This window comes from Lolium rigidum, chromosome 3 (assembly GCF_022539505.1).
Source record: "Lolium rigidum isolate FL_2022 chromosome 3, APGP_CSIRO_Lrig_0.1, whole genome shotgun sequence".
NCBI classification, from domain to species: Eukaryota; Viridiplantae; Streptophyta; class Magnoliopsida; order Poales; family Poaceae; genus Lolium; species Lolium rigidum.
The window spans coordinates 255861941-255933439 of NC_061510.1; the positions used below are offsets into that span (position 1 = coordinate 255861941).

The 71499-nt window shown below is 44.8% G+C and overlaps 4 protein-coding genes, 1 long non-coding RNA gene and 1 pseudogene across 5 annotated transcripts; 4 read left to right on the forward strand and 2 right to left on the reverse strand.

The window, feature by feature from the left end:
• Positions 1 to 15070: 15070 nt before the first annotated feature.
• On the forward strand, positions 15071 to 16860 carry LOC124696388 (F-box/FBD/LRR-repeat protein At5g22660-like). Its single transcript, XM_047229125.1, has 3 exons — positions 15071 to 16084; positions 16197 to 16340; positions 16453 to 16860. The coding sequence occupies exons 1-3, from the start codon at positions 15071 to 15073 to the stop codon at positions 16828 to 16830; spliced, it is 1536 nt and encodes a 511-aa protein (XP_047085081.1). The 3' UTR covers positions 16831 to 16860.
• A 4974-nt stretch (positions 16861 to 21834) lies between these two features.
• Positions 21835 to 23591, forward strand: LOC124696389 (annotated as a pseudogene).
• Positions 23592 to 25776: 2185 nt separating this feature from the next.
• On the forward strand, positions 25777 to 32092 carry LOC124703317 (F-box/FBD/LRR-repeat protein At5g22660-like). The gene is made up of 3 exons (XM_047235535.1): positions 25777 to 26816; positions 31206 to 31349; positions 31451 to 32092. Exons 1-3 carry the CDS (start codon positions 25824 to 25826, stop codon positions 31832 to 31834), a joined length of 1521 nt encoding a protein of 506 aa, XP_047091491.1. The 5' UTR covers positions 25777 to 25823; the 3' UTR covers positions 31835 to 32092.
• Positions 26919 to 29338, reverse strand: LOC124703318. The gene is made up of 2 exons (XR_007003050.1): positions 28993 to 29338; positions 26919 to 27182 (listed from the first exon to the last, which is right to left on the reverse strand). It is a non-coding gene; the product is annotated as an uncharacterized LOC124703318 (long non-coding RNA).
• A 15378-nt stretch (positions 32093 to 47470) lies between the features above and the next one.
• On the forward strand, positions 47471 to 49511 carry LOC124699357 (F-box/LRR-repeat protein 13-like). The gene is made up of 3 exons (XM_047231670.1): positions 47471 to 48478; positions 48592 to 48735; positions 48867 to 49511. Exons 1-3 carry the CDS (start codon positions 47471 to 47473, stop codon positions 49239 to 49241), a joined length of 1527 nt encoding a protein of 508 aa, XP_047087626.1. The 3' UTR covers positions 49242 to 49511.
• A 1982-nt stretch (positions 49512 to 51493) lies between these two features.
• LOC124699358 (peroxidase 4-like) lies at positions 51494 to 53290 on the reverse strand. The gene is made up of 3 exons (XM_047231671.1): positions 52886 to 53290; positions 52590 to 52755; positions 51494 to 52018 (listed from the first exon to the last, which is right to left on the reverse strand). The coding sequence occupies exons 1-3, from the start codon at positions 53288 to 53290 to the stop codon at positions 51627 to 51629; spliced, it is 963 nt and encodes a 320-aa protein (XP_047087627.1). The 3' UTR covers positions 51494 to 51626.
• Between the last annotated feature and the right edge of the window lie 18209 nt (positions 53291 to 71499).

Here is a 71499-nt window from a genome sequence, read left to right on the forward strand (position 1 = left end):
CCAGAATCCATTCATGGTTCTTGCTTGACGGAGGGTGTATCTTGCCGATCATATCCATGCCCCAACCTCGAAATGGCCAAGGCTTGATGATAGGGTTCATCACTGATGCGGGTACCATCTGGATCTTCCGGAACATCTGACACGCTTGGCACCCCTTGTAGTAGTTGAAGCAGTCTTCCAGCATGGTAGGCCAATAAAACCCTGATCGTCGGATTAACCACTTCATCTTCTGGGCCGATTGGTGAGTCCCACAGGTGCCTTCATGTACCTCATGTAAGAGTCGATTAGACTCCGTTGGTCCTAAGCATTTGAGTAGTAATCCTTCCAACGTCCTGTAGAACATGTCATCTCCTATGAGGACATATTTCATGGCCTTGTATCTTATCCTTTTGGGTGCCCCCCGAGCCGAATCCTTCAAATAATTGAAGATATTGGTTCTCCAGTCATCTGTTCCGGGAATTGTACACTGAACTTCGACCCGTCAAGTATGTCTATGTAGCTCGACGCCATCCGTGCGAGATTGTTGGCCTCGACGTTACGGGACCTTGGGACCCAATTAAAGTTGATGTACCGAAGCTGTGTCATCAACTCACGGCATTCCATCCGATACGGGAAAAGCGATTCACTCTCGCACTTATATTCGTCCGTGAGCTGGTTAATCACCAACTTGGAGTCTCCAAAAAGCTCTACTGCCTCTGCCCCGGCTTCCAATAGCAACTCCATCCCTTTGCGCACCCCTTCATATTCTGCTACGTTGTTGGTGCAAGGGGTAGATAGTCTGATGGAGAAGGAGTACTCTGCCCCCCGAGGCGACACGAGCAGAATGCCGATGCCACAACCATCGTCGCAAGCCGATCCGTCGAAGAACATAGCCCATGCACGTATAGATAGTGCCGCTATATTGGTACTGATTCGCTCAGCTATAAGATCGGCCAACGCTTGCCCTTTGACTGCTTTCGCAGGCTGATACCGGAGATCGAATTCTGACAACGCAAACATCCACTTACCCAGTCGGCCTTTCAACACAGGGGCCGACAGTATGTGCTTGACAACATCCGACTTGCATATGACGAAGATCTCTGCCGTCAAAAGGATGTGATGCAGCTTGGTGCAGGTAAAGAACAGGCAGAGGCACAGCTTCTCGACCTCAGGATACCTTGTTTCCGCGTCCAACATCCTTCTGCTGAGGTAGAAAACGACCCTTTCGACGCCTTCGTAGAGTTGCACCACCACCGAGGCGATGGACGTGTCAGCCACTGATAGGTAGATGTAGAACGGCTTGTCTTGCCGGGGCGGAACTAGCACAGGCGGTGGCGTCAGATACCTTTTAATTTCATCAAACGCCTGCTGATGTTCTGCCCCCCAGTGAAATTCGTCGTCAAACTTGGTCTTTACCAGTGCCATGAATGGCTCGATTCGTCCTGACAGATTGGAGATGAATCGTCGGACAAAATTGATCTTGCCGATGAGACGTTGGAGCTCCTTCTTCGTGGTGGGCGGCTACATGGTGCACACCGCCTCTTGACTTTTCAGGCCGATTTCAATTCCCCGTTCATGAACCAGGAAACCTAGGAACTGACCAGCCGTCACACCGAAGGCACACTTCTTCGGGTTCATTCTCAGTCCGAACTTCCGAGTTCGGTCTAGGACGCGCCGTAAATCATCCAAGTGTCCCTCCATGGAGATAGATTTGACTACGACGTCGTCGATATAGATTTCCACCAACTTACCGATCAAATCGTGAAATATATAATTCATGGCTCGTTGGTACGTTGCACCAGCATTCTTCAATCCAAAGGTCATTACTACATATTCAAACAAGCCTACCGCCCCTGGTACTCTGAATGCGGTCTTGTGTATATCTTCTGGAGCCATGAAGATTTGATTGTAGCCGGCGTTGCCATCCATGAAGCTCAACACCTTGTGGCCAGCAGCTGCATTGATCAGTGTCTCTGCCACATGCATCGGGTACTCGTCCTTGGGGGTGGCTCTGTTGAGATCTCTGAAATCGATGGCCACACGCCATCGGCCATCCTTCTTCTCTACAGGCACGATACTGGAGATCCACTCAGCATACCTGCATGGCCTGATGAACCCGGCGGCCAACATCTTCTCGATTTCTTTCTTGACCTCCTCCAGAATTTCGGCTCTCATCTGACGTGCTCGTTGCTGGAACGGCCGAAATCCTTTCTTAAGGGGGAGCCGATGTTCGATGATGCTCTTGTCTAACCCAGGCATCTCTGTATAGTCCCATGCGAAGCAATCTGGGTATTCTTTTAACAGAGCAATCATCTGATTCCTGAGCTGTGGATCCAACTTCTTGCTGATAAAAGTTGGTCGCGGCTTGTCCCCAGGGCCGATGTCGACTTCCTCCAGCTCATCAGCCGAGGTGAACCCGTACCCTAACTTTCCGTCACCTGTGAGGTCGACGCCAAATACTGGGAGAGCCGGTGGCGCGGATAACACGGTCCGATCGCTGGAATCGGCCTCCATCTTGATCATTACCAGGACCTCGTAGCAGTGTCGGGGCCAATCACGTGGGCCAGCCCCCCCTTTATCCTTGCTATGAGAGCAGCTGCCCTCATCACTACCCTTACCAGGGCGGTACCCAAGTTCTACCATATGGATGTTGAACAGGTGTCCTGGCTGTGGCCTCCCAGGGTACATATTCTCCATCATGCCGACGGTGCATGTCGGTGACCTCGGCACTTCCGATGCCGTCAATGAGCCTTGCATCGGTAGACGGGTCTTTTTAAAGGAGCCGATGAGTTCGGCCTTGAGGACTGTCTTGATCTCGTCATGCTTCTTCTTGAGCTCGTCAGTCAAGTCCTCATACTTGGCCAGAGTGCTCTCCGCCATCTCAGATGTAGATGGCGATGCGCTGGATGTCGAAGATCGTCCCACCGGGCGTGCCAGAATGTGTTGGCGTCAGAAACCCACCGTCGGGCAACGACTGGCAACACAGGAGAGCCGGGAACAACTAGGGCTGCGGCTGGCCCCAGTCCCTCTGAGCGACGGCCCGCAAAGCCTTCTGGTCACGCGCCCGATGATGTCGCAAGGGCGTGCCACCTGACCTATACCTGGTCAGGAAGGTGTGGATGATGCCTCGCTTAGTTTCCTGCAGGGCACACACGTAAACGTTAAATACGAGCCTCGATCGGCTCTCAGGTTATCCTGTGAATCGGCTCAAAGAGACGATCCACCCATGATTCGTACAAGGTGTCCGAATATATGGTGGTCCTGCTTGATCAAGATAAAGCTAATCTGATCTACGACGATTTAGGGTTTTCACCGCATAATCGGATCATCCTACTCACGATTGGGCCTCGCGCTCGCGTACGGTGATCGTAAGCCGATCCTAGACAGGGCCTAAAAACCAACACGAGGTTGATCCTCGAACGTCCTCGTCTAGGGCTAGCAAACTACACCCTACACGCCGTTGGATCCTCCAACCCTTTGTAAGGCCTAACTATTGCGGATATTAAACTAATCCTTGAAGAATCAAGGAGCAACCGTAACGGATCGAATCTACTAAATAATGATCAAGCGGGTGCCGCCCCTACACCTAGGATAGGTGTAAGGGCGGCTAGACATGCAAGGGTCGCACTACGATAGCATGTTATACGAAGAACAATGCTAACCCTAACATATCTAAGATAACTACGTTGCTCGCCATCAAAAAGGCTTCAGCACGAGCAACGCATGAACAACGGGGATAGGCATTACGTCGCCTAGATCGCAAGATGCGATCTAGGCAGCATGGTGCTTACCGGTAGAAACCCTCGAGACGAAGGAGTTGGCGATGCGCCGAGATTTGTTTGTGGTGAACGTTGGTTGTTGTTTATTCCATAAACCCTAGATACATATTTATAGTCCAGGGGACTTTCTAATGTGGGCGTGCACTAACCGTGCACGGGTAAAACTCTAACTTCTAATTTAAGATACGATCTAATATAATACAGATATACGGGAAATTTAGCCCAACTTGGTATAAAAGGCCGATTCACGTATTCCTTCTATGTATATTCTTCAAATCCATCTTGATCGCGGCCCACCTCTGACTGGTCAAATTCTGGTGATAACAGTACTCCCCTGGCATGGGGCCGGTTTTTTGCCCGGATTTTTCCCAGGGCCGGACTTTGGGGGGGGGAGGGGGATTATCCGGCCCTAACTTAGGCCGGATTATCCGAACCTCGAAAATTCCCAACGGATGGATTTAGAGAGGGGGTATTTATACCCCCTTCTTCTTCCTCCCAACTTGCTCAATCATTGCACAAAATTCTGCCAAGCCTCACCTCCATTAGAGCCACCTCAAGAACACAAGATTTGCAAGATCTCCTCCTCCAGCCAACCAAAGCTCTTGATCTTTGGAGATTCGAAGGAGAAGATTGATACGTCTCCGACGTATCGATAATTTCTTATGTTCTATGCCATATTATTGATGATACCTACATGTTTTATGCACACTTTATGTCATATTCGTGCATTTTCTGGAACTAACCTATTAACAAGATGCCGAAGTGCCAGTCTCGTTTTCTCGCTGTTTTTGGTTTCGAAATCCTAGTAATGAAATATTCTCGGAATTGGACGAAACAAAGACCCGGGGGCCTATTTTTCCACGGAGCTTCCGGAAGACCGGAGAACATTCGAAGTGGGGCCACGAGGTGGCGACACCACGTGGCGGCGCGGCCCGGGGGGGCCCGCGCCGCCCTATGGTGTGGCCCCCTCGTCCGGCCCCCGACTCGCCCTTCCGCCTACTTAAAGCCTCCGTCGCGAAACCCCCGATGCGAAAAACCACGATACGAGAAAACCTTACCGAGATGCCGCCGCCGCCGATCCCATCTCGGGGATCCTGGAGATCTCCTCCGGCACCCCTGCCGGAGAGGGGATTCATCTCCCGGAGGACTCTACACCGCCATGGTCGCCTCCGGAGTGATGAGTGAGTAGTTCACCCCTGGACTATGGGTCCATAACAGTAGCTAGATGGTTGTCTTCTCCTCATTGTGCTTCATTGTTGGATCTTGTGAGCTGCCTAACATGATCAAGATCATCTATCCGTAATTCTATATGTTGTGTTTGTCGGGATCCGATGGATAGAGAATACCATGTCATGTTAATTATCAAGTTATTACATATGTGTTGTTTATGATCTTGCATGCTCTCCGTTTCTAGTAGAGGCTCTGGCCAAGTTTTTACTTTTAGCTCCAAGAGGGAGTATTTATGCTCGATAGTGGGTTCATGCCTGCATTGACACCTGGGACAGGTGACGAGAAAGTTCTAAGGTTGTGTTGTGCTTGTTGCCACTAGGGATAAAACATTGGCGCTATGTCCGAGGATGTAGTTGTTGATTACATTACGCACCATACTTAATGCAATTGTCCGTTGCTTTGCAACTTAATACTCGGAGGGGTTCGGATGATAACTCTGAAGGTGGACTTTTTAGGCATAGATGCGGTTGGATGGCGGTCTATGTACTTTGTCGTAATGCCCAATTAAATCTCACTATACTTATCATGTCATGTATGTGCATTGTTATGCCCTCTCTATTTGTCAATTGCCCGACTGTAATTTGTTCACCCAACATGCTTTTATCTTATGGGAGAGACACCTCTAGTGAACTGTGGACCCCGGCCCATTCTTTAATACTCGAAATACAAATCTGCTGCAATACTTGTTTTTACTATTTTCTCTCGCAAACAATCATCTTCCACACAATACGGTTAATCCTTTGTTACGGCAAGCCGGTGAGATTGACAACCTCACTGTTTCGTTGGGGCAAAGTACTTTGGTTGTGTTGTGCAGGTTCCACGTTGGCGCCGGAATCTCCGGTGTTGCGCCGCACTACATCCCGCCGCCATCAACCTTCAACGTGCTTCTTGGCTCCTCCTCGGTTCGATAAACCTTGGTTTCTTTCCGAGGGAAAACTTGCTCGCTGTGCGCATCATACCTTCCTCTTGGGGTTGCCCAACGAACGTGTGAAATACACGCCATCAAGCTCTTTTTCTGGCGCCGTTGCCGGGGAGATCAAGACACGCTGCAAGGGGAGTCTCCACTTCCCAATCTCTTTACTTTGTTTTTGTCTTGCTTTATTTTATTTACTATTTTGTTTGCTGCATTATATCAAAACACAAAAAAATTAGTTGCTAGCTTTACTTTATTTATTGTCTTGTTTGCTATATCAAAAACACAAAAAAATTAGTTACTTGCATTTACTTTACTTATTTCATCATGTTTCCTTTTAATTTTACCACAAAGAACATACCGGTAGGACAAGGGTCTATAATTGGGAGGAACAATATAGAAGAATTTTTCACCCATGTTAGTACCGTTGAAGATTTTGAAGATAGACACTTGGTAGACCTTGCTCCCACTTATGAAATTGCTGCTGCTGCTTCAGTTCGCCTGTTGGAAACTAAATTTGTTAATCTAAATCCTATAATCCAACACATGTTTCTTACACTTGGTGATATGGAAGAAGGGGAAAAGAAAGATTTTGTTTTAGAAACCCTTCTTAGAGAATTTGGTGGTCTAGCAAGAGAAGCTAGAAAGGTCTTTGCTAAATTTAATATGCTTGGTTCTCATACTAATTTTGTTGGTCTCCTTGAAAAGATGGACATGGATAGAATAAGATACACTAATAATATTAATGATGGCGGGGAGATCAAAGCACCCATACCATGTAAATTCCTAGCTATGAATGATGCACTAGAACATAACTATGCTTGGCTTGTTCCTGAAAATTTGTTCGATGAGAGTAGCAAGCCCAAGACTAATGAAAAGGGAGACGCTGAAACTTATGTATCCAATATACTATGAATGGTTGAGAAAACTCCAAACCCCGCTGTAGGTGCACCACCCTTCGATGTTACTTGAGATACACTTTCCGCGCCTAGCTGAAAGGCGTTAAAGAAAAGCGCTTATGGGAGACAACCCATGTTTTTACTCCAGTATTTTTGTTTTATATTTGTGTCTTGGAAGTTGTTTACTACTGTAGCAACCTCTTCTTATCTTAGTTTTGAGTTTTGTTGTGCCAAGTAAAGTCTTTGATAGAAAAGTAAGTACTAGATTTGGATTACTCGCGCAGTTCCAGATTTCTTTGCTGTCACGAATCTGGGTCTATCTCCCTGTAGGTAGCTCAGAAAATTACGCCAATTTACGAGCATGATCCTCGGATATGTACGCAACTTTCATTCAATTTGAGCATTTTCGTTTGAGCAAGTCTGGTGGCCTAATAAAATCCATCTTTACGGACTGTTTTGTTTTGACAGATTCTGTCTTTTATTTCGCATTGCCTCTTTTGCTATGTTGGATGAATTTTTTTGATCCACTAATGTCCAGTAGCTTTATGCAATGTCCAGAAGTGTTAAGAATGATTGTGTCACCTCTGAACATGTGAATTTTTATTATGCACTAACCCTCTAATGAGTTGTTTCGAGTTTGGTGTGGAGGAAGTTTTCAAGGATCAAGAGAGGAGTATGATGCAATATGATCAAGGAGAGTGAAAGCTCTAAGCTTGGGGATGCCCCGGTGGTTCACCCCTGCATATTATAAGAAGACTCAAGCGTCTAAGCTTGGGGATGCCCAAGGCATCCCCTTCTTCATCGACAACATTATCGGGTTCCTCCCCGAAACTATATTTTTATTCCGTCACATCTTATGTGCTTTGCTTGGAGCGTCGGTTTGTTTTTGTTTTGTTTGAATAAAATGGATCCTAGCATTCACTTTATGGGAGAGAGACACGCTCCGCTGTAGCATATGGACAAATATGTCCTTAGGCTCTACTCATAGTATTCATGGCGAAGTTTCTTCTTCGTTAAATTGTTATATGGTTGGAATTGGAAAATGATACATGTAGTAAATTGCTATAATGTCTTGGATAATTGGATACTTGGCAATTGTTGTGCTCATGTTTAAGCTCTTGCATCATATACTTTGCACCCATTAATGAAGAAATACTTAGAGCTTGCTAATTTGGTTTGCATATTTGGTTTCTCTAGAGTCTAGATAACATCTAGTATTGAGTTTTGAACAACAAGGAAGACGGTATGGAGTCTTATAATGTTTACCATATGTCTTTTATGTGAGTTTTGCTGTACCGTTCATCCTTGTGTTTGTTTCAAATAACCTTGCTAGCCTAAACCTTGTATCGAGAGGGAATACTTCTCATGCATCCAAAATACTTGAGCCAACCACTATGCCATTCGTGTCCACCATACCTACCTACTACATGGTATTTATCCGCCATTCCAAAGTAAATTGCTTGAGTGCTACCTTTAAAATTCCATCATTCACCTTTGCAATATATAGCTCATGGGACAAATAGCTTAAAAACTATTGTGGTATTGAATATGTACTTATGCACTTTATCTCTTATTAAGTTGCTTGTTGAGCGATAACCATGTTTCTGGGGACGCTATCAACTAATCTTTGTTGGATATCATGTGAGTTGCTATGCATGTCCGTCTTGTCTGAAGCAAGAGAGATCTACCACCTTCATGGTTGGAGCATGCATATTGTTAGAGAAGAACTTTGGGCCGCTAACTAAAGCCATGATTCATGGTGGAAGTTTCAGTTTGGACATATATCCTCAATCTCGTAAGAGAATAATAATTGTTGCCACATGCTTATGCATTAAAGAGGAGTCCATTATCTGTTGTCCATGTTGTCCCGGTATGGATGTCTAAGTTGAGAATAATCAAAAGCGAGAAATCCAAAATGCGAGCTTTCTCCTTAGACCTTTGTACAGGCGACATGGAGGTACCCCATTGTGACACTTGGTCAAAACATATGCATTGCAAAGATCCGGTAGTCCAAGTTAATTAGGACAAGGTGCGGGCACTATTAGTATACTATGCATGAGACTTGCAACTTGTAAGATATAATTTACATAACTCATATGCTTTATTACTACCGTTGACAAAATTGTTTCATGTTTTCAAAATAAAAGCTCTAGCACAAATATAGCAATCGATGCTTTCCTCTTTGAAGGACCATTCTCTTTACTTTTATGTTGAGTCAGTTCACCTATTTCTCTCCACCTCAAGAAGCAAACACTTGTGTGAACTGTGCATTGATTCCTACATACTTGCATATTGTACTTGTTATATTACTCTATGTTGACAATTATCCATGAGATATACATGTTACAAGTTGAAAGCAACCGCTGAAACTTAATCTTCCTTTGTGTTGCTTCAATGCCTTTACTTTGATTTATTGCTTTATGAGTTAACTCTTATGCAAGACTTATTAATACTTGTCTTGAAGTACTATTCATGAAAAGTCTTTGCCTTATGATTCACTTGTTTACTCATGTCATTACCATTGTTTTGATCGCTGCATCCACTACATATGTTTACAAATAGTATGATCAAGGTTATGATGGCATATCACTTCAGAAATTATCTTTGTTATCGTTTTACCCGCTCGGGACGAGCGTAACTAAGCTTGGGGATGCTTGATACGTCTCCGACGTATCGATAATTTCTTATGTTCTATGCCATATTATTGATGATACCTACATGTTTTATGCACACTTTATGTCATATTCGTGCATTTTCCGGAACTAACCTATTAACAAGATGCCGAAGTGCCGGTTCTCGTTTTCGCTGTTTTTGGTTTCGGAAATCCTAGTAACGAAATATTCTCGGAATTGGACGAAACAAAGACCCAGGGGCCTATTTTTCCACGGAGCTTCCGGAAGACCGGAGAACATTCGAAGTGGGGCCACGAGGTGGCGACACCACGTGGCGGCGCGGCCCGGGGGGCCCGCGCCGCCCTATGGTGTGGCCCCCTCGTCCGGCCCCCGACTCGCCCTTCCGCCTACTTAAAGCCTCCGTCGCGAAACCCCCGATGCGAAAAACCACGATACGGAAAACCTTACCGAGACGCCGCCGCCGCCGATCCCATCTCGGGGATCCCGGAGATCTCCTCCGGCACCTGCCGGAGAGGGGATTCATCTCCTGGAGGACTCTACACCGCCATGGTCGCCTCCGGAGTGATGAGTGAGTAGTTCACCCCTGGACTATGGGTCCATAGCGTAGCTAGATGGTTGTCTTCTCCTCATTGTGCTTCATTGTTGGATCTTGTGAGCTGCCTAACATGATCAAGATCATCTATCCGTAATTCTATATGTTGTGTTTGTCGGGATCCGATGGATAGAGAATACCATGTCATGTTAATTATCAAGTTATTACATATGTGTTGTTTATGATCTTGCATGCTCTCCGTTTCTAGTAGAGGCTCGGCCAAGTTTTTACTTTTAACTCCAAGAGGGAGTATTTATGCTCGATAGTGGGTTCATGCCTGCATTGACACCGGGACGATGTGACGAAAGTTCTAAGGTTGTGTTGTGCTCGTTGCCACTAGGGATAAAACATTGGCGCTATGTCCGAGGATGTAGTTGTTGATTACATTACGCACCATACTTAATGCAATTGTCTCGTTGCTTTGCAACTTAATACTGGAGGGGTTCGGATGATAACCTGAAGGTGGACTTTTTAGGCATAGATGCGGTTGGATGGCGGTCTATGTACTTTGTCGTAATGCCCAATTAAATCTCACTATACTTATCATGTCATGTATGTGCATTGTTATGCCCTCTCTATTTGTCAATTGCCCGACTGTAATTTGTTCACCCAACATGCTTTTATCTTATGGGAGAGACACCTCTAGTGAACTGTGGACCCCGGCCCATTCTTTAATACTGAAATACAAATCTGCTGCAATACTTGTTTTTACTATTTTCTCTGCAAACAATCATCTTCCACACAATACGGTTAATCCTTTGTTACAGCAAGCCGGTGAGATTGACAACCTCACTGTTTCGTTGGGGCAAAGTACTTTGGTTGTGTTGTGCAGGTTCCACGTTGGCGCCGGAATCTCCGGTGTTGCGCCGCACTACATCCCGCCGCCATCAACCTTCAACGTGCTTCTTGGCTCCTCCTGGTTCGATAAACCTTGGTTTCTTTCTGAGGGAAAACTTGCTGCTGTGCGCATCATATCTTCCTCTTGGGGTTGCCCAACGAACGTGTGAAATACACGCCATCAAAGATCCATATCTACATCCTCACCGAAGCGATTCTCATTTCCCCTTCATATGCTTGAGGGCCCTTTTGCTAGTGTTCCTCTTTGGAATCTCTAGTTGATTGTTGTTGATGTATTGTTGTTGATTGTTGTGTTGTTACAGATTTGGGAGCCTCCAATTTGGTTGTGGATGTGTGCCCCAAGAACCTTGTAAAGGCCCGGTTTCCGCCTCGAGGAAATCCCTTAGTGGAAGTGGGCTAGGCCTTTGTGGCGTTGCTCACAGGAGATCTGAGTGAAGCCTTCGTGGCTGTTGGTTTGGCTTTCGTAGCAACCACACTCCTCCAAACATAGACGTACCTTCTTGCAAAGGAAGGGAACTACGGGAATCATCTCCGTGTCTCCGCGTGCTCCACTCTCGGTTACCTCTATCCTATTCTATCTCCTATATATTGCATAGCTATATCTTGCTTAGTTGTTAATCTTGTCATATAGGTAAATTCACTTAGTTGCATATCTAGAGAATTTACCTTTGTGTCAAGCCTAAATTGAAAAAGAACTAAAAATTGGTTAGCACCTATTCACCCCCCTCTAGGTGCGGCATACGATCATTTCAAGTACAAGGCGCGGCTTGTAGCTAAAGGCTACACACAGAGAGAAGGCGAAGATTACTTTGACACCTATTCAACTGTCGCTAGACTTACCACCATTCGAGTACTACTGTCCATGGCTGCCTCCTATGGTCTTATCGTTCATCAAATGGACGTAAAGACAACTTTTCTTAATGGAGAGTTGGAAGAGAAAATCTATATGGATCAACCTGATGGGTTTGTAGTAAAAGGTGAAGAAAGAAAGGTGTGCAAGTTGCTGAAATCTTTATATGGCCGAAAAAAGCACCTAAGCAATGGCATGAGAAGTTTGAAAGAACTCTAACTTCTGTAGGCTTTGTTGTCAATGAGGCTGACAAGTGCGTTTACTATCGCCATGGTGGGGGCGAAGGTGTTATACTGTGTTTGTATGTAGATGATATTATGATATTTGGTACAAACATGAAAGTAATACACGAGGTCAAGTCTTTCTTGTCAAAATGTTTTGATATGAAAGATCTGGGAGAAGCTGATGTGATTTTGAACATCAAGCTTATTAAGAACGAGAGTGGGATAACTCTAACGCAATACCATTATGTTGAGAAGATCTTGAGTCGGTTCGGCTATATTGATAGCAAGTCTTCTCCAACACCTTATGATCCCAGTGTGACATTACGCAAGAACCGGAGGATTGCCGTAGATCAATTGAGGTATTCTCAGATCGTTGGCTCACTCATGTACTTAGCGAGCGCGAATAGACCTGACATCTCTTTTACTGTTAGCAAGTTGAGTAGGTTCATGTCAAACCCGGGTACTGATCATTGGCATGCACTTGATAGGGTCATGCGCTACCTATGTGGTACAATGAGTTATGGGATTCACTATTCAGGGCACCCAGCTATGCTTGAAGGATATAGTGATTCAAATTGGATCTCTGATGTAGCTGATCTGTACGCCACTAGCGGGTATGTATTTACCTTTGGAGGTGGCGCAGTGTCATGTAGATCTTGCAAGCAAACCATATTGATGAGGTCAACTATGGAAGCAGAACTTACTGCTTTGAACACAACCACTGTTGAATCAGAATGGTTGCGTGAGCTCTTGATGGACTTGCCTGTGGTTGAAAAACCTGTACCGGCAATCCTTTTAAATTGTGACAGTCAAACTGTAATTGTCAAAGTGAACAATTCTAAGGATAACGTGAAGTCATCAAGACACGTCAAGACACGTTTGAAGTCTGTTAGGAAATTGCGAAACTCCGGAGTAATAACTGTTACATATATTCAAACAGATAAAAACCTGGCAGATCCCTTTACAAAGGGACTATCACGTAATGTGATAGAAAGTGCATCGAGGGAGATGGGTTTGAGACCCGTTGATGTTACACCATAGTGGTAACCCAACATTTGTGATCGGAAATCCCGTGAATTAGGACCTGGAAAGAACAAACTAGTGGTTTAATTGAGGAGAGTATTATATAACCCTCTGTATGTGAAGATGCACAACTCTCAATTGCTGTAAGGCAGGTTGGCAACAAGCCTTAATGTGTTTATGTTGGCTATTTTAGCAAAGATGCTGTCCTACAGAGCATTCTTGAAATAACACACCTATATGAGTTCGATTGTTAAACATCGCAATCTATGGGATTTGGGTGATCTCTAGTAAACTCATGAAGAGACCACGAAGTATGACGCATATGCTTCACCCGCGGGGTAGGCTACTGGCAGCCATGTACTGGTCATGACTTTGAGTGAAACCCTGTTCACGCAAAACTTGCAATCCATGGCTTAGTCCATTGTTCAAGTGTGAATGGATGTAGCTTAAGGTTCTAGGCGGAAGTTCAACTTAACAGTCTCCGCTGAAACACTGGTATATAAAAAAGCGGCGAGTATTGGTAAATCTCGAAATGGGGATTTGAGATCTGGTGGGGGATTGTTGAAATATTGGGCCCACTTTTAGTGGCCCATACTAGATTTCAGTTTTCCCTATAAATCTCAAAGCCCACATAGTGGCAGCCTTGTGAGTTTGAGCCCAAGTTGGTGGCAGCTCAGTAGGGAGTGGAAAGAGGTGGGAAGTTTAGTCCCACATGAAAAGTTGGGAGGAAGTTAGACCACCTTATAAGGTGGGTTGTTCCACCACTAGTAAGTGAGTAAGAATAGGAGTGGTTCACCGCGCTCCTCCTCCTCCTCGCTCGCTCGACGCGACACGACGCGACACGACGCGCGTCACGCTCGTGGTGAGTGGATTGAGCCTCGAGCCGAGACTTTTCTTACTTTTTGCAGCTCAGGAAAACGAATAGAGTCCTAGACGGACGCGTCGTAGTTAGTCGGTTCGGGTCGCTCCCGGATTGTGGGCTATGTGTAACCGACTCAAAACGTGCGTGCGACGTGGCGTGGCCCACGTTGCCTAGGGTTTCCTGAGCCTATATAATCTCCTGCCCGACTACCGCAGAAACACATCCAATACACGAGTTAGGGTTTTTCCACCTTTCTCTTCTTGCGCCGCCATCGTAGCCTACTCCATCCCGCGCGCCGACGTGCATCGGCGAACGAGAGAGCAGGTCTCCGGAACCACTCGTCCTTGTGATCCTGTACGGGAGAGGGCGAATTAGGTTTTTGGGAAGCGCTTTGCGCGACTGCTCAAGCTCTTCATCACGGGTCGCCTTCCGTCCAAGTCAGGCGGTGCTTCCTACCGTCGTCTTCAACGCCGTCTACTTCGACCCGTCGTCCCTATCGTCAACAACGTTGTCATTAACAACGTTACTGCTGCGACATCATCTGCTACACCTCCACCGCCACCTCCACCAGATTGGTACGTGCGCCATATCTTGATCTGTTTAGCGATGGATGCTTTACCGTTTGCGCTGCTGCTACTCATGTTAATTAATGCATCTAGTATGGAGTTTCACATATTAGTAGTTGCTGTCATCATGTTTTATATTCTGGAATTAATCATGAAAATTATGCCTTATTATCCAACGAATATTTTAAGTAAAGATTGTAGGCTACCTTGCTAAAGCATATGTAATCTATGAGCCGGTTGCAGTAATTCGCTTCTTCTGGGTTCTTCCTAGTTCCATCCAACTATTCTTCAAATTCATCAACTTTACATCACAAACTCTTTTGATACAGTTTTTTGTTGTTGTTGTGAGCACTCAACATTAGCAAGACGATTTGTAGCTCTAATTAGAAACCAGAATGCATCAGTATTTTAGTTTTTTGGTGGTGAGCACTCAACATTAGCTGGGCCGCAAAGTAATTTGAAAGGAATGGAGTATTTTGTAGAGAAACCAGCGGGCCACAAGCAATGTGTTGTGAACATTTGGGCCCACCTAGGCTTATTCCCACAGCTCCAAAGCATTTATTTCCCCATTCCTTGCTGCTCCACTCCACAGTCACAGGCAGCACGCGCCGCCCAAAACCCTCGTCTTCGTCCACACCGCGGCGCTTCCGGCGGCGGCGGCCATGGACACCCGGGTGCCGCCTGTTCCCATGGACCCCGCGACGGCCGCCAAGCTCCGGCGCCGACGCCAGGACCCTGAAGACCTAGAAGGACTTGTCGCCCGCGTGCTCTCCCGCGCCCACTACGTCCTCCCGGACCCGCCCGCCGCCGTCGACGCTCGCCTCTCCGCCCTCCTCCCCCACGACGCCGTCGACCGCCTCAGCCGCCTCCCCGACGTCCTCCTCGCCAACATCGTCTCCCGCATCCCCATCAAGGAGGCCGCGCGCACCGCCGCGCTATCCCGCCACTGGCGCGGGGTCTGGCGCTCCGCCCCGCTCGTCCTCGTCGACTCCCAGATCCTCCCCCAAGGCACCGAGGTCACGCGCGCCGACGCGAGGCGCATCACCTCCGCCGTCTCCGGCGTCTTCGCCGCGCACCCGGGCCCCTTCCGCTGCGTCCACCTCACCAGCAGCTGCATGGAAGACTTCCATGGCCTGCTCACCACCTGGCTCCAGATACTCGCCGTCAAGGGCATCCAGGAGCTCGTCCTCGTCAACCGCCCGTGGCCGCTCGACCTCATTCTCCCCGCCACCTTCCTCGGCATGACCACCCTCACCCGCCTCTACCTCGGCTTCTGGAAGTTCCCCGACACGGCCGGCGTCCCGCGCACCACCTGCTTCCCCAACCTCCGTGAGCTCGGCCTCTGCACCCTCCTCATGGAGAGCAAGGATTTGGACTTCATGCTCGACAGGAGCCCCGTGCTTGAGACGCTCTGTATCCAAGGCAATCTCTCTAACCTTCGCCTTCGCCTTGTCAGCCAAAGCATCCGCTGCGTGCAGTTCATCAACTCCTCCTGTCAAGAAATCGCGGTGGTGCACGCCCCATGCCTTGAGCGACTCATCCAGTCAGGAGGCTGGACCCGCGATGGGGTCTGCACCAAGACCAAGGTGAAGATCGGCCATGCCCCCAAGCTGCACTTATTCGGATACTTGGTTGCAGGAAATCATGTCCTAGAGGTTGACAACGCCGTCATCAAGGTGCCTCATATTTTCCATTTGCTCTATCTCTATGGTACATCACACCTAAATGATCAATGTTTATGTGTGGCATTTCTTCTCTTAATTGAGTGCACTGACATTGCAATTGCAGGCTGAGACAAAGGCGAGCCCAAGCACCATGGTACCAAGTGTGAGGATGCTGGCTTTGGAGTTTGGTTGTGGAGTCCCCAATGATGTCAAGATGATCCCGGCTATCCTCAGATGCTTTCCCAATGTTGAGACGCTCCACATCATGGTGAAGCCCCTGCTCCTTCTTTTGACATTCATTTGCATCATAGTATTGCGAATTGCTGCTGTTACTGCATTGTCCATAAATAGATGATGAATTTCATGTGCACTAATTTCAGTCCCGAGGAAAGGATCAATCCTCTGGCAAGCTCAACCTCAAGTTCTGGAATGAGTGTGGTACCATAGAATGCATCCGCTCGCGCATCAAGATGCTGGTTTTGGATGGTTACCGAGGGGATCGAAGTGAGCTTGCTTTCCTCAAGTTTTTCCTTGGGAGCGCGTTGGTGCTGAAAAAGGTGGCAATAGTGTGGGCCAATAATGTTTTCTCTTCGATGGAGGAGCTGAATTCCAAAATGGAGCCTCTGCGGTCCATGAAAAAGGCTAGTGCAGACTGCAAAACATTGGTCACTGGCCGTAAAAATCCTGACGGAGGTAACATTTCCAGCTTCAAGAGGGCATCTGATTTTTCTCTTGGCGACCCTTTCTCCAACTTCTGAAGTCAAGGGTGCCTATATATTTCATGTGCGAAGCAAATTGCTCTGGATATCCACTGTTTTCAGCCTATTGATTTTCTGCCCTGGCTCTTGTTTCTGCAAACATGATTAGCTTAAGTGTCTAACTTAGTTGTACTGTTTTCCATTATTCAAACGGCCACCGTTATGTGGTAAGTACTGTTTTCTCAGATGCCAATTATGGAGCGCCTATTGTACTTGTGTTAAGTGCGATTTTATTAGCTAGGCTTGGCCTGATGAGAATGGTGTTACATTGCACAATTGCTGCTAAACATATGAGGCTTGATGATGGGGAGAATTAGTGATATCTGTGCTAATTCATGTTCTACTTACTGCATTGACATTTTCCTCTAGATATTACCTGGAATATTTGGTCCAGCTGGCATAATTTTTTGATACTTGCAGGTTGTGCCATTTTGTGATCTGATTTATTTGCATAGATACGCTAAGTCAATTATTGTGGCAACATTTTATGTCCTACTACATGGTTCTTCATTTAGGAAATTTGGGCCATGCATGGGACGCTAGCTAATTTGGTTATTTTGCAATGAGGTAAGGAGACGGTAACTTGAGCTACATGGGCACGGCTAAGAATAGTTGTCCAGTTGACCAAACTATGGCTAAGAATAGTTGTCCATGTCCAGGTGGCCATGGCCCATGGAGCACCAGCTCTATGATCATGTCAAAGATTTCTCTAACAATGACCAGTTAGGCTTAAATGTCAGAGTAGTTATCGTCCCATGTTATCTGTTCCAATGTCTTTTGTACCTAATGATGAAGTAGTTATCGTCCCAGAGAGTTCACAAATACTAACATTCCTGGCCTTGCATTGCATGTTACTGTCGCTCATGTTATGACATTTAGTAACATAATTTCCATATTCCGCAAAAATGTTCACTATACATCACTTTGTTTGGGTTGCTTTTCTGTCTACAGCGGGGCCCTACTTTTTAGAATTGAAGGGGAGGGAACTACGAGTTGCTTGGGCGCGATCAAACACATCCTAGATGTGCGCCGCACCTAGAATCTTTAGTCTTTATTTTGTAAAACACCTGCAGGGCTTTCTTATCTGTCCATTCGACCCAGTCATCGGCACATTATCCCCCCATCACGACCTCTTCTCTTTGAACTCCCTGAAGTACACAATGTGGATGTTGCGTACTCCTGACCTGCGGGTTGTCGGCACCATTGAGTACCTCCTGCTTTGACTTTTGAGTGCAGGCTCTTTGTTGGACAATGTTCTTGTAGTAGGTTTTCTGGAAGATAGTCGGGGTGTACAGGTCCAGCGGCCATTAGGTTGATGTCGGTGTTGTTAGGCATTCCATCACCAACTTCCAGTACGTTGTGAAGTTGGTAAGAAAGGAACATATTTTTGATTTTGTTCAGCCTTACAAAGCATGACTGACCAGCAGTAAGGTTATTGTAATATGGGTCACCAATTTTCGAACTCATCACCTGTAGAGTACATTTGTTTAGTCCCATGAGAGGTCTTATTGCAGAAGTTTTGAGCTTTGGAGTCAAAATATGGCTAACAGAGAAATTGACAGTGTGGGAAGTAATCAACTTCGTTTCAGAGAAGGAAAATACTGTTTTCTAACCTATGGCGGTTAAGAACAGGAATGGATCGATGCTAGTTTGTAATTTTATTTTTCAAAGTGTAGGTGCACCCTGTAGAGAGGACACAAGAAATAGCACTTCGATTTTAGAAAATAATTATTGTTTGAAATTTAAGTAGGAAAGTGTTAATCATTGCAAGGTGTGGGCAATTTTAATTGGTGGGTAATCAGGCTGTGCATTTGCGTGTGTATTGTTTTGTTATTTATAGGGATGAGTATATACTATGTATGTTTGTGAGAGGACACAAGAAATAGCACTTCGATTTTAGAAAATAATTATTGTTTGAAATTTAAGTAGGAAAGTGTTAATCATTGCAAGGTGTGGGCAATTTTAATTGGTGGGTAATCAGGCTGTGCATTTGCGTGTGTATTGTTTTGTTATTTATAGGGGTGAGTATGTACTATGTATGTTTGTGAGCCGGTGCTTCTATACTGTGTTTCTAAAACTAACTCCTCGTTGTCTGAAATGCTTACACAATTATTTTGATTTAACCACCTTGGGTAATGTCGTCGGAGTGCCAGTGGTTCAGTGAGATACCCTGATGAGAAGATTAAATCAGGAGTCCTGGACCCTGATGCCATGATTGCTTTTCTTTTTCCGCCCTGTTGCAGTGAACTCCATGCGTACCTACTCTACAAACTGATTTGATACATTTTTCTTGGACTGTGATATCGGGCGAACGGCGCAACCTCTGCCGCGATCCAGATCCAATGGTGGATGCATTTTTTGAAAAAATAAAATTCTGTGGAGGTTATTGCTGGGCCTCACACGAAAATTAGGCTGGCAACTTCTTTATCTCGTCGCGTGACGGAGCTTCCTTTTTTATATAAATTGGTAATATGCAAACTGCTGAAGTTAGAAGGATCATGTCACATATACGTGGGAAAAATCCTCAGCCATAGATAAAATGCTGCTACGCACCTAAACCCAGACAAAAAGTTATCTCGCATTATTAGAAAGAAAACAGGACAAGTCAAATACCAAACAAGAAGATATGAGTATGTTTTCTGTCCTAGAAAAACAGATTGTGTTGCTCATAACTTAGCTAAGTGTGTGGCTGAGTTCAAATCCTCACGGACCCGAATTAAGGTTCCTATTTATACTTAAGGTCGAGGCTGGTCCTGGTACTCATGCAATTTATCTTGAAGACTATGCTTTAATTTTAACCAAGATTAAAAATCTTAGTACTCATGCCAAATGACTGTGTGCATCCCTGGTTGGTGCAGAGGCCGAGAAGTGAAATTCTCCCCATTTTATAAGGGAAGTGAGTCTAGCTCAACTGGTTGGGGAGTGGTTGTACAAACCCTGAGTTCAAATCCTCACGGACGTGAATTAAGGTTCCTATTTATACTTAAAGCCCAGGCTGGTCCTGGTACTAATACAATTTATTTTGAGAACTATGCTTTAATATTAACCAGTATTAAAAATCTTAGTACTCATGCCAAATAGCTGTGTGCATCCCTGGTTGGTGCAGAGGCCTGGAAGTGAAATTCTTCCCATTTTTAAGTAGGGAAGTGAGCCTAGCTCAACTGGTTGGGAGAGTGGATGTGCAAATCCAGCACATGAGTTCAAATCCTCACGGACGCGAATGTAGGTTCCTATTTATACTTGAGGTCCAGGCTAAACCTGGTACTCATGCAATTTATCTTGAGGACTATGCTTTAATCTTAACCATGATTAATCTTTGTACTCATGCCAAATGGTTGTGTGCATCCCTCGTTGGTGCACAGGCCGGGAAGTGAAATTCTCCCCATTTTAGAAGGAGAGCATTAGCAGATCCCGACCCCGACCCCTCCCAAGTCGCTCCTCTCCCGAGCGACTCTGGGGGAACCCTAGTCCGCCGCCGCCTGTCGCCTTATGCCGCCATCCTGGCCGCCGTTGCTGCCCTCCCTGGCGGCGGTGGCGGTCCCCATCCCCTCGACTGATGGTGGGCAAGGGAGGCGTTTCCCGACGGCTCCTCATGGGAGGAGGTGGGAGGTCGACTCCGGGACGCAGGGCGGCGCGGCTCTTCCTGGCCAGCGCCTGAGGATCTCCGGCGGGAGGCGTTGAGGAGGATGGGTGTGGCGCCCATGGAGGTGCCCTGACCTGTGAGATCCGGTGGAGGCTGCGGGTGGTAATCGTGGGGTTAGGCCATTGCTCTGCACTGGGTCCCCTTGTTCCTCTTCTTCCTTCTCCGCTTTGGAGACGACCAGCGGTGTGGGGACCTGCCAGTCTTGCGAATAATGCGGCGGTCCTTAGATTTCTTCTCGCGCCAAGATGCAGTTCTGCCGGTGCATGTCCTCATTGATCTGGCGGATGTGTTATTTTCCGGAAGGCTCTGCCGGTGCTCCATTGGACAAATCAAGCCTGGAGGTTGCCGGGTCGGGTGGAATTCGGTCGAGCGGACCCATGCTTTTTCTCTGGCTGTTTGGTTACAGAGGGAGCGCTTCGAAACTCTATTGGCGGTTATTATCATGGAGCACGTTTTCGTTTCGTGGTGCTGGCGGAGAATGACATGGAAGCCGAGATATGTGGTCTTGCAATGGTGACTGAATTGGCTTCGTGGTCGGTGTCTTTGGAGCAACGACATGCGAGTGGGGGCGGTTGCATATGAGAAGTTCAAAATCTTACCTTTTAGGGTGAAAATCCAAGGTCTGGTCTTAAATGGTTGTGCCTGGCAAAGTCCTTGTTGAAGGCATTGCTTTGAGAGTGAGGTTTTTCTTCAGGGTGAAAACCTAAGATCTATGATCGGGTGACGGTAGCGCTGGTGCACTGTTACCTTCTTGGAGGCATCGCTTTTGGAGAAGCTGAACTTCTGGTGTTGTCATGGTGGTGTTAGTGCTATTGTTTAAAGGATTTGATCACTGTAGCGGGGTTTTTCTTTTTTGGTAATTTTTTTTGGTTGTGTGCATCCGCAATGTCGTTTGGGCAATGCGTTGTTGCATAGGCTGGGTGTAATTGATATCTTTATGATATTAATATATACTCTTTATCGGAAAAAAAACTAAGTGTGTGGCTTGAGGATCACACAGTTTTATTATGCCTTTGTTAATTGACGATGTAAGTGTTATTTGATGAAATAAAGGGTGCAGTAGTCCTGCTGCTTTATAAAAAAAACTTCTAAATTAGAATTCTGAATACATCAATATTTTTCTGGTTGTGAGCACTCAACATTTGTTGGGCTGCGAAGTAATTAGAAAAGAAGAAAGTATTTTGTAGTAGATAAATCAGTGGGCTACGAACAATGGTTTTCGAGTATTTCAGCCCACCTAGATTTCCCACAGATCTGGAGCATTCCCCTTTCCTTCGGCCGTTGCTGCTCCACTCCAGGCAGGCACGGGCAGCATGCGCCGCTCAAACCCTCTTCCCACCGCGGCGCTTCCGGCGGCGGCCATGGACACCCGGGCGCCTCCCGTTCCCATGGAGCCCGCGGTGGCGGCCATGCTCCGGCTCCAAGGCCGTGATCCGGACGCGGTAGCAGGCCTCATCGCCGACGTTCTCACCCACGTCCACTGCGCCCTCCCGGACCCGCCCACCTCCGTCGACGCTCGCCTTTTCGCCCTCCTCCCCTACGACGCCGTCGACCGCGTCAGCAGCCTCCCCGACGTGCTCCTTGGAAACATCGTCTCCCGCCTTCCCATCAAGGACGCCGCGCGCACAGCCGCGCTCTCCCGCCGCTGGAGCCGGGTGTGGCGCTCCGCCCCGCTCGTCCTCGTCGACTCCCACATCCTCCCTGCCGGCGCCGCGATCGGGCGCGCCGACACGACGCGCGTCACCTCCGCCGTCTCCTGCGTCCTCGGCGCGCACCCGGGGCCGTTCCGCTGCGTCCACCTCACCAGCAGCTACATGGAGGAGTTCCATGGCCTGCTCACGCGCTGGCTCCACACCCTCGCCGTCAAGGGCATCCAGGAACTGGTCCTCGTCAACCGCCCGTGGCCGCTCGACCTCGTCCTCCCCGCCACCTTCTTGAGCATGACCACCCTCACCCGCCTCCACCTCGGCCTCTGGAAGTTCCCCGGCACGGCCGGCGTCCCGCGCGCCACCTGCTTCCCTAACCTCCGCGAGCTCGGGTTCAGCACCGTCCGCATGGAGAGCAGGGATCTGGACTTCATCCTCGACAGGAGCCCCGTGCTGGAGACGCTCTGTGTCGGAGGGAATATGTTCAAGCTTCCCCTCCGCATTGTCAGCCAAAGCCTCCGGTGCGTCAAGATCATCGGGTGCTCCTTTGAAGTGTGGTGGACGCCCCACGCCTTGAGCGACTCATCTATTCAGGAGGTTGGGCCGGCGACGGGGTCTGCACCAAGGTGAAGATCGGCCATGCCCCCAAGCTGGACTTGTTGGGATACTTGGATGCACGAAGACATGTCCTAGAGGTCCGCAAGACCGTCATCAAGGTTCCTCTCATCTTCTCCATTTTCTCTAAATGATCATTGTATATGTGTGCACGATCTTTCTTCTTTTAATTGGCTGCGTTGAGAATTTGAGATTGCGAATGCAGGCTGGGGTAAAGGCAAGCCCAAACACCATGGTATCAAGTGTGAGGATCCTGGCTTTGGAGGTGTGTTTTGGTGTCCGGAATGATGTCAAGATGATCCTAACTGTCCTAAGATGCTTTCCCAACGTTGAGACGCTCCACATCATGGTAAAGCCCCTGATGCATCTTTTCGCATTCATTTGCACCATCATTTACTAGCATTAGTATCATACTACTGTGAATTGCTGCTGTTGCTGCATGATCCATCAATAGCTGGTGAACGTCATGTGCACTGATTTCACAAATTTTTCAGTCTGGAGAAACTGATCAGCCCTTGGGCAAGCTCAATCTCAAGTTATGGAATGAGTTTAGTCCCATAGAATGCATCTGCTCACGCATCAAGCTGCTGGGTTTCCATGATTTCCGAGGGGATCGAAGTGAGCTTGCTTTCCTCAAGTTCTTCGTTGGGAGCGCGTTGGTGCTGAAGCAGGTGATGATAGTGTCAAGTTTCACTTCCAAGGAGGATGCGCGTTCCAAAGTGTTGCCTCTCTTGTCCATGAAATGGGTCAGTGCAGGCACCAAAGTCATGGTCCACTGTTCTAATTATCAAAGCAACATTCGGAGCTTCAAGAGAGCATCGGATTTTTCTCTTGGCGACCCTTTTGTGGACTGCTGAAGTCAGAGGTGCCTATTTATTTCCTGCGCGAAGCAAATTGCTCTGGAATTTGTTTAAGTTCTGTTGTCGCATTATGGATATGCACAGTTTTCAGTTTTTTGATTTTCTGCCCTGGCTCTTGTTTCTGCAAACATGATTAGCTTAAGTGTCGAACTTAGTAGTACTGTTTTCCATTATTCAAACGACTACATGTTCTCGGAAGGCAATTATGGAGCACCTATTGTACATGCACTGTTTCAGTCTGTTGATGTTCTACCCCGGCTCTTGTGTCTGGAAACATGATTAGCCTAAGTGTCGAAGTTAGTAGATAAAAATGACTGCCATTTTGTGGTATGTGGTATATACTGTTTTTCTGAAGTATTGTATTTGTGTGTGATTGCGGTAGCTAGGTTTGATCCGATGAGTTTGGTGTTACACTCCACAATTGCTGCTAAACAGATCATGCTTGATGCTATGGAGTATTAATGATATCTGAGCTATTTCATGTTTTACTTACTGCCTTGAAAATATCTACCACGCGAGCTTGCACCTGATGTGCCCGACTGGCGGTGCCATCTGCGGTTTTACATTTAGCAACAACAATAACCATGAGTGAAAGAAAATATCGTTTGGACATTACCTATGTTCCATCTGAAGAAAATTTGGATCCCTTCAGGTTGGGCCATTTTGTGTTCTGATTGATTTTCAAAGATATGGCAACTAAATTATTGTCCCAGCTCTTATGTCCTACCTGGTTCTTCATTTCGGAAATCTGAATCATGAGAAGCAGGCTAATTTAGATGGCGATGGTAACTTGAGGTACATGGGCATGTCTAAGAATAGTTGTCCATGTTCAGGTGACCATGGAACCTGTGAAAGATTTCCTTAGTAATGATATGCAGCATCTTTTCTTGATCAGTTAGCTTAAATGGTAGCGCCCTGCCATCTTTTCCTAATACGTTTGTACACAATGATGAACTGATGAAGTAGTTATCGTCCCAGAGAGTACACAAATAGTAGCATTCCTGGCCTTGTATGTTACTATCGCTCATGTAGTCATGTTATTGCATTTAGTAGCATAATCCATATTCTGCGAAATTGTTCATTATGCATCACCTTATTTGGGTTGCTTTTTTGTGTGCGCGCGCCCATTTACTATTCAGCAATAGTTGGTTGATATAGAAGTTTTGAGCTTTGGAGCGAAAATATGGCTAACAGTTCCGTTGTTTGCGATGGGGTTGAGAATCGGAATGGATCGATGTTATCTTTGTAGTTTTATTTTTTCTAAGTGAGGCCAGAATCAGTCTAACTTTCATTTTAAAAATAATTTGTTTTTGAACTTTCAAGGAAAGTTTTAATTAATGCAACATGAGGGTAATTTTAATTGGTAGTTAATCAGTCCGTGCATTGACAAGTGTATAATATTGATATTTCTTTGGTGGCTGAGAAATAATTATCTTTTCGGTCAGCCATATGAATCATCTGATGAAAACACTAATACTAGTGCAGATAGAGTTTCATACAAAAAAATGTGAGGGGAACAACTATTTATAAATTTACCATGAAATATTCTCTCACAACTATGATTTTTTTTATTAATGCAAGATATTGGTAATTTTGATTGGAGGTTAATGAGCAAGTGCATTTCTCAGATGGCTAAACATTAATTAATATTTGTAAGTCGGTACTAATACTCATCATATCTGAAAATTGAGATTAATGTAGGTACAAAGAGATGGCAATACTTTTCTCGATTTTAAAGTCCCAGGAAACTTGTCTGACGTTTGTCTAAATTTAGATGTATCTAGATTCTGTTTAATATCTAGATACATCCAAATCTAGACAAATTTCAGACCATTTTTTGGGACGGAGGGAGTATAACTTCCCTGAGATTTTGGTCGTTGTTTTTCTTTTTTGAACAATATGAGATATTGTTTTTTAGTAAGAAAAAGGACTTTGAACACTGTTTCTCATCCAACGATCTGTTTTGAAATTGTACTCCCTCCGGTTTTAAATAGTTGCCGCAAATTTAGTCAAGTAGTGGACTGGAGGGAGTACTCCGTATTTTTTCTATTTTTTGCAGGAATTTTGAAATGCAATCGTGCTTTAGGAATTTGGGCCTCCAACATTTGGGCCCACCTTGGCTTCTTCCCACAATCTGCACCTTCTGCCATTCCTGCTCCACTCCACTGACAGCAGACGCCGCTCCAAACCCTCGTCCCCACGGCGGCGCTTCCGGCGGCGGCGGCGGCCATGGACATCCTAGGGCCGATCGGCCCCATTGACACCAAGATGGCGATGGAGATCCAACGCCAAGGCGTCTTGGCCCGCTTGCTCTCCTGCATCCACTACATCCTCCCAGACCCGCCCGTGTCCGCCGCCGCTCGCCTCTTCGCCCTCCCCTCGCACGACGCCGTCGACCGCCTCAGCCACCTCCCCGACGCGCTCCTCGCAGACGTCGTCTCTCGTCTCCCCGTCAAGGACGCCGCCCGCACCGCCGCGCTTTCCCGCCGCTGGCGCGGGGTCTGGCGCTCCGCCCCGCTCGTCCTCGTCGACGCCGACCTCCTCCCCGTCGAAAGCACCGCAGGCGCCCGTGCCGACGCGCGCCGCGTCACCTCCGCCGTCTCCCGCGTCCTCGCCGCGCACCCGGGGCCCTTCCGCTGCTTCCATCTCACCAGCAGCTACTTGGAGGAGTTCCATGGCCCGCTCACGCGCTGGTTCGACCTCCTCGTTGCCAACGGTATCCAGGAACTCGTCCTCGTCAGCCGCCGCTGGCCGCTCAACATTGTGCTCCCCGCTACCTTCTTAGACATGGCCACCCTCACCCGCCTTTACCTCGGCCTCTGGAAGTTCCCTGACACGGCCGGCCTCCCGCGCGCCGCCTCCTTCCCCAACCTCCTGGAGCTTGGGCTCTGCGGCATCTTCATGGAGAGCAAGGATCTCGACTACATCCTCGACAGGAGCCCCGTGCTCGAGACGCTCTATATCGAAGCCAATCTGTTCAAGCTTCGCCTCCGCCTTGTCAGTCAAAGTCTCCGGTGCATTCTGCTCATTGGGTGCTTCTTTGAAGAAATCTTCGTGGTGAACGCCCCACGCCTTGAGAGGCTCATCCTTTCGGAAGCTTCTACCCCTGACGACAGCTGCACCAAGGTCAAGATTGGCCATGCCCCCAACCTCAACTTGTTAGGATGCTTGGAGCTAGACCCAGGAACGCAAGTCCTAGAGGTCGGCAACACCGTAATCAAGGTGCCTCATCTTTACTTTATTCATTGTAAACTCATAAACAATCAATATTAATTGGAGATCTTACTTATCTTATTTGGTGCACTAGTAATTACTACTATAAAGAACCGGAATTGCTTCACACACGACAATTCCCGTCCGATCTTTGTACGAAAATTCTTCCACCTTGTGCTAGTTATGGCTCGCTAGTTACAGCTCGTAATTAATTGTCTGGCCCATGCCAAGTCCAGCCCAAACCCAAATCCGTAATACTGCTGACCCCGTCAAAACCTGTTCACAAGTCCACCTCTTCAGTCCATACCCTTTCACGCCTCCTCTTCTTCCCTCCAGAACATGACTGTCCATCTTCAAGATTCCGATCCCATCGATCTGCAAATCAATCACGATTAGAAACGAACTTCGATCTGCGATCAATTCAGAGAAGTTTAATCAGACGGAAAACAACACGAGGTATTTGCAATCCTTGGTTTATTTGTTGCATTGTTTAGATCTATTTTTTCTGGGGAAGGTTCAAAGATCAGATGGCACACATTGTTTGGATTTCACACTGTCCCTTGACTACCTCTATTTTCGTTGGTTATCATAGGTAGGTGATGGAGTCAAATTTATCTTTGGATGAAGTACCTGAACAAGATTCAGTATTTCACGAAGATAATGCAGATGATTTCACCTTCGAGGAGATTGGGGGTTGTTTGGATGACCAACAAGGAGAGCCGATCAAGATGTTGGAACCAAAAAAGGGGATGATGTTCAATAGTGAAGATGATGCTGTTAGGTTCTACAAAGGTTATGCCAAAAAGAAGGGATTTGGTGTAATAAGAAGAACCACTAGGCATGATGAAGATAACAAGCTCAACTATTTTACACTTGCTTGTAGCAGACAAGGAAAGGCTCAGTACACATCAAAGAACTCATTTAAACCTAATCCGTCGACAAGGATGCAGTGCCCATGTAAGATAAATTTTTGTCGCCGTGGAGAACAGTTTTGCATTACTTCTGTTATGCTTGACCACAATCATCCTACAAGTCCAAGCAAATCCAGATTTCTGAGGTGTCACAAGAAACTAGACTTAGATGCCAAGAGAAGGTTAGAATTGAACGATCAAGCAGGAATTCGTATGAACAAGAATTTTGGCTCTCTTGTTATTCAAGCTGGTGGATATGACAAACTTGAGTTTGGTGAAAAGGAGTGTAGAAACTATCTGCAAGAGACAAGAAGGCTGAAGCTAGGTGCTGGAGATGCACATGCAGTTTATCAGTATTTTCTTCGTATGCAGTCAAAAGATCCAGACTTTTTTCATGTTATGGATGTGGATGAGGATGGACGCCTGAGAAATGTCTTTTGGGCAGATGCAAGAAGCAGGGCTACATATGAATCTTATTCGGATGTCATCACATTTGACACAACATACCTAACAAATAAGTATAGCATGCCATTTGCTCCTTTTGTTGGCGTAAATCATCATGGGGAATCAGTTTTATTAGGTTGCGGCCTTTTGTCAAATGAAGACACCGAGACCTTTATTTGGCTATTCAAATCTTGGTTATGTTGTATGTCGAACAAACCACCTAATGCTATAATCACAGACCAGTGCAAGGCAATGCAGAATGCTATTGAAGAAGTTTTTCCTAATGCTCGCCATAGATGGTGTATATGGCATATCATGAAGAAGATTCCAGAAAAGCTTAGTGGGTATGAGAAGTATGAAAATATTAAATATACCTTGTCAAATGTGGTGTACGATTCATTGACCAAACATGATTTTGATGAAGCTTGGGTTAAGATGATCAACAAATATGATCTCCGGGACAATGCTCAACTGTTTATTTTCGGAAATAATTTGTCTATGGCTAATTGGGTTTTTGTACTTTGCAGGGAAATAAAGATGTCATGGATCTGCTAGATGCTAGCCTGAATGGATGAAACAGACGCAGACGCATTTTGCAGTACTTTGGAATGGATCTGCTAGCCTAAATAGATCTGCTAGCTGCTTTTTTTTTTTGTGTTATTGTAACCATGGTTTAATCCTTAAAACTGCTACATGTCACTGTGTTCTCTTGTTCAGTATCAACTACTCATGACTGAAAGAAGATGTTGTTAGTTACTAATTCTTCTCCAACGATTTAGTTCTAGGGAGTACTCGTACAGGCAAGCAAGTACAAAATAATTGGCACTCACCTCAGCCATTTGAGTTTGCATCGAGCTCTATCTCCAAATTTCATGCAGATCCAGCAAATCGCGAGCGCCCCATCTCTCCGCAGGCTGCATCGAGAAGGCTAGCGCCCCATCCCCATCAGCGAGACAAGATTTATGCCACCGACGGGCAGAATCGATGAGCTCCGTCGCCACGGTCGCGAGCTGAATCCATGAGGCTGCTGTCTCTCAGGCTTGTTGCCGTACTAACCAACCTCTCATGGAGCTCACCTTGGTGAAATCTCCATACACAGATCAAGATCGTTGTTGCTAGTTGCTACATGCTTCAAGAACAGTCCGTCCAAGCAGAGAAAGATAAGTGAAAGTAGAAGCGCAGGTGGGGCCTACATGAGGAAGAGAGATGGTCCGTTCCTTATCAAGTCTCAGCCCAGTCCAAGCCCAATAAACCCAATCTCGTGTTTGCCTGGAATGGCCTCCCGCGATGTAAAACGCAGCCACGTACGATCGTACAGGTATCGGACAAAAATTATCGTACGTATAGCAGGACTCATAAAGAACACATATGTATTAATAAAAATATAATATCATTATATGGGCATTTTTTTGTGAAATTGGGTTTATTTAATATATGGATTTTTTTTAGCATGGCATACAAACAGTTACCATATAATTGCAGACACATCAACACTTCTGAAATCATGACAAACAATGTCCACCTATTGATTTTGCAGCGTAAGTACTTACATTTTACTCACAAAAAAGGAGGAACTAATGGCATAAATTTACAAACATTATCTTAGGATGAAGGACCATCAATGCTAATTTTGGTACGAATTAACAATTGGTGATAGAACTTTGTTTCTGTACACTGCCCCATGACCTGGCGATATATGTTGCCCACATGTACCGCCGTACATTAGGCTCTCAATTGGCTACTAGTAGGTGGAACGAAAAGCTGGATGTATCATCTTGCAGTTCGGTGATTACATGTAGAAAATATGGGAGCTTTCTTGTTTGATGATGATGTTAGATGGAGTGTGTAGTCTTTTCAGTAGTCAATTCTGCAATAGGGCAGAACCTAATGCAGAATTTCAATCAAAGAAACTCTATACGCCCCCATTAGTTGAGGTTACAAGATTTCAAAGATCAGGGCATTCGGATAAAGTCAGATCGCTGACGGCTAGTGGATTTACATGGAATCTTTGTGCACTATAGCTGGCTGCTGGCCTGCAGCACATCCGCCCTCGGCGGAGATACCCATGGCTATTGCCGCACCAGCCTGCAGATTCAAATAGATCAAATGGATTAATTTGGGTGCAAAAGACTATACGACCTTTTTTATTATAGGGGTAAGTTTCAGTCTCCACCTTTGATCTGCATTGGAATTTGTGAACTTCTCTAAGGTGGTGTACCAAAGCAAAGCTCAAATATAAATATTAGAAAGCTCAATATGTCTATTAAATGTAAATTCTGAATACTGACATGTTGATCGAAACAGAATATAAGCTTTCTACCATCTGATGCTTAGATATTGTGTGGAGAAGATAGGAAATAACTGAACCATCGCCTTCAGCACACTGTCACATATGACTGTCACTGGTGTCAATTTCTTCATCCTGCATGAGCAACTCGATCTTGAAAGCTTGCCTATTTGCCATTTTGAACTGATACCCTCTAGTAGGGTAGAAACAAATCAAGCATTAGATTTACTAAACTTATCACGTTGTAGTCATTATTTCTTTTTTTTTCTGCTGAATTGATGTCTACGGCTGGCCGAATTAATATCCTCGATGCTAGATGACAGTATCTAGCGAACATTTAGCTATCGGTCAAAATGATGAACAAAAAGAAAGTAAAATAAATTAAGTGTGCACCCGCAAGGTTCAGAATTTTGAAAGACATAATATTTTCTGTTTTTTTCCCTAATATATGAGACTGTAAAAGAAAGACGTACTAGTACTTGCAACCCTTAGTTAAGTCTTTGCTGGTGAATGGATTCAAGAGTCCAAATTAACCACATCCATCTCATGATTGTATCTGTAACTCCGTACATAGGTTAGTTTTAGTTTGGTGAGCGGTAAACGTCCGATTTAGCACATGCCAGCCTATTTTTTCTCTTTTAATGGAAACCTTGAAATCAAAATCCAACTTTCCAAATAGAACAACTCCTAGGATAATTGTGGTGGTGTGTAAGGAGCCTCTAAATAGTATATATAAGATTTTGATTGCAATTGCAGGGCAGGACAAAGGTGAGCCCAAGCACCATGGTACCAAGTGTGAGAATCTTTGCATTGGAGGTGCGTTTCGGGGTCCGTAATGATGCCAAAATGATTCCCAGTGTTCTCAGATGCTTTCCTGATGTTGAGACGCTCCACATCAAGGTGAAGCCCCTAACACTTATTTTGGGATTCATTTGCATCATTGCTTAATTGCTAGCAATACCTGATGAACTGCATGGGCATTCACTTGATCGAATTTTCAGTCTGGAGACACTGATCAATCCACTGGCAAGCTCAACCTAAAGTTCTGGCATGAGTCTGGTACCATAGAATGCATTCGGTCGAGCATCAAGCTGCTGGTTCTCCATGATTTCCGAGGGGATCGAAGTGAGCTTGCCTTCCTCAGATATTTCTTTGAGAGTGCACTGGTGCTGAAGGAGGTGGTGATTCTGGTGGCCGCCAGTTTCACTTTGATGGAAGAGGTGGATTCCAAAGTGGCGAGTTTGAGGACCATGAAACGGGCCAGTAAAGCCTCCTCGGTGCTGGTCACTAGCTGTTCTGATCCTGAAGGAGGTTTCATTCGGAGCATCAAAAGAGGATCTGATTTTTCTCTCCGTGACCCGTTTGCAAACTACGGAAGTCAGTAAGCCACAACAACTATGTATTTCGTCTTGCAAACTAAATTTCTCTGGAAGTTGTTAACATTCTGTTGCTCAACTCTCACGTATGTGCATCCAAGGCACCGTTTGAGATTTGTTGAATGTTTGAAGATTCGCCCAGCCTCTTGGTTCTTCTAGCGTGTTAAGCTCACATGTCAAAGTTAGTAGTAGAATTGTTGGTTCTCACAGCTACCAGTCTGTTGCAATCATTGTTTTTTGGCTGGCAGTTGCGGACTGCTGTTTTCATGTGATTTCACTAGCTAGCTGTGATCTGATGAAAATGGTTTTAGATTGCATGTTTTTTTGCTAAACATACGAGGCTTTTGTGCTGGTAGGATTAGCGATGTATGAGCTAATTGGCGTTCTTCTAACTGTCATGCTAATTTATCTAAATGTTACATGGAAAATTCCGCACAGCTATTTGTATGGTCGCAGATTGTTGCGTTGTGTGTTCTGAACTTCTGATTGATTTGCGTAGACTTGCTAGGTCAACTGTCATCAGTTATCGTTGGTCTATGTGATTTTCAGTCGTGAAATTTTGAATCTGATAAGCAAGCTATTTTGATTATTTCTCCACGCGTTAAGTCCATGATAACTTGAGCTACAGTGCTAAGAATAGTTGTCCAAGTGACCAAAACTATGATGGGGTATGCTGCATCCTGGACCAGTTAGGCACAAATGCTAGCCCCCTGCCATTTTTTCCCAGATCTTCTCTACACAACCCAAAACTATGATGGGGTATGCTGCATGTTATCTGTTTATTATGTTATGACACTATCTTCGGAAAGCTTCATAGCTTGTCTGCAGATCTTCATGAGTAGTGTTTTTTCACGATGTAAGCTGCTCAGAAATAATTTCTGACTGTAGAGATTGAGGGAGGGACTTCTTGGGTGGTCCGACCTTTTACTCCAATTGTAGAAACAGAATTGAAGGAGAGTGGAATACGAGATGTTTGCAGACATAGGCAGGATCAAAGCACGTCCTATAACCTAGGGATTGCAAAACCCTCGTTCCGATCATCCACTCGCACTAAATCCTTGAAGAACCCATGGCCTGCCTTTTCACCCCCCCCTCGTCAGGATCGTAGATAAACAAACTTAGCAAATCAATTAGATGCTCGGTCTGCATGAAATTAACCCCAAAACCAATATAGCACAATACTTATGGACACAGATTTGGTGCACATTCCAGTGATCCCTTTTAAAAAAGTAATTAAAAATCATATTTCTAAGTTTCAGAAAAATCTGAAAATAAATCATGATGTAGCTAGTATTGTATCCCACAAACGTGCAAACTTTCAACTGGAAATAATGTGTATTTTGGGCTGCACAAAAATACCAATTGTGTGGATCTGAGTATAGTGATTCAAATCTGCAAAAAGAAATCAGACTTTGTCATTTTTGTGTAGCTCAGAATACAAAACATTTGTAATTGAGATTCTATACATTTAATGGGATACATCATCAGCTACTTTTAGAATTTTATTACATATTTTTTCAAAACATATAAATAGAATTTCGTTTTTTAATACGATGAGAGCGCCCAGGATCCAAAATGACTTTTCGAATACTTATTTCTCTCTGTATCCTCTTATACAGTTGCACTTGCACTCTTACTCACTTAGCACATGCAGCTCTGCTGAAAAGCACGGAGGTTGAGAGGGTCTTATAGCCTAGAGAGACAAAGAATGAGCGTGAGAAATTACCAGGAAAAAGCATGTTAGAAATTCTTTTGTTTTGAAACTAATATGTTAGAACTCGGGGAGTGAGAAATTGGCCGGAGAGTGTTTTTGAGCATGTCGGTCTAGGGGACGACATAAAGGAGCACATCATCCATAGCGCCAATGAGATGTTTCTGACAATCGCAACATGTACTTGTCATCACCGGCGTTACGATGGCAGGGATGCTTTTCTTCCGGGCGACGAACAAGAGGACTAGCCGCAACGGTGGCTCCAGGAAAATGCTGGTGGGTATTCCCACCAGCCAAAAAAATATTTTCAAAGCAAACAAAAACACGAGCAAACGCCTATAATTTTCACAAAGCTTAGAAAAGCACAAACAAAAGCATATATAGGCTATATTTTCAGTTGGACAATTATTTTAGTAGAACTATAACAATTATTTCAGTACAATACATAATACTAAAGTGCTTAAATCCATACAAATCGAAGTACAACAACAAATTTCAATGGAAAGAGGCAGTACCTCTTACAATATAACTTTGCGGGCACCATTTTGGAAGAGATTGATGACATCCTCGTCCTTCACTTGATTGAATAATTCTCTCTCAACAAATGTAACCATGCAATTGTTCAAGTAATCATCACTCATCTTGTTTCTTAGATTATTCTTCACATAATTCATGGAGGAGAATACCCTTTCAATATTGCAGTAGCTACTGGCAAAATCAGTACCAACTTGAGAAGCTTGTAAACAATAAAGTATTGTGCATGCATATTTGTCTCCACAAGCATAACTGAAAGCTCAACTATATTCTTCAAGTTTTTAAATATTTCATCTCTGCGCACATGAGTAATATACATGTCTAGTTGCCATAGAAGTTTTGCCAATTCATCAATTGTGAAATCAGTAGCATAAAACTGTGAAGCAATCTTGACCAACTTATTTTGATCGTAAGCAGCAAATGAGCGAACGGGGAGAATGCTGCCATGCAATTAAGTAGTTCTGTGTTTACCTCATCAAATCTGCCATTTAGTTCTGAAATTTGCCTATCAATCACACTCACAAACATGGAAGCGATGGTAATTATCTGCACCATTAAAGAGATCACCTCTTCTTGATCGACCAACAGGATAATAACACGCCTTCATATCAATAACTTTGATGTTGTGCTTTGTGCAGAAAGATGTTACCTTAATGAGGAAATCGTCCCATCCGGGATCAGACCTCAGGCCTGCCAAGTGATACTTCATATTGTCAAGTAGCTGAATAGCATGAACAATATCTTGGTCTTTTGTTTGTAAAGCTCTGCTCAAGTCATCTGTGTATCCAAATATTTCTTGCAACAAGTGTGCCATGAAAACAAACTCAAATGACAAAATTGATGTCTCCACTGATAGAGGAGCTTGAGCCTCCGCACCATGGTACTCTTTTCAATCTTCTTTAGGACTCTCTTTATTGCAGCATATAGAGAGAGGACACGGTTCACTGTCCTGAAGTGAGAGCCCCAACGTGTATCACCTGGCCTTCCCAAACCCATTTCCTGATTTTGCCCAGTCCCTGTTTGTACTTCTTCCAAATCCAATGCATCGATCAGTTCCTCGGCTTGTACTCGAACGAGGACACCTTCTTGAAGATGAGGAACTAACCTACCTGCAGCTGATGAGCGACGGCGAAGCCTGCCCACCCCTGGTTGATGTATGCGTCATCGCCTTCTCTCACCGTAGTCATCCTCCAGTTGCAGCTAGTGTTGGTGGTGACGATGATGTTCGAAAGGATTTCTCCGAACCACCTTACGAAATCTTGAGGGATCCGGAGTCGGCTGAAGGTGGGCCTAAAGACGATGCGCAGGAACTGGTTCGGCCCTACGTCCGGCTGGAAGTGGCCGACGTTAGCCAACCTTCGCCTCTTCGACGGTCCCTCCTCGGGGGTCTTAGTAGGTGACCCAATCTTGAGCTTCTCAGTCTGCCACAAGAACACATGGCATTAGAGGTGTGTGTGCTCACAAGTATATAGATGAAAACGAACATTGAAGACATGTGATGCCTCATACATTGGCTCAAACGACAGCTCAAGGGATTGCCCTCAAACTAAGTCTAGTGTGCAAGTAATCACACACACACAACTAAGTTTGAGGGCAGCACCTTGCCTTCCAGTTTTCCATTGTTCAATCATTCGCCAATATACTAGATAAACAAAATGAGGCCTCATATATTGGATCACACGGTAGGTAAATGAACTGTCCGCAAACTAAGTCTAGTGTGCAAGTAATATGACATACATGACTAAGTTTGAGGGCAGCACCATGCCTTCCGTTGTGCCATAGTTAAATCATTGGCCATTGCAGAACTGAAGAAGTACAAACATGGAAAGCAAGGTAGCATATGCCTCATACAATGAGGACATATGGAGGAGATGTTTCATCAGAACCAATGGCATGGTCATGTTCAGTCATGCCATAGGTTCTGATCAATCATCTCCTCACATTATGATTTCCGGTTACAATCATCGGCCTAGTTTAATCAGAAACAGCACAATCTAGAACAAATAAACGTGACTCATTCCGCACAGCAATCTGAACATGCTAAGCCCTAGCACAAAAAAACCCTTCTCCTCTCTGTATGCACAGTAAAATCTGGCAGTTTCAGCAATCCACAGTCCGATCTAGGAAGGATCTACTGCGATTGGAGATTAGAGTAACAGATCTAAGCAAATCGAGACCGTGAACAACAAGAACTGGACAAGAACATCAACCAATGGGGACGAACACCTTGCAAACATCAATCCGAACCCTATCCTAATGGAAACCCTAGCAGATCTAATGTGCATGTCATCGCAAATGTCCGAGAATGGCATGTTATGGCAGAACGAGTACGGAGGTGAGAAGAAGAGGTCGTTACCGCCATTGTTCCTACCGAGGACGAGATCGAGGTCTCGGGCGAACTCGAGATTCCGATGAAGACTGCGGAAGAGGCTGCGGCCAATGTCGCGGTGCTGCTCGCCGATGTCTCCTCCGTGCGGCGGTGCGGTGGATTAGTCAGCGGGAGGGGAACCGCCGGGTGATGTGACAGTTTCAGAGAAGTGAGAGTGCGGTCGCGAGTGAGAGGAAGAAGATGGGAGCGGTGAGGCTAATTATGGCGCGTGTTTTCGAAAGGACGCGACGTTTTTCGTCTCCTTTCCCCACGCGTGCAGCCTTAACCTGTCCCAAAGTGCTTTAAAACCTGGTTCCTACGAAAACCCAGCGGCCTGCAGGCAACCAAACCATCCATTCCAAGACCCAATCCAAAAAAAGACTTATGTGCGGGCTACCAAACGCGCCTTTGGGCTCACAGGTTTCTTCCTACAGCTCACAACATTTCTCATCCAGTAAGAAAAAGGACCGCGCTGAGGATCCTCCGGAGGCAAAGAACGACCGAGCCTCCGGATCGGTAACCGTTGATGCGTTTAATTAGGACCGTCCGATCTGGAGCTCCCCCTCCCTCTCTCCCGCTTATGCTTCATTGAAGCAACCTTCGATTGCTCGCAGCAAGCTCACCACCCCGGACGGATCTCGGCGGAAGACGGCGATCGCGGCGCGGCGCGGCGGCGCGCCGGTAGCAATCGCCGGAGGACGCTGCAGCAATCGACGGCGGGAGGATGGCCCACCTACTCCGATCAATCCTCTTCCCCTCCGAAGGTGATCCAAATCACACGGCCGCGCCACCATCGAAGGTGGCATCCTTCTCTGCTTCAAACCATGGTCGTCCCCGACGATGTGAGGGTGCTCGAGGCAAGCGCCGGAGAGGGTGATCTCGCTGCAAGGTTTTCGTCCTCGCTACAACAACCACTGAAGTAATTTTTACTCGGGATCCCGAGATTGAAGAACCCTGTTGCTTCGGTGAGTGATCCTGTCCATGAGTTAGTTGTTGCTAATGCTTGCTAGGGTTTCGGATGGTTTCCTGTCCTCATGATGATTGACATGTTGTCCTAGTGCTTCCATGTAGCAGATGCTTTGTGTGGATGATTTTGTACACTATTGCAACTAATGTGACATTGCTTCATGTTTGTTTGCACGATAGTTGTTTTGGTAGCATATTCTTATACTAGGTAGCAGATGTGAATTGTTTCAGAAAAAACGGTGTTTCAATGATCAAAAGGTTAGGCTGTGGTGTCATATTATTTTCTCACATTGTTTCATTGAAGCACCGTAGTTAATGCAAAACGATGTTCAACTAATTTTTGTTGTGCTGCCATACAACATAACTAAAAATTGTATCAACTAACCATAACTAAAAATGTTTGCGAGAGGTTTGTTGCTGACGGCATTCTAGGAGGGTTTGATCTCAACCAGCGAGTATGAAGAAAATTGTGGTGTTGATGCTACGGTGAATGAAAATGCTGAGTTTGTACCGGAACCAGGAAGTTCTTCTTTTGTGCCGGGGCCGAGAAAGTGCTACGTTTGTTCGGGGCCGAAAGTGCTTGCCGGTGGGAATCGTTGCTGAAGAAGCAGCTGATGAGATATCTTCACAGCCAGCTGTTCCTTATGTTGGCATGGAATTCGATGATCTAGAAGAAGCATATAAAGTGTACAATGACTATGCCTACAAAACAGGGTTTGGCATAAGAATAGGAAACACAAAATACGAGTACAGCACGCAATGTACCAAAGGATACAATGCTGAACGGGGTGTTCGAGTGCGTCCATGCTGGGAAACCATCTGCTGCAACTCAAGGAAACCGAAACAGAAAAGATTCTGCTGCAAATATGATGGATAGTCCGGTTGACATGAGCAACTTCACCGCGGAGAAACAATCAAAAAATAAAGGGTTGCGAGATGGACTCGTGCGATACAAGGCAACGAAACGGATCGTTGCGCTACGATTGCAAAGCACATATGCATGTTGGCAAGCGAAACGGGCGTTGGACGGTGACGGTTTTCACGAGAGGATCACACACACCCTATGGTGAAGCAACTAGGGCGACGGAGATATTACCGCTCACATAGGAAGGTGCCGAGAAGAGGACTTTCGGTTCTTGCAAACCTTGCATAATCAGAACATTAGTACTGCTCAGATTATGGGGTGCCTAGGAAATGTTTGTGGTGGTGACCTGAGGACATTGGGTTATGTGAAGAGAGATGTTTCAAACATAAGAACAATTCTTCGTAATGATGTCTCGCTGCGAGACATGAGTCTGACAATTGAGTACTTTGAAAAAAGAAAAGCTGAAAGCCCGAGCTTCTTTTATGCAACACAACTGGATGAGAATAATGCTGTAAGGGCTCTGTTGCAGGTGGACGGGAGAACTAGGTCGTTGTATCCAAAGTACAAGGACTGTGTCTTTTTTGACACTACCTTCGTACTAATAGATACAATATGCCTTTTGCGCCAATAGTCGGGATAAATAACCATACACACACAATTGTGTTGGGCTGTGCTTTGCTACACGATGAAACATTTGAAACATTCAAGTGGGTTTTTGAAAGGTGGATGATGGCGATGAATCAAGTGGCTCTCGATCATATAATGACGAGATCAAGATCAAGCAAATTGGTAATGCAATATCCAAAGTTTTCCCTCACTCCATACACGAGATGTTGCTTCTACCATGTGGTGAACTTGGCGAGAAGGAAACTCGGTCCAAAATTAGTTGATGGGCACCCTTTTGCTGATGCTTTCTATTCCTGCATATATGGGACAGATTCTCTCGAACAATTTGAGATGCTGCTTGGAAGCACATGCTGCAAGTACACTCAATGTCTGAAAACAAACACCTACGGAACATGTGGGACGATCGAAAAAAATGGGCACTGTCTATTTCGAGGCACGAGATTCTTCCCGTTTACATCTACAAGCTGGAAGATGCGAAGGGCTGAATTCATATTTCAAAAAGCTAGTTCGACCAAGTGAATCCGTGTGGAATTTTGTGCAGCAATATGAATTGTGCCGAACTTGATGCTAGATCGTGAAGATAATGCGAGGTTTCACCATGGAGACAACAGGGAGACCTCTTTGGGGAAGGTTAGATATATCCAACTTCCTCATGATGCAACTTTCGATTTGTTCATATATGCTTGCAGCAATGAAATGTAATAATATATATATACAATATCTAATAGTTGTTTATGTTTTCAACTATCATTTTCTGCAGTTGGAGCATTGAGGCACAATCTCAGAAATTCTACACCCCAGAAGTGTTTGAAAGGTTCCGAGAAAATGATTTCGACATCAACAAGGTTTCATCCAATTCATGTTGAAGCGAGAAAAGTTGAGTTTCGATCTTATTCCAAACATTGGACTTGATGTTAAAACATATCGAGTTGAAGTTGATCTTTGCGGAATCATCGTATAGTTGTGGTTGCAACACATTCGAGATGTGTGGTCTTTTATGCGCACACATCATCGAGTGATGGTGCACCTAAATGTCCAAGAAATACCAGCAAGGTACTTGCTTCATCGCTGATGTCTGCTGCGGCAACAACAACTCCACCGGACCCGGCGCAAACACAATCAGATTTGGGGTTCCTACAACCAACACACTTGAAGTACAATGCATCGTGCGGGAAGATGAACAATCTTGCTTCGGATGCTTGCTACGCTGAAGATACATATGCAATTGTGTCAAGTATGGTTGATGAAGCAAGTAAAATTGTAACTAACATGAGGAGAGCTCGAAATGGAATGCGGCAACGGCAAGAAGATATGCGACCGGAACGACGATGAAGCGGGTCATCGGGGTAATGAAGCACAACGAGAAAGCGGCGGTAGATGAAGCACAAGGAAGTGGCAACCTGCGAAACCCACCCGGGAACAAACCTAAAGGACGTCCAAAAGAAACGAGAAAAGCGACATAAGCCTTTGATCGAGCTAAGAGAAGAAGCAAACAAAAAAAGACGAGAAGAAGGCGAGTGAACCCAAGACCAAGAAGGAACCTGCAATGAAGAGGAAGGCAAGGGTGAAAAAATGTCCCTATTGCAATGAAGAAGGTCATACGATACAAGAATGCACATGGATGAAACTTGCAAGACAAGGCGACGAAGCAAGGGCTGCGGGCGTTGAGTTGAGGTTATAGATGCTTTGCGATAATGTTAACTACGAAAATGTAGTCGAGGTTGATATTATTAGTACATACTTGAAAAATTATTGTAAGAAACACATCTATTAGGTTTACACAAAAACTGCAATGCACATCAGATTTGTTTGCTGTTCAGTATGAAATATCTTATTTTGGAGCAACCTGTGGTACCATGTAAAGAATTCATACATATGCTTTGAAGGATAAGTGTACCAGACCCTTTACTTTGGTTGAAGCATTAGGTAAATGTATTAGAAGCAGTAATTCTGGTGGTATGAAGCACATAGAAAGTGTGTTTGCAGCAAGATATTTGTCAAAAAGAAATGCTGGGTATTTCTTGGTAGACGATGTTTTAGCATGAGTGTAGCAAAGGAGATTAGTAGCATATAATTGCATTCTTCTGGCATAATTGCATGGACCTCCTATTTGAATCAACAAAAATTAGTGCTCACACATGCTTTTGAAAAGCAACAGAAATTGTAATTTGTAGCTGATCAGCTATGCTTTTGAAGCAACAAGAATTATCATTTGAAGCTTGTCAGGTATGCTTTTGAAGCAACAGAAAATGACTTATGTAGCTGATCAGGTATGCTTTTGAAGCAACAGAACATGACTTATGTAGCTGATCAGGTATGCTTTTGAAGCAAGAAAACATGTCTTATGTAGCTGATCAGGTATGCTTTTGAAGCAACAGAAATTGTAATTTGTAGCTGATTAGCTATGCTTTTGAAGCAACAAGAATTATCATTTGAAGCTTGTAAGGTATGCTTTTGAAGCAGCAGTATATAACTATTAGTGCTCAGATCTTGCTGCACACAAATGAGTAACATAGTGAAAAACATAGATCTTGATATATATTGCGAAATATGCATTGTTTCCTCATATTGCATTAACATATGCGTCGAAGACAAGGCTTTGTAGTGCACATATAAACGGAGAAATCTAAATGAAGCATCCATCCATTTACATAGCGAAGATCAAAGTTTACATCCGCCCGACAAAAGGACTCCAGAACAACGATCAAACTATAGTAACTCTGCCACAAAAAGACTAGTACTATCAAACTACAGAAACTCCTACTTGGACTGCAACTCAGCATCCATAAGCTTCTCAACAGACTCTGCGTTGTCTCTATTGTTGATCAGACTTGATGCTATGTACTTGCGAAAATATGGAATGACCTTGTCATCAAACTCTGCCACCACCTTCCCTGTGAAATGGTCCATGTACAGAAGACAGAAGAATCCACAATCAAACACGTAGCATGAAAAAAAAAACATGGAAGCAATTAGTGTGTGAGTTGTATGTTTGGGTAACAATTTGGATTTTGCAAAAAGGCTGCGAAAACAACGAAACTTATGTTGTCTTCCGTTGTGGATGGTCGGGTGTAGACAAGTTGTAAACGGACCAATCAATCTTTGCTACACCTGACTCATTGACAAGCCTCCTGAAGTTTGTGAACTATGAAGTAACAAAACCAAGTGTAGTTAGTCATTGATTTTTAATACAAATATGCTACATGAACTATTTGTATCACTAACCAGATTATTTGCGAGCTTCTTGCAACTTGCTTGGTACCATCAGCTTTAAGCAATGAATCAAAAATGTGAGTACTTGCTTGTGCACAAGATTGACGAGAACACACAATCCGAGTGGTAGTCTTTGACAACAGGAAAATACAGGTACAGAACACCATTGAAACAAATTAAGAACCTTACGAAGTCTACCATAAATGAGATGCAACGGGAAAAACAAGTTACAAAAATAAAAAGCTCACGAGGTCATCTTTTAGCATTTTTGATTTGCTGACTTCGGACTTGAAATCTTTCATGCATTCTTTTGGATTGAATGTTCTTTGGATCGACAATTAGCTTAGACTGAAAAATTCATGACTTGTCTTGTTAGATCTTTGGATTGAATGTTGCTTGGAACAATGTTTGAAAAGTTAAGTCGTGGAAGTACTAACCACCATATGCTTGCGAGAATGCATACTTTTTCTTCGCTCGGTTGCTTTTCGCGGCCAATAATGTTGATTCACGGTTGAACTTCTCAGTCCACACATCCATTACTTGGCTATCTAGTGGCATTCGAGGCTTGAGAGAAGCTACAAAGCTTCGTATGTGCAAAAGGAGCGTCCAATCTGAACAAAAGCTTTGCTGCGAAGAAGCATATATAAAAACATAAAAAGCCGGTTACATGCTTAGAAGCAAAAAGTTTCATGTAATGAAGCAATACATTTATAATATTGAAACTCCTAAATTGAACCAAAGAAGCACATTGTAGTATCAATTGAAGCAACATCCATTTAATAAAGAAACATACTGTTTTAAAAAAAATGCAAAAAATAACAAAAAATGTGAACTCACGGCATATCTTTCTTCGGCTGCCTCTTTAATTTCCGACCATGTATGACAAATTTGTCGTACGTATGAATTGTATCTTGAGAGACCCGAATCTTCTTCATTTTAGGAGGTGAAAGCTCATCCTTTGCTTGCTCTCTTTGCTCTATTCCTCTTATCAAGCTGTATCTACCCCGGTAGTAGCATCTTTCTCGACAGAATCCATAATGACATCTGCAGAGGTAGAAGAAAAACAAGGAAAAAAAGAGGGTGTGTCAACCAAATGCTGCAAAACATACAAAAGACTATAAAACGTTGAAACGAGACGGTGCACCTGCACTCTTGGGGCCAATTGGTGTCTTTGGCTCACCCAAAACAGCAGCTTCAACAATGATGAAATTTTGAACGGTTGAATCATTCTCGCTTGCTGCAAAAAAAACAAAAACACAAAAAAGCTACAGTCATGGAACCCAAGAAATGTTCACAAAAAGATATACAAAAAACACATACTTGTAACAGGTGGAATCTTCAGAACAGCCGCAGCAGGCAGGTTATCCACATCAGACTCTTTACCGTGATTCTCCGGAGGATACACAGCAGTTGCAGCGGGTGGTATCTTCAGAACATCTGCAACAACTGGATTCTCCACAGCAGGCGGAGCAAGTGCCTTATTCTCCACAGCAGCCGCAGCAGTTGGATTCTCCACGGCAGCCACATCAGGTGCATTTCCCACGGCAGCCACAACATGTACCATCTCCACATCAGCTCCTGCGGTGGTGCCTCCGAGCGGTCGCAACGAGTTGGATTATCCGGAACGGCCTCACCGGATGGTTTCTTGAGCAAGTGCGGGAGGTGGATTAACCACATCAATTGAACAAGATGTTTTTCGACGGAGCAGTGGCTTCTCCAACTCGGGCACGGAAGCTGGACACATATCGGAAGATGCAGCGGTATCGGCGAGTTGATCTAAGACTTGTTACATGCGGGATTGCATTGAAGAACTCCCATTCTTCGGAACCTTGAGGAAACAAATTCATTGAAGGAGGATCCGGAGCACGGTTCCAAGATTACTGCGAGATACACCCTGCGGTATACTAGAACGAAACGGAGATCTCACCGGACTATCAACGAGTTGAACTCACCGAGTGTACCCTTGTTTAAACGAAGCATCAACAATTATTGCGAGTCTGTGGAACATCCGGTATGCCGCTGCGAGCATGAACCTCGGAAAATCTTCCATTGCATCGGTCCGTAAGTCAACATCTTCTTCGGTTTCATCACCACTGTTGTCATCTCCGCTGTTGTGATCTCCTTCATCCATTGTATTTTGTCCATCCTCGTATCTGTTCTTCGTAGATACATTGGGATTTGTGCTTTGCTCACCATTTGCTTCTGATGGAAACACAATACTTGGACCATTGCCTTCTTGGATAAGAGCATCAACGTCAACCAATAGAGCGGACATACGCTGAGAATACATGCGTTTCAGCACAACACCAAGGTTCTTCATAGTTGCTTCGACCTCAGCAGCATAAATAGCCTTATGCTTATCATACGAGTGCTTGTAACGAGCTGGAATCTACAAAAGAAATAGCAAAATTTGATTATTACTGAAGCAAAATAGGTTGCAGCAAATGTAGAATGAAGAATACTGATAAAACCAGCATGAACTAAGCAGCAGCAAAAAGCAAAGGTTAATAAAGCAAAACTATAATAGTAAGGCAGCATTAAAAAACATGCTAAGATATAAAATGCTAAGGTACAAAATTTAAAAGATAGCAACATTTAATAATATGTAATGAAGCTTTCAATTGGACCTAAAGAGACAAGTGGAAATCATCATTGAAGCACTTATATAAGCCTACAAGCAAAAACATAAAAATAAGCAATTGCTTATATTGAAAAAGTAGGAGCTTTCAATTGAAGCCAATGAAGCAAAACTATAACAGTATGGCAGCAATTTAAAAAGTCTAAGGTAGCAACCTGAAAAATTATCAGATAAAAACCTTTTGAAAAAGTAGTCTAATGCAGGAAACAAATTTTGATATATTGGTTACCTCCAATTCCTGGCTGTTTGGAAAACCAGGAACAAGCCATTCATTCAGTGATGCCGATGGGTTAACTTCGACATCTTCACCAGTTTCACCAGTTTCGAGGCGGTTGAACGGTTTGAGCATATGGAGTACTTGAGAACGGAAGAAAGCTGCAAAAACATCGAAGCCAAAAGAAAAATAATTATTGAACATGTATTACATATAAGAAGGATGCACAAAATAGCCAACAAGCTGATAACAAGAATACGGACTTACAGGTCTCCTTGCAAAGATAATACTTGTTGAATAGCTTTTTCTTGTCAATATCGGTAGCAACTACAAACTCGAAATCCTTGCTCTTTACATGACACATTCTAGGCGAGTGAGTAGTCAATGACATACTCATTTGGAGGAAATTGCAAGTGATCCATATAAACAATCTGCATGAAGCACATTGTTTAAGCACATTGGTAGAAAAGGAAGCATGTGAAATCAGGAAAAAAACAATGAAGAAAACATGGAAGAAAAACAACATACCCCAAGGAATGGCAAAGGACCACTTATCCAGAAATCACCACCCACGACACCTGATGCCCGTAGCTTTGCCTTCTTCTCCTGGATTTTCTTAACATGCAACATACATTCATCCAATATGTGCTGATCCCAAGCTAGCTCCACTGAGGAGAAAGGGTCGGCAAGACATCCAAGATAGTCCATAGACAACATATTACCAGTGCCTGGGTTAAGAACTGTTGCGAGCACAAGAAGATCCCAGCTCCTAACTATGGTTTCCTCATCTTTAATGTCACATTCCAGTAACACCTACAAAAATTAAAAAAAGCATGAGTAAAAAATGCAAAACAAAAATATAGGAACAGAAAGCAAAAATGTCATAGTACAGAAGCACCCAACGACGGGTAAAAAGATCATTGGTATGAAAAAAATAAGTCTGCTGGCGAGATAACTAATGAAGCATGTACTTGCTATCTAAAGATACAAAAATAAAGTAATATTGCAGCACAAAACACAAAGTATTGAGAGCATCAGGAATAGACAAAACACAAAGTATTTTGAAGCACAAACAAAGCAGTACCTTCTCGGCATTTTTTATGGGCGGCCTTGGGTTACCCTGCTTATAAACATCACGCAGCTGGCATGGAACACTCCTGTTAATCAAGTCAACAGCCCTGTTACACGATGGTACATTAAACACCTTCCGACCATGTCCGTAGTGAACACAATTCTCTTCCCATGATAACAGAACTCACGCATGCTGATAAATCGTATGTGTCACAATAAAATCAAGAAGGCGATTTGGCACGGTGAATGGAGCAACACTAAGCATGCTCTTAAATGCACTCCTCTTTGCAATAACATCCCGCTTGTCCTCGGGGAGTTTCTTATCAATGAACAGGCGCAAACGCTTTGCTCCAAAACGATCCTTCAAGTTATAGACGGGATCCACCTCCATCATTTAAACCTATAACCAAATACGAGTAGCAGCCACATAGATACATGAGAAAAATGGAACCTACTAATTGTAACATACATTGTTGGCAAACCTATAAATGCATCATACCAAAGCAAAAATGGTTGCTACATACCACTTGGATAATATGCTGACATTAACATACATAAAAACATGCCAAAATATGAAGCTACATTGAAGCAAAAACACGGACATTATTAGCCTCGCCGGACGAGATACATCAGATGGATCCACTACATTGAAGCATAATAACCACGAGTCGAGCACCACGAGCACCACGAAAAACAAAAAACACTAGAACACGCTACAGCACGCTAGAAGCAAAACTACCTGGAAAGGAACTCACCACGAGTCGAGCAGCACCAGATGAGCTAGATCTCCCGTCGAAACGCGGTGGAAAATTCCCCGTTGGCGGCGGATTAGACGGCGACGCTACAGCAAAAATCACGGAGGATTAGACGGCGGCGCTACGGCGACAATCACGGCGGAATTAGACGGCGGCGGTACGGCGAGAATCACGGCGAATTAGAACGGCGGCGCTACGGCTAGATCTTCGGGGGAGCTAGATCTTCGGGGAAGCAAAGGTAGAGAGGGAGAAGGTGCGGAAACTCACGCCGACAACGAGGATCGACGGCGCCCTCCTTTATCGGCGGCGGCTCGCCGGCGGCGGCGGAAATCGCCCGCCGTCGCCTCCTCCAACGACGCCCGCGGTTGGCTGGTGCGAAATGGACAGGGTCGGTGCGGCACGGGGCGTTGCAGCATTAAACTCAGGGGCAATCTGGTCCGAAACTGAGGGCGACGTGGCACAACCACAATCGCGCATCAACAGACGATCGACGGCGCACGATCCGGAGGCCGCGACGCGACTAGCCTCCGAAGGAAACGGAGCATTTTCCTAAGAAAAAGCACATTTTCCCTTTTCTTCCGCAGTTCCGCCGTTCCTGCTCCACTCCGCAGACACAGACAGCACGCGCCGCTCCAAACCCTCGTCGATCCCCACCGCAGCGCTTCCGGCGGCGGGCGGCGGCGATGGACACCCGAGTGCCTCCCCTTCCCATGGACCCTGGCTTTGCGGCCGACCTCCGCCGGCGCGGCAGTGACCCCAAGAAGGCGGAGAGGGTGTTCGCCCGCGTCATGTCCTACACCCACCACGCCCTCCCGGACCCGCCCGCCTCCGCCGACGCCAACCTCTGCGCCCTCCTCCCCCACGACGCCGTCGACCGCCTCAGCCGCCTCCCCGACCTGCTCCTCGGCAACATCGTCTCCCGCGTCCCCATCAAGGAGGCCGCGCGCACCGCCGCGCTCTCCCGCCGCTGGCGCCCAGTCTGGCGCTCCACCCCGCTCGTCCTCGTCGACTCCCAGGTCCTCCCCGCGGGCACCGAGGTCACGCGCGCCCACGCGCGCCGCGTCACCTCCGCCGTCTCCGGCGTCTTCGCCGCGCACCCGGGCCCCTTCCGCTGCGTCCACCTCACCAGCAGCTGCATGGAGGACTTCCACGGCCTGCTCGCGCGCTGGCTCCAGATCCTCGCCGACAAGGGCATCCAGGAGCTCGTCCTCGTCAACCGCCCCTGGCCGCTCGACCTCGTCCTCCCCGCCACCTTCCTAGGCATGACCACCCTCACCCGCCTCTACCTCGGCCTCTGGAAGTTCCCCGACACGGCAGCCGTCCCCCGCGCCACCTGCTTCCCGAACCTCCGTGAGCTCGGCCTCTGCGTCGTCCTAATCGAGAGCAGGGATCTGGACTTCATCCTCGACAGGAGCCCCGTGCTTGAGAAGCTCTGCGTCCAAGGCAATCTCTTTAAGCTTAGCCTCCGCCTTGTCAGCCAAAGCCTCCGCTGCTTGCAGTTCATCGGCTGCTTCGTTGATGAAATCGCTGTGGTGCACGCCCCATCCCTTGAGCGACTCATCCACTCATTGGGTTGGACCCGCGATGGGGTCTGCACCAAGGTGAAGATCGGCCATGCCCCCAAGCTGCACTCATTCGGATACTTGGATCCAGCAATTCATGTCCTAGAGGTCGGCAACATCGTCATCAAGGTGCCTGCCTCATATTCTCCATTTGCTCTATCTTACGTTGTCATACCTGAATGATTATGTGTGGTCTTTTTTCTCTTAATTAATAATCGGGTGCATTGAAACTGCAATTGCAGACTGGGACAAATGCCACCCCAAGCACCATGGTACCAAGTGTGAAGATCCTGGCTCTGGAGTTTCGTTGTGGAGCCCGCAATGATGTCAAGATGATCCCGGCTATCCTCAGATGCTTTCCCAATGTCGAGACGCTCCACGTCATGGTGAAGCCCCTTATGCTTCTTTTGGCATTCATTTGCGCTATCATGTATCATATTGCAAAATTGCTGCTGTTACTGCATGGTCCATAAGCAGCTGAACAACTTCATGTGCACTAATTTAGTAATTTTTTCAGTCTCGAGAAACAGATCAATCCTCTAGCAAGCCCAACCCCAAGTTCTGGAATGAGTGTGGTACCATAGAATGCATCCGCTCGCGCATCAAGATGCTGGTTTTTTATGCTTATCGAGGGGATCGAAGTGAGCTTGCTTTCATCAAGTTTTTCCTTGGGAGTGCGTTGGTGCTGAAGAAGATTGCGATAGTTTTGGCCAATAATGTGTTCTCTTCCAAGGAGGAGGCGGATTCCAAAATGATGCCTCTGCGCACCATGAAACGGGCTAATGATGACTCTAAAATGCTGGTTACTGGCCGTAATCCTGATGGAGGTAACATTTGGAGCTTCAAGAGAGGATCTGATTTTTCTCTTGTCGACCCTTTCGAGGACTGCTGAAGTCAAAGTTGCCTACAGATATCATCATGAGAAGTAAATTGCTCTGGAAGTTACTAATGTTCAGTAGTTGAAGTATCGTTATGGTTTCAGTTTCTGTTCTTGCAGATTAACCCATGCTCTTGTTTCTGCTAGCATGATTAGCATGAGTGCTGGATTTAGTAGTACCATGTTGGATGCAAATGACTACCTTTCTTTATGTGGTAAAACTCGCTGTTTTTTTGGTTGGCACCATACTGTTGCTAGCTTTGTTCTGCTTACAATGGTGTTACGTTGCACAATTGCTACTGAACATTATGGGGGTTGATGCTGGTGAGATTTGGTGATATCTGAAATAATTCATGTTTTTTTCGTACTGTCGTGACGTTTTCATATAGACTTTACTTGGAACATTTGTTATTGTGCCATTCTCTGTTCTGATTTATGTGAGTAGATAGGCCAAGTCAACTACAGCTCTTTACAGTCTATCTGACTTCTTCAGCTGTGAAACGTGAATCATGATGTGCAAGGTAATCTGATTGTTTGGTCACGTGGTATGGCAGATGATCACTTGAGCCACATTGATATGAATAGTTGTACTGGCTAACAACTATGCTCTGTAGCATGTTTGATCGATTATTGCTTCAATGCTAGCCTCTTCCCATTTGTTCCCAAATCTCCTTTACTCATAGACAAGCAGTTGTTGTTCCAGAGTATACAAATACTAGCATTCTGGAGTGTCTGCTTATGTTATGACATTGGGTAACAGAACATTCATATTCTTCAAGGTGTTTATTATGCCACTACACTATTGACATTGCTTGGCTTCGTGAGAGTATGTCAGTTTGTTTCTATTTTTGTGTGCAGATTTTCCTCATGCTGTACTGTCTTCGTTTTGTTCACACTATTCATACAAATAGTTGGCTATAGAAATGTACTAATTTTTATTTACGCTCAAGCAGTAGGACACTGTATTTTTTTATTTAAATAGAAGAAGAGTATTTACATAATTACATATTTACAAATAGGATAGAGATTATAATGAAAGTTGTATCCAGTCCTTAAGTTTGTTTGCTTTATCTTGCTTTGATCTATGTATTACCAGAGCAAGATCCTCTTTGAGTTGTCTATTCCAATTTTGAGTTGAGATGTTCCAGCACCCAAAATAATAATTTCCGTTTGAATCTTCTCCTGTAGTCGATCCTCAGCAGAACATATTTCATCATAAACCGATATTCCCCTTTCTTTATTCTGAATGATCGAGTTCCAGCATGCCCTAGCAAACTCAGTCCTAGAAAAGATGCATCTTTGTTTCAGTCACTTCTTCTTGGCATAAGCAGCAATTATAATTTGGAATATGAAGTTCTTCCTTTGTACTAGAACCCTGGTGTTAGTTCTATCATGCAGTATTAGGTAGAAGAAGACTCTGTGTTTAGCACTTTTCTGGGTATTAGCGAAAATATCATGCACTAGCCTTTGTTTTATCAATAGGTTGTAGAATTTCATGGATGAAAATTTAGTACACCATGGGTAGCCCCCATTGATCTTCATTCTGAATTTCTGATTGAGAGTAGTATTAAACATTAGTTGCCGTAATTGCTGAAACTGTTGAAAAGCTTGCACTGTGAGAGGTCGGTGGAAATGGTCTTCAAGATCTTCTAAATTGTATAGTTCCTTGATTGAGATCTGAGTCTTGTCAAGAAAGAAAAATAATTCAGGGAACTGCTTGGATAAAGCATTATCAACCTAGTTATCTGTCCGAAACACAGTTGCACGGGTACTAATTCATTGTTTGGCCGTAGACCATTTATGAAGTTCTTCCTTTGTACTAGAACCCTGGTGTTAGTTCTATCATGCAGTATTAGGTAGAAGAAGACTCTGTGTTTAGCACTTTTCTGGGTATTAGCGAAAATATCATGCACTAGCCTTTGTTTTATCAATAGGTTGTAGAATTTCATGGATGAAAATTTAGTACACCATGGGTAGCCCCCATTGATCTTCATTCTGAATTTCTGATTGAGAGTAGTATTAAACATTAGTTGCCGTAATTGCTGAAACTGTTGAAAAGCTTGCACTGTGAGAGGTCGGTGGAAATGGTCTTCAAGATCTTCTAAATTGTATAGTTCCTTGATTGAGATCTGAGTCTTGTCAAGAAAGAAAAATAATTCAGGGAACTGCTTGGATAAAGCATTATCAACCTAGTTATCTGTCCGAAACACAGTTGCACGGGTACTAATTCATTGTTTGGCCGTAGACCATTTATTATTCAAACTGAGTAGTACATTGGTTTCACAATCCCAGAAGCTGGATTTAAAGAGGGACATACTGAGTCTATGAGCTGCTTGCTAGATACTGCTACTACTACAGATCTCACAACTGTTTTGCAGACCTTTGGAGGATCTTAGTTGTTTAGTTGATCCTCCTGCAGTTCTTCCTGATCTGCCCGTTCGACCCCGTCAGCGGGGCAACATCCCCCATCTTGATCATTCCCACCACGAAGTCCTTGAAGAAGGCCTCCTGGCTGCTGACGTATGACCGGACCTGCGCGTCGGTGGCGCCCCCGTTGAAGAGCTCCTGATCGGAGTGCAGGAGGGCCCTTTTCTGCACAAGGTTCTTGTAGTAGGCGTTCTCGAAGACGGTCGGAGTCTGCAGGTCCAGCGGCGCCAGGTTGTTGTCACCTGAGCCGGTGGTGCGAGGGCAGTTTGACTGGCGGCTTCTGGCGAAGCCAGCGTCGATGTTGGTGTCGTTGTAGATGTGGTCCCTGAAGTTGGTGCAGCGCGCTAGGCCGATGGTGTGTGCTCCTGGAACAAGGTAGTAGGTCAGGTCAGGTTATTTTCTCATTCCTTCGGTAGCAATCATTCACCAGCTATCATAGTATGTTGTTTATTACTAGTAACCAAGGAACATATATGTAACTCCTAGACTTTTTCGAGACTTGCAAAGCAAGCCGACCAGGAGGTAAGGTCAATGGTAATTAGTCACCAACTTCGGAAGGCATCACCTGTAAACTATCTTTGTTTATAACCTGTCCTGAGTAAACGTCCTATGCTGAAGTTTTGAGCTTAATTTGGAGTCAAAACTTAGCTATCAGTCCCGTTGTTTGACACCAGCTGTTTTTCAATTACTAAATCTACCTACTCCACTTTGAAATTAACACTGAAGCAATCAACTTTTCTACACAAAAGGAAAACATGTCCTTATCACGAATGGGAATGTTTGTTAAGATTGGAACATTCTTTCATGATGGAGTGAGAACGAGAATAGATCGATTTGAATTATTAATTTATTTTCTGGAAAAGTAAATTAATGCAAGATGTTGATAATTTTGATTGGCACTTAATCAGTAGGTGCATTTCCATGTATATGTACTACCTGAGAGCGCGACCATGTCCTTCTGGGAGAGCCCCTTGGCGGCGAAGAGGGAGGTAAGGTTGGCGAGTCCCGACGTCGGCGGGGGGATGTCGTTGTTGGCACCGTTGAAGCTCGCCGTCGTTGAGTCCCTCCGCCCCACCTTCACCTCCCAGCTCGGACCACCCAGCTGCACGCACGTACACACATTAGTTACTGGACGTTCAGTTAAAAACGAACGTATCATCCAGTAGCCAGGCACGGGTTTGGACTGCTTATGGATCTACGTGTGTGTGTGAGTGTGTCTGCCTAATACTTACGGCGACAACGCTATCCTCGGCGGCGACGGCGAGCACGTCGGCGCAGGAGACGACGCCAGGGCAAGCCTTCTCGACGGCGGCCTTGATGGCATCGATGACCTCGAAGCCCCTGGCGGAGTTCTTGTTGGGCACGGCGTTCTTCTCGCCCTGGATGCCCGGCGCGTCGTCCAGCAGCAGCGAGGCGTCGCAGCCCTGGACGAAGCAGTCGTGGAAGAAGAGGCGGACGATGGAGGCACCCACGCGCCGCTCCCTGGCGATCGCCGGGCGCAGCGCCGAGCGCACGGCGGTGAGCATGTTCGGGCACGAGTTGGAGTAGAAGCCCGTCGACAGCTGCGCCGACGCGCCGCCGGCGATGGCCAGCGCGAGGACGAGCGAGAAGACGATCGCGGTGGCGCGCGCTGCCATGATGGAACCACAGTGGTGCGTTAACTTGCTTGGCTAGATAGTGCTTCGAGCTAGCTTGTTAATTTGCTGGATGGGAATTGGATGATCTATTCTAACGCGGCCGGGTACGTATTTATAGGGGAGGGATGCTCCGGTGCTCCCCCCTAAACAAAGCTGAAGGGTTATATTTGTTTTTTTTTTCTGTGTTGGGTCCGCCGAAACCCATATGTATACCTGTCTATATTGATACAATACGTGTACGTCGCGTAAGAAAAAAAGAGGTCACATAAGCAATATCTTTATAGGACCTTTTTATTTCGACACACGCAGCGTGACCATGTATACGTATAAAAACGAGGTACAACACAACGCAGGCCATACGAGTCTGTACAAAACTGTACGGACGATGGATCTACACTAAAATTACGATCGTGTCCCCATTTACAAACAAGTATAAAAAAAATCTACCATATTATTGTGTTTAACGCGCCCAGAATTTTTTACAGGGGAGGAGCACCGGAGCAGAAGTGTTTATAGGGATCAAAAGCTCGCTGCGGATGCCATGATTATAGCTGTATGCCATCAAATATGATTAGATTACATCATCGTCTTCACCTACTCCGGTGGACTTTGAGTTCGGGTTGAACAGGCTAGTTGGAATCATGCGTTTCACACCAGGCGGAGGTGTGCCATCCTTCTAGTATAGTTGTATATGCAACTATGCGACGAACGTTCCTGTGAATAAAGGAACTGCTCTGGGGTTGGGTCTGGGGAGTGAGAAAGTTAAGCTAGCTGCCGCAACTGTGCGGTCGAACGACACGGTTAAGCAAGCAAAGCCATGTCAATCATGGCTGCCTACAATGCATGCATGCATTGCTTGGTTCTTTTTTATTTCGATAAAGGGCGTTTTATTACTCGATATATCAAGCATTACATCCAGCCTCTGCATAGCTAAGATGCACACAGCCGTTTATAAATCCAGTATCCAAGCAAAAATTAGTACATAAAGGATAAAGAAAAAAAACCAACTAATCGACAACTTCATTGGCTTTTATCCTACGGCTATGCTGCCACCCATGTTGGGTAATAAAATCCTTGGCCGTATTCTTCAAACGTGTAGACACCTCCATAAATATGTCTTGGTCCTCGAAGCGTTGAAGCGGTGACCATAAACGGAGCATAGTTGTACATCTGTAGAGAACCTGCATGATAGAAGAATTTTTATCATTAAAAATCTTGTCGTTTCTACACAGCCAAAGCGACCATATACCTGCAATCGCTCCCACTCGGATAATCGTTTTATACCTTGAGTCCACCCCATTTAACCAATTACCAAATATATTGGTTATACTACGTGGTGGGTACAGGGTAGAACCTATCTGAATGATTGACCATATAGATCTAGCAACCCCTACAGTTGAAGAAAAGGTGTTTTATTGTCTCCTCTTCGTGACAGAACACACATTTCTTGCAACCCTGCCAGTTGCGTTTTACAAGGTTATCTTTTGTAAGACTCACACCTCGACGAAGATACCATGCGAAGACATTCGTTTTCAATGATAACTTTATCTTCCAGATGGATTTATTATTTAAAATCGGTTGGGTAGGAATGCAGAGGGCTTTATACATTGAGGCTACCGGGAATACACCATTCTTGGTAAGACTCCAATGGAATTCATCAGTCCCTGTAGATAACTGTATTGAATCTAACCGCTGAAGAAGTTCGTTCCAAAAGTTAAGGCGGGGACCAATAAGATCACGTCTGAACATTACCGAGGGTGGAGAAGATTCCATCACCTTCTGCAAGGTGTCCCCTTTATAACGAACAATATTGTATAAGGCCGGATACTGTTCGCGGAGAGTCGTTGTTCCCAACCATTGATCCTCCCTAAAACGTATCTCCGCCCCATTCCTAATGGAGAAGGAGCCAAGCGAAAAAAGTATTTCTTTGTTGCCATGATGCTAGCTAGAAGTGTGAATCCCCTGGTTTCCAAATAATCTGGGATATCGCCTTTGAGCCTACATACTTTTTCCGCAGTAGTTGTTGCCATACACCGTCCTCCGATAATCACCTGGTTAGCCATTTTCTTAGCAAGGCCCTGTTTTTAACTTCTAGATCGTGGACCCCAAGTCCACCTTGATCTTTTGGACGACATACAACACTCCATTTTATCAACCGATATTTTTTCTTTTCACTATCCTCTTGCCAAAAGAATCTTGATCGGAAGTAATCCAATCTATGCAAGACTCCTTTGGGTAACTGGAAGAAAGAGATCATATACAGTACGTATTTGTAAGCACTGAATTTATGAGGACTAATCTTCCCCAAAGGGATATGAGCTTTCCTTTCCAACTAGTAAGACGTTTCTGAAGTCGTTCTTCGATGATTTTCCATTCGGCCAGGGTTAGTTTCCGATGATGAATCGGAATACCAGGATAGCTAATTGGAAAACAACCAAGCACACATCCACATAGCTCAGCATAAAGATTGGCATCATCTATGGCTTCGTCAAAACAAAACAACTCACTTTTATGGAAGTTGATCTTAAGACCTGACAATTGCTCGAATGCTGAAAGAATTAACTTCAAATTACTTGCCTTTGCTAAATCATGATCCATAAATAGAATTGTATCATCGGCATACTGAATAATTGATAAGCCCCCATCAACTAAATGGGGAATCACACCTTCAATTTGGCCATCGAACTTAGTGCGTTCAATTATAATTGCAAGCATATCCGCCACAATGTTAAAGAGAATCAGGGACAATGGATCGCCTTGCCTAAGTCCTTTTTTTGTCTGAAAGTAATTGCCAATATCATCATTGACCTTTATGGCAACATTTCCACCAAAAATGACATTATTAATTAGAGCACGCCACTCATCAGAAAATCCTTTCATCCGCAGTATTTGTTGAAGAAAAAACTATTTAACTTTATCATAGGCTTTTTCAAAGTCGATTTTGAGTATGACCCCATTCAACTTTTTATGCTGCATCTCATGAACTGTTTCGTGCAAAGTGACAACTCCATCTAGGATGTATCTGCCTTGCATGAATGCCGTCTGAGAAGGACGCACCACATGATCTACCAAAGAATTCAGTCGAATAGTAGCAACTTTTGTGAAAATTTTGAAATAAATATTTAAAAGAAATATGAGTCTGAATTGTTGGATCTGTTTCGTATCATTAACTTTCGGTAAAAGAATGATTTCACCAAAATTGATACGGAATAGATCCAACTGTCCCGCATGAAGCTCCGCAAATAATTCCAAAAAATCAGTCTTCACAATATCCCAGAAAGACTGATAGAATTCGGCAGAAAAACCATCCAGGCCCGGTGCCTTATTATGCTCCATCGGAAAGACCGCCTTCCTAATCTCCTCCTCGGAATAAGGTGCGATAAGAATGAAATTTTCTTCTGGAGTCACCTGTGGAATATCATCTGTCCTGGATTCATCCAGGGATAGATCCGATTCCCCAGGTTCGCCAAACAGGCCCTAATAGTAAGCAGTAATACAGGATTTAAGCTGCTCCTGACCTTCGATCATGCCCTCTCTTCCTGGACAAGAGAGTGAATGTGTTTCTTTCTATGTCTACCATTGGCAACACTATGAAAGTATCTCGTATTCGCATATCCTTCCAATAGGAACTGGGCCTTAGATCTCTGGTACCATTTGAGTTCATCTTCACGAAGTAAACCGGCTAATTTTGCATTGTATTAACTTTTAAGTTCAATTTCTTGCGCAGTCAGCGGGCGAACCTCAGCGATTGCCTCTAATTCATCAATATGTGATGTTAGGCTGAGTTTCTCTTGTTTGAGCTGCCTAGTCATGTGCCTAGCCCACCCCCAAGGTATCTACGCACCGAACGTAGTTTATTATTCCACCTTTGGATTGGGGTGCTCCCGGCAACCAGCTTATCCCAAATGAATTTAATCATATCCGCAAAACCATCCCGATATAGCCATCCAAGTTCAAATTTGAACTAACGTTTATGTTGCCGCAATAGTGTCAACAAAATAGGCGCGTGGTCTGACAAGACTTCGATACGAGGGTTAAAATGGGGAGAATTTCAGTTCCCAGCCTCTGCACCAGGGATGCACACAACCATTTGGCATGAGTACTAAGATTTTTAATTTTGATTAAGATTAAAGCGTACTCCTCAAGATAAATTGCATGAGTACCAGAACCAGCATGGGCCTCAAGTATAAATAGGAACCTAAATCCGCGTCCGTGAGGATTTGAACTCAGGTGCTCGGTCCGTCTCCTTCATGTTGCTTTCCTTGGCTACGAAGGAACTAGGAGCCACTGGTCAGCTGCTTTCCGCTACCCATTGTTTTGTCAGGAGTAAATTCCAGTTTTTACTCCCTAGTTTGACAACTTTGACAATAATTACCCCATTAGCAATTTTTCATTCTAATTACCCCATTTAGTAAACTTGTGTCAGTTTTTACCCCTTCTAAATTTTTTTGAGCGTTTCGACAATTGGTTCCTGATTGTAAGGTACATCCTAGCATGCCACATTACAGTTTTTGTGTTCTTTTGTTTCGTTTAGAAACTATCATGAACGAGATTAACCCTTTTTTTATTGAACCAACCTGATCGCATATCACACTCTTAAGCCAGTCGAAATCATAGTGCTATGTCAAACAGAACACCAAGCATAATCCCTTGACCTGTGAAGCAAAATCCCTTCAATTGGTTCTTATTCAAACCACAGCTAGCAGCACTATCGTTCTACCATGCCCACCGGGCTCGCAAGTTATTCTTGTACCAGACTATAGAAACACTAACAACAGAACTGATGCTCACGCAAAAGCTGCCTGTTGTCGGCATTGAGAAAAAACTGTTACATCTCACGACCTGTTGCCGTCCTAGTCGCGGACTTTAATTCGAACACTTGAAGGCCAAAACCTTCTGCCACAATTGATAAAAATAATCATGGCCGATTCATCTATTCTGGATCCAACAATCCAAGTAAACCTAACCAACTGTGAGAGAAATGAAGGGTGAAAACCGAGCAGTAAATCACACAAGAGAAGGGAGAGGTTTTTGTACTACCTGACGACAGGTACCCACCGGTTAAAATATAGTCACACATTAAAAGTTGTTTATATGGTGCAAAATCGTGATAATAACATCATCTAACCAAGAATTAAGCTAATTCTTATCCAACAAAGGTAAACGGTTGATTTACCGTCTGGTAAGTAATATGAGCCGACTATCCTCCTCAATCTTCTCCTCTTTTTCAAGTTTCGAGGCTAGATGGACCGGGTCCATGCATGGTCAGCGTAGAAACTTGGGTCATGCATGGCTGGCCGGGGTCATGGACTCATGCATGGTCAGAATATTTATGTATCGGATTTAAAAAATGATATATCTACATCTACAGTGCAACCCTGAATTATCATCTCAAGGTAGTATATGCCAGCTAGCTCACGTACACCAGCAACTTTTGTCTTCTTTACTAGCCTAGCCTGTACAGCAGGTCCATTTCACCATTCGTAAACTATGCAGGGAGTACCTAATATTATAACTGCTACGCTTTTTCTTGAAAGAAGTTACTTCGTTACTATTATATATTGCAAGATTGATTTTGTTGGTATTGTTTGGTCAAAGTGGAGACTGGAGAGAGTATGGTTCCTCTCAGCCACTGTTCACACATAACACCAATCGCTTAATCATCTTGAACCTGACCATATCGACCCAAGCGTTCCCTTTTTTTTTTTTTGAAAAGGAGTGTGACCCAACGAAATTAGTAATAATAATCGATGGAGAGGGGATTTCATAATGTTCCCGATTCTTGGATGATATATCATATACCTTTGCATTTAAATGTCTTGTTTAATGTTGATAATGCTTGTGCACGCCTTCGTCATGCTCTTGGAAAAAAGAAGGGTAATGCTTGTTCGATAAAGTAATAAGATGGCGCGAGCTTTTTGGGGTCGGAAGAGAGAGAGAATAGTGGCGTGGCTCGTGGGAAGTGTCTTTGAAAGGGATCAATCGAGAAGCTTTCAAGGTAGCGGAATTTAGTGGCGGTACATATATGGAGATGCTACTTAACATGCACTTGTGAATAAGCATTGAAAAACTGCTGATCATGGATCACTTGGTTTTAGTGACTCGCGGTCGTCGAAATGATACGGCGCTTAATTTGGACCAAGAAGTTAACCTAATTAAAGTGGCAACTCAAATTCATGCAAGTGGCGTGCTTTACGGCTGGACTCGAGTCAAAAGAAATTCAATGCTGGTAGCCGAATGTGAATTGCGACTTTTGGATCCGACCGCACCGCAATCGCTGGAGGTTTGGCAGCCCTAAAATGCTGGTCCTTCACGCACGCATGCATGGCAGGGAATGGGCAGGCATCAGCAAACTACTGCTGTGCAAATACGTGTAGAACACCCATGTATTTTATACTAGTATTCTCTATGTTTTATATTAGTTACGGCAAACATGGTTGTATCTATACACAAAATATATGTAGATATATCTAAATTAGCGATAACTAATGTCGAAATGGGACGGTTGACGTGCGGATGAGTATAGCAGAACGAGTCCATGGTCGAACTTGCTTTGGCAGCGGAACTCCAGCATCGGTCCAATAGCAACAACTCCGCTGAAGTATCAAAACGCTGCTGCAGTGCAGTGCAGCTCTACTTTTCTGACCACACGGAACGAAAATTCAACGACAATATATATATGTCTAGCCGTCTAGGTAGTTCTCTGAAGATTCTATGAGTTGACTGTCGACCGCCGTGGATAAGTTTTCTATTTGTTTGCCAGTGTGATAGCTTGCTGTTTCCGAGGATCATTAGCACAATGTACAGAAGATTGATTGAGAGCTCATATAACTACTATATTAAAGAGCAACAAACTTCTTTTTTCTTAGAATTTTGAGACTACCTGTTATTTTTCTGTGTGAGCTTTGGGGTGCTCCGTAAGATTTTCTAGAGAAGATGGGCCTCCCGTTGTTTCTTTTGTGTGCAGTTTCTGGTGTTGGTAGCTTTTTAGTGAAGCTCAGAGTATATTTTCATACCAACACGTGTTTAATTTTCTATTTTTCTTTCCTGATATTTGTGTGGTAGGCTGGCTTGGTGTATCATGGGTGTGCCCATAGCGGTGGACAGCGTTGGAGCTTGCGTGGTCAAAGCGGCGTTGTGGCTGTATTTCTACGCATGGGCTGTTTTATGTCTCCACGCCCGACGCGTGCTACCTTCTCGTGTCTTCTATACTTATCTCCACCTCTGTCCTTATTATTTTTTCCAATGAATCGCCGCCGGCAATCACTGCAGGATTTGCTCCCTACCCCCATCCCCTCTCTGCTCCGGCCGACACCCGGTGTGCTATGCGGTGCTGGAGAGGCTAGGAGGCGGCGGATTCAAGTGGAGAACAGTCAAGATCGGTGGCTGATGAAGATGCGACGCCGTGAGGATCGAGGAGAGAGACATGGAGATCGGTTGCCATCACGAATTTCCCCCTGATCACCGCCAGCTTGGGGAAATCGGAGAGCGACATGGGGCGGCGGTTACCGTTCTTCTTCCCCTTGTCCGTCGCCTACGGATGGATAGCGGTGCTGATTTGGCCCGCGGCCGGCGCGATGGGACGCTGCTTAGCGGGGGATGAAGCTGTTGCAGAGAAGGCGGTTCGCCCCTGTTTACCCGCGCCGCACTCTTGCCGCCGGCGTGCTACTCCGCTGGATGGCTGCACTGCGCGGATCTTCGTCCTTCCATCGCGTCCTAATCGCTTCCGTTATTGGGTATGCAGAGTCTCCTTTCGACCGGCAGTCTCGACGCCACAGCTGCTCTTTTGGAATAGGGAGAGGTGCTCCAACTCCAGCCCTTGCAGGTTGTCGTCGATGGCTCCGATGCTTGGGCCAAGCTAGGTATGCACCCATCAGCCAGATCGATCTTTCAGCTACTATTTGGGTTTCTTCGGTTTTATGTGTTTTGATTGTTTTTTCCTGGTTTGTTGGCCCATTCGTAGTGTCCTTCCAGTCTGCGTACCATTGCAGGCAACGGCGCTATGATCTCCGCTCTGGCCGGTGGTCCAGATATCTCAAACTCTATCAGCTGTACACAGAAAGGACTTATGTGAAACTTCATTCTTGAGTAGAGGAAGTATCGCCCTCCGGAATGCTAGGAATGTACAACATGAACGCTGCAGAGGCAGTCATACATTAAGTTATTGGTGGATTGTTTCCATACTACATAGAGATTTTTTTTTTGCGAATCATACTACATAGAGATTATCTTGCCTGTGTGGGAAAATTAAAATTGTGCTGCCATTTTTCTTGGGGTGATTGTCCTCGGCCCGATCAGGGCGTTCTATGTTGGCAACCTCAATATATCCACTCCGCTCCCAGGTATGCTACCACTCCACCACCAGCCTCGAACTAGATAATCTCCACCTTCCTGTTTTGATGTGGTGTTTTCTGTGTTTTTTCTCATAGTTAGCTCTTTAGCATTTTGGATATAATGAAAATGGTAAGTGTCATGTCCGTTCCAGCTAGAATGAGCTAGAACATGACCAGCCTATGTTAAAAATGTGTCAAATCCTGTGTTTTTTATTTATCATATCTCCACTTTCTGGTTGAATTATGTTTCTTAACAATCTGTATCGTTAAATTTGTTATAATGATCTTTACCCTGTTAGGACCTTAGTATTGTGATGGACAATGTGACCAACTTTGTTTCTAAACAGTAAACCAGTGGATTTTGTAGTAGACATAGACTTTCAGGCTAAATCATCAGGTCATAGTCGCTCAGTTAGCAGGCCTCTTAATGAAATTAAAAACAGCGCTGTTGTCTTCCATCAAACAAAGCGTTTTCATGGTTTATCTGTTATGATAAATAGTGAAGTTCAGAGTTTCAGACAACGAAGATTGATAAAGTTTAATGAACTGCTTAATCTGTAAGTTTGTATGTGTGTTCCCCCATGTCAAATATTGCAGGAATGCTATCTATAATTTCTTTTCCCCATGAGATTATTATCTTTACTTAGAGAGAGCACCAATCCTTTAACTTATTTCTTTTGAAAATTTTAAGTACAGAATATTTACACATCAACGTTTCCTCACTGCAAAGCCTAAAAATTCTAAAAATGACACAGTAGGTAATCTTCCATTCTTCCTTGCAAATTTGAGTTCTGATGGTATAGCTCTGTATTGCCAAATTGACTCAATATACTTTGTGTCAAATGCAAATCATTTGATATCATTGTGTTTCTGGAGAGGCTTGATGAATTTCGTTTCATTCATGTGTTTCAGGCTATGTTTGGTAAGTTGGTAACCTTCCTTATTGTCCGTATTTACAAACTCCTTTGACTGATATTGTTTCTGATTTATGCTTGCTACTGATATGGGGTGGCCCGATCTTCTCGGTAAGCAACGGTGGTGATGATGATCACGGGGTGATGGCAGCGGAGAAACACGATGATGTAGTGGATGATAACTTGTATGACGCAACGAGATCTCTCGATTGGTCCCTGTCGCCGCATGCAACAGCTCTCAACCCCGCAAGATATTCGCAACTCCACACACTTGCGCACGTAGCCGCCGACCACGAAGCGGTAAGTTGCAACCGTCTAATTCCCAATGGAACAGACAGATCACACAAGACTTAAACAGGATCTACACAATATCCAAGCAATATGGTGTAGGGAATTCAATAGTTTTGCAGAGCAAACAACTAAGAACTAGGGTTTATCTTAAACGTGGTCTAAAGCAACTAGGGGGCGTCCCGGGCACTTATATAGGTGTCCGGGACGAGTTCTGGTCGAAAAGATACAAAAATAACCGACCCGGAATAGATCCGGTCGAGACAGACTCGGACCGGTCCGGTCCGGGATCCGGTCGACCGGGCCGTGGACCGGACGGTCCGGTTTGTGGTCCGGTCAACCGGGCTGTGGACCGGCCGGTCCGGTCGGTGGTCCGGTCAACCGGTCGGAAACCGGGAAACCGCGAAGATTTCCGGTCTCGCCCGGTACGATAAATTTCCTCCGGTTGGTGGCCGGTTTACGACCGGTCGACCGGGCCAGTGGACCGGGCTGGCCGGTCCGGGGGCCGGCCGGACCGGGTTCTGGACCGGCCCGGACTTCTTCTTCTCCTCTCGCGCATTCCTCCCGCTCTCCCTCGCGCGTCCACGAGATATCTTCATGTCCAGCTCCATGTCCAGCCTTCACGGCCTTCTTGACGTCCGTCTTCACGTCCAGCCTGCTCCTCTCCTCGTGCGATGCATGTCTCCTCTTGATACCCGATGATACATAAGTAATAGGACTTAGGCAGTATAAAGTTCTCATCAATCAAAGTACCGTTTAGAAACAAGTTCACCTGTTGTTTAAGTAGCTTCGCACGAGCTCTTGTAATTGGTCCAATCCGAACTTCATTGGACTTGAGCTTCACAAGCAGGTTCATCTTCATTTGTTAATGACGGAGGTAGTAGTGAGGTAGGGATGTCCTCATCATCTCCCCCCTTCAAAAGGCGTCGACCCCGACGCTCCAAGGTCTTCTCCGTCATATGGTGTCAAATCAGCAACATTGAAAGAATTACCGACACCAAACTCATCAACTCGGAAGATCTATCGAGTATGCATTATCATTGATCTTGGCAAGCACTTTGTAAGGACCAAGCACCACGAGGCTTCAACTTAGACTTCCGCAGCTTCGGGAACCTATCCTTGCGAAAATGTACCCGCACCATATCACCAGGCCGGAACAACATCTCTTTGCGCTTCTTGTTCATCCTTGCAGCATTGCTCTTGCCTTTCTTCTCGATCAACTCTTTAGTCTTCACATGGATCTTACGCACAAAATCTGCCCTCTTGGATGCCTCCATATTAACTCTCTCATGTATGGGTAAAGGCAACAAGTCAAGTGGAGTAATGGGTTTGAAACCATACACCACCTCAAAAGGACACAGCTCCGTGGTAGAATGTACCGCCCTGTTGTAAGCAAACTCCACATGCGGCAAACACTCTTCCCACTACTTCAGGTTCTTCTTGATCATGGATCTCAACAGTTGTGACAAGGTTCGATTCACCACCTCGCCTTGACCATCAGCTTGAGGATGATAAGTAGTACCGAACAGTAGCTTTGTCCCCAGCCTTTCCCCAAAGTGTCTTCCGAAGTAGCTCATGAACTTCACATCACGATCAGAAACAATAGTCTTCGGGACTCCATGTAGTCGAACAATCTCCCTGAAAAACAGGTTAGCAATATGCGACGCATCGTCGCTTTTGTGGCAGGCAATAAAGTGTGACATTTTAGAAAATCTGTCTACTACCACAAATATAGAATCATGGCCCCTTTTAGTACGCGGCAAACCCAACACAAAATCCATACTAATATCTTCCCAAGGTGTAGTAGGTGCCGGTAACGGAGTATACAAACCGTGAGGCTTCAGCTTGGACTTGGACTTGTTGCAAGTAATGCACCTCTTCACATACCTGTCCACGTCCCGCCTCATCTTTGGCCAATAAAAATGATCAGCGAGCATGAGTATCGTCTTCTCACGCCCAAAGTGACCCATCAAACCTCCAGCATGTGATTCCTGCAATAAGAGCAAACGCACAGACGATTCTGGAACACATAGTTTGTTAGCTCTAAACAAGAACCCATCATGTATGTGATATTTTTCCCATGCTTTACCAAGAGCACATAAGCGATATGGTTCAGCAAAATCATGATCAGTAGCATACAAATCACATAGTATCTCTAAACCAGGAATTTTAACATCAAGTTGAGTTAATAGCATATTCTTCCTAGATAGAGCATCAACAACAATATTATCTTTTCCCTTCTTATGTTTAATAATGTATGGAAAAGACTCAATGAACTCAACCCACTTAGCTAGACGCTTATGCAAAGTAGATTGGGCTTTCGTGTATTTTAAAGCTTCATGATCGAATGTATGATAAATTCTTTTGGCCACAAATAATGTTGCCAAACCTCAAGAACTCTAATTAAAGCATACAATTCTTTATCATATATAGGATAGTTCAACTTAGCACCAGATAATTTCTCCGAAAAATATGCAATTGGGCGACCCTCTTGCATCAACACACCACCAATTCCAATACCACTAGCATCACATTCAATCTCAAATTGTTTATTGAAATCAGGAAGTGCAAGCAACGGTGCAGAAGTTAACAATCGTTTCAGTTCATCAAAAGCATGATCTTGGGCAACGCCCCACTCAAAGACAACACCCTTTTTAGTCAATTCATTCAAAGGTGCAGCAATAGTAGAAAAATTGGGCACAAAACGGCGATAAAACCCAGCTAGACCATGAAAACTTCTAACTTGACTCACATTCATGGGAGTAGGCCAATTTTGAATAGCTTCAATTTTAGACACATCTACTTCTACTCCATGCTTAGAGACAACATAACCCAGAAATATGACCTTATCTTTGCAAAATGTGCACTTCTCAAGATTACCATAGAGTTTATTATCACGCAACACTTGCAAAACATGTCGAATATGTATAGTATGATCAGATTCATTGCGGCTGTAGATTAATATGTCATCAAAGTATACAACCACAAATTTGCCAATAAATTCACGCAAAACATGGTTCATTAGTCTCATGAAAGTGCTAGGTGCATTAGTTAACCCAAAAGGCATTACTAACCACTCATATAAACCAAATTTTGTTTTAAAGGCTGTTTTCCACTCATCCCCTTCTTTCATCCTAATTTGATGATAACCACTACGCAAATCAATCTTAGAGAACACAAGAAGACCACTCAATTCATCTAGCATATCCTCTAAACGGGGAATAGGATGACGATATCGAATAGTAATGTTGTTTATAGCTCTACAATCTACGCACATACGCCAAGTACCATCTTTCTTAGGAACTAGAATAACAGGAACAGCACAAGGACTAAGGCTTATGCGGATATAACCTTTGTCGAGTAGCGCTTGTACTTGCTTCCGTATCTCCTTCGTCTCTTCGGGATTAGTGCGATATGGCGCCCTATTGGGCAGCGATGCTCCGGGAATCAAGTCAATTTGATGCTCAATACCTCGCAATGGTGGTAGTCCTGCGGGTACCTCCTCCGGAAACACGTCGCCGAATTCCTCGCAAAACACTAGAAACACCAAGAGGAAGAGGGGTCATGTCGTTAGAAACCAAAACCGTACCCCCGTACAAAAGCACAAGAGGCATGGCCGTAGGATCCTCACTAAATTCTCTCATGTCTTCTTTGGTGGCTAATGAGACTAAGGAATTCACTCTCTCACTTTTCGTTATATCACTCACGGCATTACAATTCTCTCGCCTATCAATGGATGCATCCTCCAAATTCACTTCAATCTTCTGACGAGACTCATTGACAATCTGTTGTGGTGACATAGGCTGTAAGTTAATTTTCTTGCCCTTGTACTCCAAGTGATATGTATTGGCTCGGCCATTGTGTTGCACAGTAACGGTCATAGAGCCAAGGCCGACCCAATAAGAGGTGACAAACCGTCATAGGAACCACATCAAAATCAATGCAATCCTTATACGGTCCAATCGCAAACTCAACACGCACCATATGGTTTACCTTCATCTCACCATTGTCGCTCAACCACTGAATATAATATGGATGCGGGTGCGGTAGGTACTTCAACTTCAGCTTGGTGCATAACTCCTTGCTTGCTAAATTGCGGCAACTCCCGCCATCAATAATGACCTTGCAAGCCTTGTCGTGACCAACCAAAGCTTTGGTTTGGAACAAATTGCAGCGCCGAGAAGATGCACTAGGCAACACATTAAGAGCACGCTGCGACACAACAATGGTACGAGCATCGAAGGATATGCATCTTCACCATCGTTGTCATAGTCATCATCGTCCGGAGCATTTGGATCAACATCATCTCCGAGTCTCATACTCATTGTCCTCATTGATAAACATGACTTTGCGGTTAGGACAATCTCTCTTGAAGTGACCCTTGCCACCACATGTATGGCAAAGCATATCGCGGTTGCGCGTTGTAGACACACCAGGACCACTCGTACTTGCCGCAGATTCGGACTTCTTTGCATTAGATACATTGGAGACCGGCTTACTAGGCGGAGTAGAGTAAGGAACGGAGCGCGTCGACGGTGCCGGCGCCGTAGAGGGCGCGCGGGGTGTAAAACGCCCAGCTCCCGTAGCACGTCCTTTAACCTTTGCTTCTTCAGCCAACTGTGATTCAGCTTCTCTTGCATGATGTAACAATTGATTCATATCGGTGTAGGTGTAATGACGAACAATGCCTTTAACATCATACTTCAATCCATTGAGAAAACGCTGCATTGTCATCTCTAGAGACTCACAGACACGACCACGCTGCATAAGCATCTCCATCTCCATGTAGTACTCATCAACAGTCTTCACACCTTGCCTCAACAGTGTTAGCTTATCAAATATATTCCGCATGTAATTTGTAGGCACAAAACGAGAAGTCATAACCTCCTTCATAGCACGCCATGTACGGATAGGTTGTGCACCATCTTCATCGCGGTTACGAATCAAAGAATCCCACCAACGTAATGCATAACCATCAAATTCAGAAGAAGCAAGCTTGATCTTCTTATCTTCGCAGTAGTTGGGATGTAAGCTCCATAACTTCTCAATCTTGAGCTCCCAAGTGAGATATTCTTCAACATCAGCTCCCCCTTCAAACTTGGGTATGGAAAACTTGGGCTTACCCAATCCATCTTCTTCATCTTGCCCACGACCATTACGGCCAAGTGGAGCCCGACCACGTGGACGATAATCACGAGGCGCACCACGAGCATTGTGTGCGTCATCGGCAAGCTCAGGATCTTCATCATCGTCTTGTTGATGTTGTGCAGTCAAATTCTCAATAGCGAGGCGCATATCGGCAAGATTGCGCTGTATATCAGTCATTTGATCAGCCAAACCAGTGACGGTGACATTAGTAGCATCCAACGTCTGTTTGATCTCGTCAACCGTACCCTTAAGCTCATCATCCTTAGTGCGGAATTCACGTCGCATCTCGTTACGAAGAGCTTCATACTCCCTCCATGTGATGATATCTGCCGAATTCTTGTTTTCCTGATTAACAATCTTAGTATCACTAGCAGACATGATTAGTAGGTTAGTGCACTAAATCAAAAATATATGGTGGTACTCTCACAACTCACTCAAAACTGATAAGAAAAGGAAATCTTACCGTTCCAAAGTAAATTAGTGTTGCTTACCACTTGTAGTAACAACTAGTGCACGGATGTAGCGAAGCGAATATCAAGGGTATAAGAACAATCACACGACAAAGCAGGATATATGTGGGGCTGTAGGTAGGCTACCTATTTGCACCAATAACAAGCTCTAGCGCTGTCCGTAGACAACCAATGATACTCACACAAGGCGATATAATGGGGCAATGCAACTATATGTGGGAAAGGTTGCAATGCACAAGAGAGACGCTAGCAAAGCTCAACGAGACAGGCACAAGATTGCTCAACTACAAGTGCAGAAAGAAAACTTAGGCCTTTCACTTGATTCAACTAGCACGACACTTTTCTTTTTGTATTTTTCTTTTTGTATAACACACGCAGCTATGTAGCTCTTTTTGCTTCTTTTCAATTTTCTCTTTTTTTTTTTTTTAAGACTCAACTCCTTGATAACACGGCCAACAAGATATGCAAAGCACCAAAACCCTAATGAGCAGCCTGTCGAGCGGTAAAACTAGTCTCTTCTGGGGAAGTTCCTAGTCACGTATATCGATAGGCTGTGTCTATGGTTGGGAACAAGCACACTGTACGCTATGTGGACTCGGAGTAAACAAAAACTGACTCTAGATGACAAACTAGATGAAAAGAAAACACAAACCCTAACAATTCTACTAGAAGAAAGATAAAGGTACGCAAAAACAACTACGAAAAGCAACTAAAACTCGAAATTAGTGCAATCTAAGGCTATGGCAAACCCTAACCCTAACTTTTTATGGCTTTTTCTCGGATAGGACAACACTCACAACTCAACTATGGGGTGGATTGTGGATAACTTACCGAGGAAAACTGGAAATCTGATACCAAGATGATATGGGGTGGCCCGATCTTCTCGGTAAGCAACGGTGGTGATGATGATCACGGGGTGATGGCAGCGGAGAAACACGACGATGTAGTGGATGATAACTTGTATGACGCAACGAGATCTCTCGATTGGTCCCTGTCGCCGGATGCAACAGCTCTCAACCCCGCAAGATATTCGCAACTCCACACACTTGCGCACGTAGCCGCCGACCACGAAGCGGTAAGTTGCAACCGTCTAATTCCCAATGGAACAGCAGATCACACAAGACTTAAACAGGATCTACACAATATCCAAGCAATATGGTGTAGGGAATTCAATAGTTTTGCAGAGCAAACAACTAAGAACTAGGGTTTATCTTAAACGTGGTCTAAAGCAACTAGGGGGCGTCCCGGGCACTTATATAGGTGTCCGGGACGAGTTCTGGTCGAAAAGATACAAAAATAACCGACCCGCAATAGATCTGGTCGAGACAGACTCGGACCGGTCCGGTCTGGGATCCGGTCGACCGGGCTGTGGACCGGACGGTCCGGTTTGTGGTCCGGTCAACCGGGCTGTGGACCGGCCGGTCCGGTCGGTGGTCCGGTCAACCGGTCGGAAACCGGGAAACTGCGAAGATTTCCGGTCTCGCCCCGGTACGATAAATTTCCTCCGGTTGGTGGCCGGTTTACGACCGGTCGACCGGGCCAGGGACCGGGCTGGCCGGTCTGGGGGCCGGTCGGACCGGGTTCTCGGACCGGCCTGGACTTCTTCTTCTCCTCTCGCGCATTCCTCCCGCTCCTCCCTCGCGCGTCCACGAGATATCTTCATGTCCAGCTCCATGTCCAGCTTCACGGCCTTCTTGACGTCCGTCTTCACGTCCAGCTGCTCCTCTCCTCGTGCGATGCATGTCTCCTCTTGATACCTGATGATACATAAGTAATAGGACTTAGGCAGTATAAAGTTCTCATCAATCAAAGTACCGTTTAGAAACAAGTTCACCTGTTGTTTAAGTAGCTTCGCACGAGCTCTTGTAATTGGTCCAATCCGAACTTCATTGGACTTGAGCTTCACAGCAGGTTCATCTTCATTTGTTAATGACGGAGGTAGTAGTGAGGTAGGGATGTCCTCATCAGCTACCCTACTATTTATTTGGTTTGAGAGAACTTGACCGTTGACAATACAAATTGCAGGTTTTTTGCTCATTGCAATATTTAGTTCATTTGGAAACAAATGTTTGGCAATGTACACCACAGAAGTAAAACATGACCAGATTATATGCTGTTCCACCTGCTGCTGGCATTTTGATAATACCATGGCCATCACTCAGCATTATGCATTCCAGCGTTTTGCTTCTTAACTCTGCAGATTGTTCTTATAAGTCAAGGTACTGAGGATGGAAGCTATAGCTGTAAGCACACAATGAAAAACCGTGGTGGAGGTTAGTTCACATTGACATTCGCTTCTGGTGGATGACCACTTATTTAATATTTGCATTCATACATGGAGTGCGCTCAAAAATTTATTACTTATTTGTTACTGTTATTATGATAGTCAAGGGAGTGACAAAGATAGGAGTGTAAGGATTTGAGAGGACTTCTTGGTTATTAAAAATGATAATATATGGATGCTTATCCTGTATAGCCAGCATATGCAGATTGGAAACAAATAATTAACTCTGTCTGTATCAAGGAATTATTAATTATATGTCAACCATTAGGCTGCTCTCACGAATGGCAGTCAATCTGCATTGTGCAACATAAAACTGCTGGTCTTTTCTTATTCTTTATTTTATTTCTGAGAACTATGATACGAGTATGCATAAATATCAGAAACCTAGAAAGCGAACAATTCTCTGTTAGTTGTGAATGCTGAACCTATTTTTACTTTGGAGATGGTTTCGCTATATTAGCTTATTTCCTCTTTGTACGTTGCAGAGATGCTACCTGAAGATGTTCTCTTGATCATCTTATGTAGATCCTGTACAGGCTATCTTTCTATTATTTAAGTTTAAAAGGTTTCAGTATCTATTCATGTGTTCTGATTTTTCTTTTGAAAATTCTTCATTTCTATGATTCAGACATGTAAGGGTGATGCTGGTCGGCTATAGTTTTGACTTATCATTTGCTGGCTTCATGAGATATGAGTTTGTTTTGCTCATACCCACAAGTATGCACAATGATAAGAAATAAAGCTATTTGGGTATGTGCAATGTAATCAACTG

Coding starts and splice junctions, on each gene's coding strand:
- LOC124696388 (XM_047229125.1), top strand. CDS start 15,071: ATGGACACCCGGGTGCCGCCTGTTCCCATGGACCCCGCGACGGCCGCC. Junction 16,085..16,196: donor TTGACAACGCCGTCATCAAG/GTGCCTCATATT, acceptor TTGCAATTGCAG/GCTGAGACAAAGGCGAGCCC. Junction 16,341..16,452: donor TTGAGACGCTCCACATCATG/GTGAAGCCCCTG, acceptor CACTAATTTCAG/TCCCGAGGAAAGGATCAATC.
- LOC124703317 (XM_047235535.1), top strand. CDS start 25,824: ATGGACATCCTAGGGCCGATCGGCCCCATTGACACCAAGATGGCGATG. Junction 26,817..31,205: donor TCGGCAACACCGTAATCAAG/GTGCCTCATCTT, acceptor TTGCAATTGCAG/GGCAGGACAAAGGTGAGCCC. Junction 31,350..31,450: donor TTGAGACGCTCCACATCAAG/GTGAAGCCCCTA, acceptor TCGAATTTTCAG/TCTGGAGACACTGATCAATC.
- LOC124699357 (XM_047231670.1), top strand. CDS start 47,471: ATGGACACCCGAGTGCCTCCCCTTCCCATGGACCCTGGCTTTGCGGCC. Junction 48,479..48,591: donor TCGGCAACATCGTCATCAAG/GTGCCTGCCTCA, acceptor CTGCAATTGCAG/ACTGGGACAAATGCCACCCC. Junction 48,736..48,866: donor TCGAGACGCTCCACGTCATG/GTGAAGCCCCTT, acceptor TAATTTTTTCAG/TCTCGAGAAACAGATCAATC.
- LOC124699358 (XM_047231671.1), bottom strand. CDS start 53,290: ATGGCAGCGCGCGCCACCGCGATCGTCTTCTCGCTCGTCCTCGCGCTG. Junction 52,756..52,885: donor CCGAGGATAGCGTTGTCGCC/GTAAGTATTAGG, acceptor ACGTGCGTGCAG/CTGGGTGGTCCGAGCTGGGA. Junction 52,019..52,589: donor GGACATGGTCGCGCTCTCAG/GTAGTACATATA, acceptor ACCTTGTTCCAG/GAGCACACACCATCGGCCTA.